At 36.9% G+C, this 72,089-nt stretch overlaps 5 protein-coding genes across 6 annotated transcripts in view; 2 read left to right on the plus strand and 3 right to left on the minus strand.

The window, feature by feature from the left end:
• Nucleotides 1-765, minus strand: part of LOC137744184 (uncharacterized) — a 3,200-nt gene extending 2,435 nt beyond the window's left edge. Inside the window, exons 1-2 of the mRNA XM_068484049.1 lie at nt 499-765; nt 1-393 (exon numbers count right to left, since the gene is read on the minus strand). The exon at nt 1-393 is cut by the window's left edge and continues 207 nt beyond it. Of these exons, the coding sequence (XP_068340150.1) occupies nt 1-393; nt 499-652 (547 nt within the window). The 5' untranslated portion in view covers nt 653-765. The remainder of the gene's footprint in view (nt 394-498) is intronic.
• A 6,220-nt stretch (nt 766-6,985) lies between these two features.
• On the minus strand, nt 6,986-9,456 carry LOC137745609 (uncharacterized). 2 transcript variants are annotated; one of them, XM_068485586.1, is made up of 3 exons: nt 9,025-9,456; nt 8,607-8,731; nt 6,986-7,547 (listed from the first exon to the last, which is right to left on the minus strand). In XM_068485586.1, exons 1-3 carry the CDS (start codon nt 9,365-9,367, stop codon nt 7,359-7,361), a joined length of 657 nt encoding a protein of 218 aa, XP_068341687.1. In that variant the 5' UTR covers nt 9,368-9,456; the 3' UTR covers nt 6,986-7,358. The 2 variants fall into 2 exon arrangements, with proteins under 2 accessions (XP_068341687.1, XP_068341686.1); XM_068485585.1 differs by having other exon boundaries at nt 6,986-7,562.
• A 16,954-nt stretch (nt 9,457-26,410) lies between these two features.
• Nucleotides 26,411-32,244, plus strand: LOC137745297 (myb family transcription factor PHL7-like). The gene is made up of 6 exons (XM_068485230.1): nt 26,411-26,870; nt 30,451-30,527; nt 30,614-30,656; nt 30,765-30,822; nt 30,958-31,027; nt 31,644-32,244. Exons 1-6 carry the CDS (start codon nt 26,657-26,659, stop codon nt 32,052-32,054), a joined length of 873 nt encoding a protein of 290 aa, XP_068341331.1. The 5' UTR covers nt 26,411-26,656; the 3' UTR covers nt 32,055-32,244.
• A 4,821-nt stretch (nt 32,245-37,065) lies between these two features.
• LOC137744415 (14 kDa zinc-binding protein-like) lies at nt 37,066-50,780 on the minus strand. Its single transcript, XM_068484232.1, has 4 exons — nt 50,629-50,780; nt 50,409-50,553; nt 37,262-37,379; nt 37,066-37,133 (listed from the first exon to the last, which is right to left on the minus strand). Exons 1-4 carry the CDS (start codon nt 50,778-50,780, stop codon nt 37,066-37,068), a joined length of 483 nt encoding a protein of 160 aa, XP_068340333.1.
• A 3,466-nt stretch (nt 50,781-54,246) lies between these two features.
• Nucleotides 54,247-54,936, plus strand: LOC137744416 (G2/mitotic-specific cyclin-2-like). Its single transcript, XM_068484233.1, has one exon. It carries the CDS (start codon nt 54,247-54,249, stop codon nt 54,934-54,936), a length of 690 nt encoding a protein of 229 aa, XP_068340334.1.
• Nucleotides 54,937-72,089: the final 17,153 nt, after the last annotated feature.

Consider the following 72,089-nt stretch of genomic DNA (forward strand, 5'->3'; position numbering starts at 1 on the left):
CACTGTCTATGATCTTCTTTAGGGCCTTCAAATCTTCATCACATTTCTCTAGTGCTCCCAGAAGCTGCTGCCTCTTGTTGATGGACATGGACTCCTGCATTGGCATCTTTGACATTATCTGCGGAGCCTGCTCCAACCCCATCAGCCGAGCAACTAGAGCAGGTGGGGTTCTGGAGTTCTCAGTGGGCGAATCCAGGGAGATAAACCGCCGGATCTCTGCTGGCAGGGTCGGGCTTCTTGGCACGTTATTGCTTGAGAATCTCCCAATATAAATGGACTTGTCTTCATGTTTGGTTTCAGCTAGTTTGGCGGGTGCGGAACCTTTGATTAGTGCTATCGAGGATTTTGATCTTGTAGAAGAGGAACCAACCCCATTCCTCTCTTGCCTTTTCCCTGAAAATATAATTTAACAAAATATTAATCAATGGACAGCAAAAGGGAGAGATAGATGTACAAAATATATAGATACAGAAGAAATGAAATAGTAAAGAAAGAGACCAAAAGTGAGGAATTTGCGGGAAGAGTGGTGTTTAGAGAAAAGGTGGAAGATGCCGGACATGCAGCCGACGGTCTTGGCGTTGAGATTTTCTGTCGGGCAATTTTCACGGCGCGAAGATGCTGACCGCAGACTAGTGTCCTGTCGTCTCATCATCGACGATTTCTCTTCTCCCCTGGGCCTGTGCGTGATGAGGATGTGAGAGAGACAAATTGTTTCAGGATTGTAAAAGGAGAGAGTGATCGAATGATGTTTCTCACTTTAGACTGGAAAATAGACCAGCAAGCAGCTGGCACATGCGCGTAACGGTAATATATATATTAGGGGCTTGCAAGGTAAGGAAGAAAAAGTACAATTAACCTTTTAGCATGCAGTTTTTCAGTATTCCTATCTTGTATTACATTTGTAGTTTGAGTTGTTTAATTTTAGGATTTTTATCACAAATGATCCTTGATATTGACATATTCTTCATTTTTCTTTATCTCATCAATCAATGTCCCAAATCAATTTGATTCTTCTGTTAGGATTCTGCCAGTAGGGGAGTTTAGGGGAAGAAACTTAGTCATAGATCTTGTATTATATTTTCATTTGCAAATCTTAGCAGTATATAACGTTGTTTCACTCTCTATATTTGTAGTGTTGTAACTAGTCACAGTGTGACAAAACTTGAACTACAAACTTAGTCACACTTTGACTCGTTACTGTACTACAAAATATAGAGTGGAACAATTTGATAAACTGCTATGATATGCAATTGCAATGAATAGCAGATCTTGATTAGGTTCCTACAAGGCCAGTCATTCAGAAACACACAACATCTGAATCCAAACAGTTATAGGATGCAAACTCACACGCCATACATAGTAAACTTCTCAAACAAGCATTGAGAACTACTAGGAGGGCTAAGGTGGGCTATAGCCCAAGGGAAGTTTTGGGGAAGAAACAAATAGAACCTCTCTATATATATTTATGGATTTATGCATCCTATATGATTATAGCCTAGGGAAAGTTTTGACTCTTTTTTAATACAACCATATATATGTTTTGGAGAAGTCTAAAATATGGGTCGTATATAATATCATAAATATATTGTTGTGAATGTGATTCTAGCACATGTGTAATTGTGTAAATCATTAGTAGATTGTATTTAGGATACTAAAAGATCATTTTCCTTGTAGGATTGTATTATTTGGAAGGCATGTAAGCCTCATTGGTTTACTATAAATAAAGGCACAAGGTATGGAGAAGAACACACTTGATCTCTCTCCTTCTCTCTATGTCGTATCCTTTTCGATCCGTTTTCTCTTTATTGGACCATCAGTCCAAATAAAATTTTTGGGCCAATAGCCCCAATATTTTTTTGGCCATGTTTTTAGGCCTAAATTAGACAGCCCATCCAATTTTGAATTGATCTTTGTCTGTTTTTTTTTCGGCATTATTTATTTTAGCTTCCATGAAATAATTGCCTCATTTAATGGAAGTTGTTTTTCACTTTTTCTTTCTTGGCCCAATATTAGGTATGGGTTCTGTCAACCCACCTATTTCCACGAGTTAGCCCACAGGCTAGCCACTTAAAATAATAGTTTATTTTTGTACCTGAAGCTTCATATTTTTTAGATACGTTCCCTAAACTTTTACACAAGGGGTCCCGAAGCTATCCATTGTCATTATCTTTGTTTTCTATTGCTTTATATATTGTGTTTGGTTGTAGGTATTATGAACCTGAAGTTCATACTCCTAAACCTGAAGTTTCAAAAAGGTGTCATAGAAGCCTGAAGTTTCCTAACACTCACCACTCATGTTAAAACCTAAAGTTCTCCACGATTAATCTGTTTAAACCAAATAATGTATTAGAACCTGAATGTAGTAACTTTGATGCTTATAGAGATTTTAGTTCCTATAGCACAGATCACAATCGTGTTCCCTCCATTACACGAATTGTCAAATTGTAACAAGGTCAATACACTGACTTGGAAATTTATAACAGAAACTATTTTATGTGGATAGAAGATGTGAAGCTCCACTTGACTATGTAAATTTGCAAAATCAATGAAGCCAATAATGGCGTGAAAGAGCTAAATAAGCATCCGCAATGATCTTCATTCGAAGATTTATGATGAAGCATTTCAAATGAAAGTACCTTACTAATGAGGATTCCATTACTCTTTCATTCCCTCCTATAAATTGTTACAATCATGAAAATATGATTTCTTGCCTGAAGCAAGACATGATTGAAACCTTTACGTTCATGAATAGGTACAATTCTAAAATTTATAGAATCCAGTTGAATTTTGAATGGAGAAGTTTTTCTCATCCTTCCATGTCTCTAAACTTGCTCCAGAAGCAGTAGGGTAGAAAGCAGAAGTTTACCAAATTCTCGAATTTGACTACTGCCACAACTATGAGAGAAAGGCACCTAGTGATTCGGCTAGGAAGTACTAAATAGTATAGACCTAGTTCAGCTAGACTATATTGAATGGTGGTATCCTGGTTCGGCAGGGATTCACCGAAAGGCATGCTCTGCTTCGGTAGAGGCCTATCGAATGACATGTTATGCTTCAGCAAAGTGTACCAAACAACCCCTCTAACTTCAGTTGGAACATTCCAAACCCAAGCCAAGGTATGTCTCTTTCTCTCACACCTATTTTTGAGTTTGATTTAGAACATAAGGTAGAATCAGAGCCTTCCAATGGGAGGCATTACAGTTAGAAGTGTGATTCCTTGGCACCTAGCACCCAAAACTTCAAGAATCCGTGACAATACTTTCGAACCTCAACCCTTCAGAATTTACTTCCATTTTTTACGGAATAGATCATTAGTTATGCACTTGTCTATGCATCTACCAATGTTGTTGAGGAGCACCATTCCCATAGTTAATATGTGAGAATAAGTTTGCTCCACCTAAGACATTTGGGAGAGCAAAATTTTTAACATTGAAGGCCATATTGATCGAACCCCTCTAATTACTTTGGTTTACTATGTGAACAATTTTCTATGTTCTCAAATTTAAGTTTGGTGTTTGTTCTGGATCACATTACTATTCTAGAATATGAGTTAATTGATGCAAGTTAATACATGTGAAGAATCCAATTAACTCATGCTTAGGTATGTTTTGTGGAAAAGTTAGCTATTTGGTTTCATATGCTAACTTTTTACCTAATCACCCCCTATGACAACCCTTTCAGGCCTATCCAACCTGATTATGGGCATGGCGATGCCTATATGATGTTATCCAATGAAACTAATTTTTACCATAAAGGGAAGCCTTATACTCAACTGGTTCCAGAAGAATGCCTTTGAGCTTTAAGGATATTCGAGAAAACTATCATCACATGGAAACCACTAGAAAATGGAGTAGAATTCCTTTTTGTACCACTTCCTATGAACATGGTCTAGAAGCATATTCTAGAAAAGATGGAACGCCTCTCCAATAGATTGTACATCACAACCATTCACATTGTAAAGGCCCAGTATGTGGCCGACTAGAAGTTTGAGACCCCAAAGGAATTCTTAATGTGGCACAAACGTTTGGGGCATCTAGGATGATCAGTAATGCACAGTATAGTACATCCCCTTACCAAAAGTAAAGATATCGTACCTAAAAGCATGCCTTGCCCAGGATGCTCACCAATCTTCACTGAGCAAATTATTTAGTCCAATTACTAAGATCATTAATAGGCAAACCAATTACTCGCCTATGATCTTTACGGATCCTCCATCTTTCTACAGCAGATTCAAGAAAATATTTGTGGACTAATCTAACCAAAATGTGAACCATTTAATTATCTTATGATTTTGGTTGACATATCTACACATTGCTCACATGTTTGTCCACACCCAACGCTGCTTTGCTAGATTCTTGGCACCAATTATTAGGTTGCGGGCTCACCACCCTGATTACCATAAAATCAAAAAGACTAAATAATTTCAGAGAGTTTATATCGAAAATTTAATAATTATTACATTTCCCTTGGGTTGAACATATTGGTTCCCTATGTTCACACCCACAGTCTCGTAGAAAGCGATCATTATTTGCTTTCAATGATCATGCAGACACTTGGCAGTGAGCTCACCAAGCTTCAAGTTTTTATGCGTACGGATATGTAATATTGCATAGCGTTATGAGGCACATTGCACCCAATCCTAAATTCCTCAAACCTATGATCTCCATCTCTATCTTTCCCTCTATGTCGTGTCCCCTCTCTCTCCCTTCTCTAAGTATGACTTAACTTTTTCTCAAACTAAAGATTACCAAACCCTAAATCTTCAGAGGAATCAACGAAAAACAAATGAAAATTGGAGATTTTGACTGAAAGCTAGGGTTTCAATTTACCCTTTTATCTAATGTATCTTGGTAATGTAATACTGTTGCTCATACTTTAGCAATCTTTTCTTTGATATATAGTTAAGAAAAATCCTCCTTGGTTGGAGTCTTATGTTCAGGTAACCAAATTTCACCGACCCTAGAGAGGATGCTACATGTACTAAAGCAGTTTTAGTTGACAAAGTTGTCCATATTCTCTATCAATTAACCCTCGCATAGGTTGATCATTTCATGCAACGAGGGATATTTCCCAGTAAATCACGCCCAACATAGGTGACATCTCTGCCGAACCAGCATGTTCTTCACACGTTGCTTGATGGATTCACATTAACCAAGACGTTGGCCTAATGAGGGAAGATCCAACGTGATCTCTAATGGATAACAGTCCTCATAAATCATGACCTCATACATATGCCATAATTTATAATGCCATCCCTAAACGTGGCTTTTAATTGTTGCCCTTCATCACGTCTCCGAAAGTCAATTGTAGGATAACATAACATGGTGTTCAAATCAACGACTTCATAAGCACCATACATGCCCTATCATCCTCGAGTCCATGGCTAACACTGTATACAAGCATATTCATTTCCATGGAAAGGTGATTGGTCCTCAGCCAAGAAACTCATAGTTCGTAATTCATTCTCCTCGGTTAAGTCCATCATAGGCATCATAGGGCTTTCGACTCCACACTGGTGTGACAAGGTCTTAATTGTTCTCTTTCTTAGTTGTAGAGACACCAAAGTAATTCTAGACTTGTGCGGAATTCATTTCCAATAATTTAAAAAAATACATAAGTAGTCTAATCCCCCTCCCTACATAAAGCATTAGTAATATAACATACAAGATCTTGAGTCTCATTATTTGCTTACTAACTTAACCATCGAAGAGTCTTTGGCCAACACCCAACCAAATGCCAATGAATTTGATTCCAACATGAACTTCGTAAAAAAAATAAATAAATAAATAAATAAAAAATAAATAAAAAAAAGGATAGACATCAAAGGTATAAAGTTGAAATTCATTCTCTCTTCTTTTTATGTTGAACGTTGGTTCACTAAACCACTAGGCTTGAAGATCTTGATAAAAGATATGTAATTTGAGTTCATATAAATTTAATTCCGCCTCTAATGTTAATATTAATTACAAGAAAATTATGCGACGACAGATAAAATGCCTCACATTCATAATATGTGACACATTTTCCATGTCACTGTCAGCATCATGTATGAGGCGTCATGAAAATTTTAGGTGAAAATAACTACATAGTTTTGTTATACGTGATAACGCCTTCGTCACTTAATACTAGTTTAGGCTGGGGATTGTAAAGGAGAAGCCCGTTGAAAAAAAAAAAAAAAAAAAAATCCCGACTGCAAAGATAACAAGTCATTTAAAGCTGGCGACTAGGATCTTGAGCAATGCTTGGGCGAGCCCACTTAACAAATGGGACGGCCGACCCATTTCATCCAAGATCAAACCCACAATCGCTTCTTTGTAAAGAATATCATCCATTTTTCTTTCTTGACTCACATAAAATTTCATTAGGAGTTGGTCGCAATGCTCTCCCACTTCCAGCGGAACTTGACAATCTTGCTTTTTTTCGTTTTCAACCCTTTCTGCGCACTATGAAATGGAGATTTTTTTTTTTTTTTAATTTTTTTTTTTAACATACGTAAACTTTCCATAAAGGGTTTTAATGCAAGGTCAATCGGAGAAGAAGAAAACTGAGACATTGACGTTTATTGTATCCAAATTTCCTATTTTTCGTCCAAGCGATTTGTTCCAGAATCAACCATTGCAGGAAAGCATCACCAAAACTACCAATAGTTCAATGCTCAAAGTTTTTCTCTAGTTAGGCCTCACTTTTCTATGAAATTTCAGTCAAAGTCCGTCGGAGAAATATCACTACAAACCTGGCTCAAAGGTTTTTCACTTTACACTTGAGGAAACTGAGAACTTAAGAGTAATTATAGCTATACAGCAATATAAAGGACTTCAGTCTTTATAAGAATTGTCATCACGTTATGCACAAATCAAATAACTCAAGTAATGTAATCTTATTTACAATATGAAAAGACAATTTAAACTTCAAACAAAAATTAGGATATTCGTTTCCTACCAACCCATTGCATTCATTGCACAAAGACTATATAGGCAGTGGATACATAAAACTTGTAAAGATCCATTCCAATATTAAGTGAGAAAAGTTTGCGAAAACAGAGTTCTAGTTTTTCTGGAAACAAAAGAATGATTGCTGAGAAGCTAAAGATATGGACTGTACATTATTCATGACTGCTGAGAAGCAATGCTAGTTGAAACGAAAACACCTAAGTAAACTTGTGACTTTGCGATGCACTGCAAATCACATGCTAGGACAGAAAGTACATATATACGTAAAAGCTAAGAGAATCTTGTTAGATAGGCTATCTGTAATCTTGCTAAGCTTTGCCCTAACATTGCAAATCACATGTTGGACAAAACAACTTTTAATGTTAGACTTTAAGTTACCGTATAAGCCGCCTCACAGAAAACTTATACTCACAGATTTTTCCACACATTAAAATCTGTACTTGAGCTGTTATAGTTTATGATGTTGTCTTGGCATCCTATAAAGTATGTAGTCCGTACCGGATCTATATTTATTAGAGCATGGGCAGTGCTACTTGGGCTAGCAGCTACAGCAACCTCATCTGCACCAATAGTCACTTCAGCATAGCCTTCATCCACCTGGTCAGTCTCCAGCTTCAGTAGTTCACAACGAAAAGAGTAAGTAAACTAATATAACAAGGTTATGAAGTGAAACACTCTGAAATTAGACATCTATGATTACGTCACTATTTTATACGTAGATTGTATTCATGTGGTTTACATATTAATCTCCCATAGTGAACAACAGATACCTACAAGCCTTCTCTCAACAACTAGTGCCAAATTACCCAACGGATGCACATTAAAATCAAGGGAGGTTTAACAAAACACTCCCCGTACTGTTCACTTTTAACGAAAAACCACATTTATACCTTTCCCTGGTACTATTCACTATACCTTTAAAAAGGGCTTTTCATTAAAAGGGAAGTTTTTTTGAACTTTTCGTTAGTTTTTCTTAAAATCAAATCTTTAATTACTAGGTGTAGGTCCATCATCACTTTGACTGTTTACTGCAGAAAAGGCCATAAAATCAGGAAATTTAAACTTATCTAAGCCATAACGGTACATGTAACATCGGCAAAATGGGAAATAAAATCTGGGAATACAACTTGCAAAAGAGTGATGAAAATATTGACATATCAGATGTAGGTCCAATATTTCGCCAATGTTAGAAATTAGAATAAAAATTACCGCACATAGAGAAAAAACAAATGTATCTTCCCGTCCTTTTTCAATGAGATTGTCCATATAAATGAAGCGGGGATTTAAAACTTAAGTGAGTTCCCTTCAGTTGTCTTGTTTTAAACATATAAAATACCAAGTACCAGCAAATTTATTTTCCACCAGAAATAAGTTTTGACCCGACATCAGGTACACAATAAGGCAAACTGTCCACATATCTAGATATGAAGCGCAAGTTATGTCAGAGTTTTCATATTTTAGTTGTTTCATGCATGCTATCCTCCTCTATCAACTTGGTACTTTTCAACTCGTGTCACATTGCTCTAGAAAATCATGTAGATCGCCAAAATGAATTCATCCAGATACCAGGATAGATAATCTAGACATTTAGTTTACTCCAAACAACAAACAAATGGTAAAGGCATTTAGATTCGTAATGAAGCGGCGAGGGCTTACCCTAAACCTTGTTTCAGCCCCCCATATGACAAATGTTTCATTGCAAGAATAGTGCCTGTGATTCCCCCTTAAACCGCCAGGCCGGATTTCTCCAAGATGAAGCGATACACAGCTCAGAGCTCCACCTACAAAGGAGCACAATTATTCCGTCAACCTCCAAACTACCACCAAATGCAATTTGTGTGATGGGATCAGATTTGAGTTGGAAGTCCAAGTCAAAGAGAAAATCGATGCAAAAAAATCGAAAACAAAAACGAAGCAATTCAATTTCCTACAACAATATAACTTGATAAGAATGCGAATTCAACTATCAATCTACACAACCAACAAGCTAGAAATTCAATTGCATATTTGGTGAAAAATCGACTCTCTCGACGAACCCAGAAGCGAAAAATGCAGAAAGAGAAAGGGGGTGTACCTGAAATACGAGAATCTTTGGCGAGGGAGATGGGGTCGAGCAACCATCCCCTCTTGTCTTTGGCAATCGGGGAAGGAAACCCAGAACCGAACCTCACGAGATTGGCTCCGGAATCGCTCGATTGGCTCCATTTTTTATGGGCGTCGTCTTTGTTGATGGAAAAACGAGAAGGAGAAGAGGAGTGCTGGAGTCGGAGAGAGACCCACGTCAGGAAAAGGAAGATTGAGAGGAGGAAGGGGAAGGCGTGGGGTTTCTTGAGAAAGTGAGTGACTGAAGAGGATGTGAGGGTTTGGGCGTGGAAGGGGTTCTCTGAGCTCTGGGTGTTCCTTCGAGGGTTTGCCATCACTTTTTTCTCCTGTCTCTTCAGCCCCCTTAATTCACATCGACATTCCGATGCTTATCTGAATCATTGTCGCTGTATTGCTGCACTTGGCATTTCTTATTATATATATATATATATATATATATTTTTTTTTTTTTTTTTTTTTTTTTTTTTGAGAGTTTTAACAAAAATTACCTAGCACTATTCATTCTTAATTAAAATGATATTTTGTGCATGAAAAGTCGAATCAAGCTTTTTTTTTTATTTACTCTTATGCTATTATTTTATTATTATGCGAGGTTCATAATGATATTGACATTTCTGCCTAATTCATTATTTTACATGATACTATTCAACTTATACTAATTTCCTGCCAGCTCTTTATGGTTCCATCATGTTCTCGATGTTATACAGCTTTTTCTTTGTCAAATTGTTCCAGTACTGTTCATCATTTTCTATTAGCTCTGCATCTCTTTCTCTATCTTCTTTCACCTTGTAGTACATTTCTGCTGTTTATTCTTAGAAATTTTAAGGCTTCTAATATGGCTGATGACTAATCCTTATCTTACTGTAAATATACAGTTCTTCTTCTTCTGCTACTAATACCATATCATATTTAAAATCTTCAAATTCATCTAAGGCTAGCATTTGGATCCCTCGAGATTTTAGAATATTTTTGTATAAAGGAGTTCACCTATGTAAGGAGATAAGGGATAGTCTAAAAGACTATTCATTAATCATGGTTATATGTCTAACTTTCTCCTTATGCATATGTACATACCAATCTGGAGGAATACTAATAAACTTATGCAAATTTGTTTTTATTTTTCTAGATAATCTTCTAATACTTTTGTAAGCCTTTTAGGAAATAATTCTAGTTGAGAGACATGGTTGATGAATATTTTATCAAAATAGCCAAACTTTTCAAAAAGTTTAAGCCTAAAATAAATGGATATGATCCTACCGGTAAAACAAATGTTAATGGTAAATTAAATTGCTGTTTTTCTACTTCAATAGACTCGTTATTAATACAATGTATTAAGTAAACTGGTCTCTCATCAAATTGTGTTATTCTCACTAGTTTTTCTAATTTTTGTCTATATTTTTCTGGTACGAACTCTTCCCTTATGACATTTTTTGTACTCCATGTATCTATCATAGTTGTCTTTTGTATCTTAAGTTCGTTTGCTAATTCTATTTTGCAATTTATGGTAATTAAATAACTATTTTTTGGCTTTTCTATACTATGAACAGTATTTCATAATATCTCAGTACTTTCTTATGATTCTGCTGAATTAATTTCTAATAACTTATTATCATAACACTTTTCGCACAATATTGAATATGTATTATAGTATTTATTTGCAACTAATTTACTACACTTACAAAAAATTTATGGCCAACCTAAATTTATTTATTTATATTCTTCTTCATGTTGTTCTTCTATGAATGCACTATAACATCCCACATCATCCAGGGGAATAGATCCTATAAGCCTTATATGTATATTCTCATCTTTACCTAACACGAGACCTCTTGGGAGCTCACTGGCTTCGGGTTCTGTAGGAACTCCAAAGTTAAGTGAGTAGCGTGCGAGAGCAATCCCATAATGGGTGACCCACTAGGAAGTTTTCTTGTGAGTTCCTAGAAACAAAACCGTGAGGATGTGATAGAGACCCAAAGTAGACAATATCGTGCTACGGTGGAGTCAAGCCTGAATGTGATGGGGGCCCGAGCCGGGATGTGACATGCACACATATACTCTTCTATATCACTATTTGTGCTACTTGAATTTTTCGAGTCTGAATCTATCATGTTAATACTTTCTATACTATAAATACTTTCATTATCACTTAAATTATCTAAACTATATATTCAACTCCATCAAATGTATTTTATTTCTCGGCTGTTTTGCTAACTTTGGGCATTTAAGTCTAATATGTCCAGCTTCATATAAATAACATTTACAACTATTATTATCTTTTGGTGCTTTATATTTTCTAATCCAAGGTATGTCACTTCTTTTCCTAAATTATTTTGGAATATATTTTCTCTTCTTATACGTTCTTGAAGGTCTTATGCTGAAATTCTTATATTGTTTGTATAGTTTATATGACCTATATTTTTTTTTTGTATATTTTCTTATGCTTATTTTTCTTATTACAACCATACTGTTGTAGTAAATCTATATTTTTACAACTCATGTAAAATTGTTTCCTAATCTGTCTCTTATCTTTTATTTGACTACATTCATGTATAAGTATGTCATACACATGTTGAATTCTATGTCTTATTGCAATATCATTTTTCTTTGGATGTTTTTGTCATTCATTCCAAATTTTTTCTCTTATTGGTCATTTTATTTTTGTCATATAAGTATCTAATAAATTAATATCACTAATTCTACCTGTTCTTCCTAAATATTTAAATAAATCTGTAGTATACTCAGCTATATATTATAAATCACAAATTTATAATTGTTCTAAATTTCTAATTGCTCTTATTTGTTCTTGTTCGCTTCTGTCATCTAACCGATTATGTTCTAAAAATTCTTGTTTAATCAAAGTAACAAAACCATCAATATTAAAATGTGTCTTGGCTACCTAATGTTGTTCTAAATTTTGTATTTTCCATGACTGAAAATAATCAAAAACTAAACCATCTAAAGTATGCTTAAAATAATCTAACATATTTTGTGAATTACTAAAATCTAACATTAATGCTGCATGTACGCAACTTTTTTCCCATCTCTCAATTGTTCTTTCCCAATCTTGTGGATCTACATTATCGAAATTTAATATATTTCCTGCTATATTAATTTGTTCTAACCCTCTCAAATATGGAATCCTATTTTTTCTAGGTGGCTTTATCATATTTTCTTCAACATAATCTACTCCTGCTTGTTCATTATATTTTTCATTTGTTTGTCTCAAAAATTGTTGATTAGTTCTACCCGTGTATCCTGGATTTTCTACTCCTGTGGTACTACATTCTTCATATACATTAAGCTAATACACTAATTTTTATACGCTCCTTTCATATTATAATTTTTTGTTCTTATACTTACTTTAATATATTTACTAAATTCGTTTATTATCATAACAAAATTTGGAATACATCTTATGACTGATAAGTTTGAACTTAAGTCTACTTCAGCTATTGCTATTGCTGTTTGTTAGTGATTATCCCATCTATTATCATATATGTATACTAAAGTTTTTGTGCCTACTTGTGCTATGGTTAATTCTGCTATTCCAATTAATATTGTTCCTATGTGAATCTAACTGAAATGTGATTTTCTCAAATGCATATCTGCTTCTTTACTAAGTAAATTAAGTGTTACTTCTTTATCAATACAACTAAATTCATATTGACTGATGGTACTTACAATCCTACTTCTATTTTCAAATAAACCTAATTGATACAAATTGTATTTATTTTTTTGTGTTTTCTCAAAACCTCTTCTAATAAATTTTTGTGCTTCTTCTTCATTTGGGTAAATATCTTCAACTCTAACTACTTCTTTTTCTTTTCTCCTAATGAGTTCCATTTTCTATTATCAAAATGATTTATCTTAGATCTTCTAATATGATTATTTGTACTTAAAGTTAAATTTTCTAATTTTTCTAACAAAGATGGTGGAATGATGAAGATGTGTTATGTAAAAAACTTGGTTTATTTCTGCTATTTGTTCTTCAACTTGATTTAATTTCTTAGCCAAACTTAAAACTAATTGAATAATTAAATTATTTTGCCTAATGAGAATATTACTACTAGCTACTTGTGTTGAAAAATCTGTTAAACCTACTGGTTCTTTATCTAGCTTACTAATTTATTTCAAAACTTGGATATATTTTTTGGTAGTTCTAGAATCGGTCATTAAACTAATAATCTATCTATGTTATTATGTAGTTTATCTACTTGTTCACTCAACTCTTTTTGCAGTAATTGAATTTTTTGAACTTCTAATTTTAACTGCTCAACTATTTCTAATGATTTGAGTTCTACTTGCTTAGGCTTATTATCTATGAGGTCAACAAGCTCTTTTATCTCTATTTTGCTAGGAAGCCTTTGACTATTTTTATTATTATCTTCTAACTGAGATGTAATATTATCTAAATTTTGTCTGATTGTTTTTATGGAATTTGTCTAAAAATGCTCTAACAACTGGTTTAACAAATGATTATGCTTATGATTTTCTAATTTTATATTTTATACTGGACTAATATTAAGATCTATAATACTATTGGCTTGTGGATTTTCTTCATTATGCAAAATATGATTATGTTTTCTCAATGAAAAATAACAAACTAAACTATTATGGTTTAAAGTTTTTTTTTTTTTTTTTTTTTTTTTTTTTTGTTTTGTGGTTCACTAATTTCTAAATTAAGATAATCTATTTTAAACTACAATCTACGTTTCTCTAAAGTTACCGCTAACTGATTTCTTAGAAACTCTCTTTCTTCACTTAGGGTCTCTAAAGTTTGACCTATTGCTCTCTTTGCTTTTAAAACTTTATGTTGCATTTCTGTATTATTATATTTACTAATAAATGAAGGATGTTCAAGATAACCAAGATAAAACTTATACTTCTTCAAAGTCTTGATAATTCTTTTGGATATGTGTGCTAATCTTTTCTTTATGCGAGTTATAATCGGGTGTCTAGGACAATAAATATCTGGTGGTTGTGATCGACAAGGTCTATAAGGACAAAAATATCTGTTGTTCATACAAAATAAACAAGTGTGATATCAGTTGTGTTAATGACTTCTGTCCTCAAGGTACTTTACTATTATAATTATACTATTAAAATGCTAAACTTGACTCTGATACCAAATTAGCAAAGCAAGCCTGGTTAAATAGTCGGATGTCCATTATAACAACTAGACATAAAACCTTGCATATGGAACCTGACATGTTTTAGTATGACGACCACTCACAATGCAAGTATAAGGCCTTAACGGCTGAACTCAGAGGTACCCTGGTTAATGTCCAGTTATTTATATACCAAGCATTCAACTATAACAAAGTGCTCGAATAAAGTATGATCGTCAGTTTAGAAGGTTAATAATATAATTACAATAGTGTTTCCCTGTTTTGGACTAGAAGTCTAATTAAACAAACACACTAATAGAAAGAAAAGAAAACTTACTTAAAACTTGGATATTGCTTGAATCTGTACACTTGAACTTTTATTGATATATGGAACGTTTACAAAGAGAAATGTTTACAAAGAAGTGTTTACAAAGGATGCTATGAAATTTTAGGATGCTTGAGTGTATGAGGATTAAAGTATGGTGTATCTGGTGTTGAGATGTTAAGGTGTGTTTGTATAATGAAGGGAACTTCTCTTATACAAATTGAGTGAGAATACTATGATTTAAATTTTTTACAAATGTATGGTATGAACATCTCCTTGGTACTTGTCATCTTCTATTGTTGCTAAAATTGTCAGCACGGTTTCTGAAATGTGGTCTGCTTATTTGTCTTCTTTTTTTTTTGCTTTGCATGTGAACTACTTGTCTTGATAAATGCATGTGAGTTTCCTACATGGCTGTCTCCTGTAGCCTAATTTTAGCTTTTGCATGTGATATCCCTTAAATGCTTTTTCCCTTGTCTTCTTTCCCATGCCCAATTTGGGTATTATAGAATTGTTTTGTCCTGATGATTAAAAGGAAAGTTTTTTGGGGGTTTTGGTTAGTTTTCCATTTTTTATTTTTTATTTTTTGGAATTTTTGTATATTGTGAAGTGATTGGTCACCAAGTAGAGGCTGCCCCACAAATTTGATTCCAAATCCATACACACTTATTTTTACTTCTCAAACACGGCTTGTTAATTTATATTCTTTATTTTTCTTCAATCTATTCAATTAGGTGGCCAAATATTGAAGAGGGTGTATTGGAGGTAAAAAGAGGAGTAGATAGCACCACCCTAGTCCTGTCACACCAGAAATATAAACGAAGAGAGCTTTAATCATACAACTTTAGATATAATAACAGTTGGTTAAGTTGTCGATAATTTGGTGATGTAAATGATGGGTCAGGTTGAGCTTTAATCAAACTTGTCGTTCATGAGATTCAAATATAAGACCTTTTCTATGAGAAAAGAAATGAATGTCACTTGACTGCAGTATTAAGTGACCAAAATAAAGTTAAAACAAAATTGCAATCTCTAAAATGTAGTACTAAAGTGACCACAACAAAGTTATAACAAAATCGCAATCTAATATAATGATTGATGCTTAGTATTACAAGTCTAGTTTGACTTTTAAATGAGGTCATAACTTCGACCTTCGTGCATGATGAGTTTGATACTAATTTATTTTTCAGTCTTTAGTTTAAATATATTGTTGTATCAAAAAAATATATAAAAAAAAATTCTTCAATGATACGTAACATTGGAGTGACAGTTTAATATATACTAGAAGTCATTTTACACTGAGTCACTATTCAAAAGCACATTGGAGTGACAATTTTTCCCTTCTAATTTTCTATTACTTCAAGTATGTCTGTCTTTATACAAATTATATATACTTAATTTTTTTCCCCGTCTCTCTTCGTTCCTTTTTGAGATGCCTGAAAAATCTCAAACCTTAAATGAACCAAAACCAAACTCTCTCCTAAAAATGTTCCTTTCTCCCTTCTCTATCCTTTCTCTCTTGCTCTTCTTTTTGAGACTCATTGAATACACAATGGCAGCTAGCAACAACTTCGACGATTCTGACAAGGCCGACCTCTAGGTTGGTATGAAATGACTCTTCATATTTGTGATTTCCAGTTCAAACCCTAACTACTCTATTTTCTGACGAATTTACAGAGAACCGGCAAGCTTAATTCCAGCCAAGTTCCGTCAACTTAGACGTGTTGGTGATGTTAATTTATTTCTTAGGTAAATGCTTCAATTCCTTTTTATTTGTTCTTTAAATTAGTTCATAATTGATTTCAAATTGAATTATATCTTAGGTCGATATTAATATTTCGACCATATTCTGCCAAGTTAATAACTGAAACTAAAAATAGAATATCTAATAGTTGCGCATCACTTAGGGCTATACAACACTGAAGTCACATCTTAAAAGATAATTCTTGATTATATCACTTAGTATTACAATCTAGTGATGTTCATCTTTGCTCTACTTGAAAGTACGAGATCCTTAAGTTTGATTCTTGTAAATGGATATTTATAACTACTTGCTACTTGGTAAGAGGGTGAACTTAAGTTCCAGTCCCACAATCAAGACACGCTAACTCATTGTGCCTTAATCAAACTCTTCCACTATCAGTTCACATATATATTTGCTTGATAATTGGGTAATTACATATAAAGCTACAAAAAACCGTAAAACTGGCGAGTTAAAGAAAGGGAAAAATCCCATCGTCGCAAGCTGAGCTTGCGATTATTGTATGCGAACCAGGTTGCAGTTTTAGAAATCTAGTATTGTTGACTCTAAAGCTTACATGACGCACATGCCGAGTAACTAATTTGCTAGCTATATTCTTATGTGGTTGATTGCTAATGCGGGCGTGCAAACTCGTTACTGAGTTAGATAATGTAAATAATATGAATGTGGTCATGTGGTGATTAAATGCGTTGCTAACTTTTGCACCAAGTGACTTTGGCCTAGGAACACTATCGGCCTAGGGTCCTTTAAGCTAAAGATAAGGTTATGCAAATCACTATGAAGTTCTGGATCTTTTGCACTAGGTCTGGCAACCGCAACTGTATTGGTGAGGATATGGGTGATAGGAGCATATTCATGCGACTTAAATGGCTTGTTCTCGTACATTTACGTTATGTTTCTTTAGTTATTTTAGTCCTTTATGCTTCTTTCGTGTGTTTTTAGGTTCATATGGCTAAGGAAGCAAAAAGATGCATTTTGGAGCAAAATCGGACTTGGAATGGATAGCTTATGTTTGGAGCAAAAGGAACGGACGAAAATTGAAGACCAAACTATCATAACCACCTATCATACACTTATACACTTATCATCACCACATATCATACACTTATCATAACAACATATCATACACTTATCATCACCACATATCATTCATTTATCACTTATCATAATCATTCACTTATCACTTATCATAACCATACACTTATCACTTATCATACCCATAATCATCTACACCTTGCAGCCATAATCATTTACACCTTGCAACCACATTCATCTCCAAAAACACCATCATTGCCGTGCACCTCCCTTGCCATTTTCAGCCATCACACTTCATCATTGCAGCCACCATTCACCCTAGTTGTCAATCACATACTTTCCCATTCTATAATTCATTCACATGCATCTTTAACCCTTCACTCACATGCTTTTCCAACAAACAAATCAGCCACACATGCACACAAACACAACCTTGCCGTGGGGTACCTAGCATTTCCAACATTCCCATTTGCATTTTCAGATTTCCACCAACCAATCTAGTTGTCATTCCACATGCATTCCCTTCTTTAATCATTCCTAGCTGCCATTCACATGTTCTCCTATCCATTCTCTCCCTATAAAACCATGCAATGCATTCATACAATTCATTCCATTCACCACAACACAACACACAACACAAACACCTTTGTGCCGTGCAAATCCCCTTCCATTTCTGCACCATTTCTTCCCCTCCATTGCAGCCACTCCAACTATTCCCCACTCCATTCCACATACACCTAAAGCCCTAAACATCTCCTTAGACCTTGTGCCACAATGAAGAGGAAGAGAAGAGTGCCTAAACGTTCATACAATTCAAGTTTGAGTTGTTGGAATGTTTAGGTGTTTCTTTGATTTCAATGTTTAAATTCAATTCTCTTTGTTTTGTACGTATGAGGAATGGAAGAGAAGAGTGCCTAAACATTCATACAATTCAAGTTTGAGTTGTTGGAATGTTTAGGTGTTTCTTTGATTTCAAAGTTATGAGGAACTAAACCCCCTTTAGCTAGGGGGTGATTCGAAACTATGTTTATGCTTGCAATATGAATTGATTAACTTTGGTTGGAATTTCATAAGTTGTGAATTCAATTCGTTTAACCATTTGATTGATAACTTATTTATGTATGTTTATTGAGAATGCGCGCTTAATTTTCATGCATGAATATGATGCTAGAATATAAGTGAGTTTCACCTAATCGTTATGAACTTATATTCACAAGTAGTGGAGGTTGCTTATAAACAATCGCGTTAAATGAATTCTTGGCACGAGTTTCATGCTCATCATAGTAACGAATGCCTCGTCAACACTTATAGTTTTCATAATGCTTAATGATCTTTGATTGTATCTTTATTGTGCTGTTCACGTAAAGGACTTTTGGAGAATGTTGTGAATTGCGTTGCGCAAACCCATCCAATTCATTAACTTAAGGAAAACTTGACGATTAATTTAAGCGGACCTAATTGACCCGGGGCGTTGAGTTTCATAATTTATCGAAAGACCAACTGAGAATCAATCTTGTATGCAAGTGTAACATGTGTGGAGAAGAACCCCTTAGCTAGTCTTCATTCCATTCATTAAATCCAAATTTGTTTTACAATCTGCTTAGTTTATTTACTTGTTTTGTTATTTCAATTTTCATCAAATCAAACCCCCCCCCCCTTTACTTTCTTGTTCTTTAATGCTTAGAGTCTGTTTAGTTTATGTTTTAAAGTATTTTTGAATTCTTTGAGTTTAGTTTAGTGTTTTAAACTTTCTTTTACGTTGTTTAGTTTTGCATTCTTTGAGTCTAGTATAGTGTTTTATATTGTGTTTTTACGTTTTTGAGTCAAATCCAAGTGATTAACAATCCCTCCTAATCCCCGGTCCAGAACGATCCCTACTTACATACTTACTACAATTGATAAAAAGAGGGTTTAATTTGTGTGCGTATAAATCTCGCATCAATGGGTGCACCAAATCAGTATCAAGTTGTAGGGATAAAGATACTTAAAGGAAATGAATGTCTTTATGGTAAAAGTTGTTTGGTCGTCTGACTGCCTAACTCTGAATATGACTTGGGAGTAACCAAACATAGAACACTCCATTCGCCAAGAATGCTAATGAGTGATCGCCTCAAGCGAAAGAATCAAAGACTCTTCGCCAGCTGAGACTTAGGATAGATAATCAGTCGAAAAATGAGAGCTTGATGCTTAACCGAATTGTCAAGAGTCCTAGATCGAGCTGATTCAGTAACTCTAGTGTTTAACCAAACTGTCAACTTCACCGATTGCCTTTGGAAAATTCTATGTAGCCAAGCTATAATCATTCGTTGGCTGCAAAAAAAATTTTGCAAACAAAAGGGATGCATCGAAAAAGGAGTTAAAAATGTCATAAAATTCTTTTGGCGATGATGATGGACACGTCGCAACAAACTTATATTGCAAATGTTTGGACAACTATATACGACGAGACATGACCGTGGCAAAAACTACATTGCAACGTTATTTGAACCTTCGTTAATAATAGATGCCATGTGTAATAAAAAATCAAACGTCATATTTGACACCATATACAAATTAGAAACAAATTATTATTAATAATGAATAATCTGTAAGTTATGTGAATATATATAAACTAGATGTGAATTGTTATATATAATGAACTATAAATTATGTAAATTATAATACATTGTATTATCATAAACAAATACCAACAAAACTACAAAAGCAAAATTTCCCTATTATTTAAAGTTAGTTGAATGGTTCTATACATTATGCATCGATAACATCATGTAGTCTTTGTCCCAAACTTGCAATAAGTGACATTTTTGGAACCATAAATAGGACTGAAACAACCTCGAACACAAATGAACTTTGCATACAGATCAACATATTTACAGAACTCAGCATCCTCTACTAAAGCAACATCTGTCGGAAGTTTCAGCAACCCCTTTGATTTCCCGTTCAACAGTTCACTATCAACAATGAGTAGGTACAAATGTTCATAATCACATGCAAACAAAATGACATAAAATGATCAATTTTCACAAAACTTTTTGAGTCTTACACAAAGTATGATTTATCAAACTGCAGAGGTTCCTTAGTCAAGGACCATAAAAACCAGACTATTTGAATGTCCCTTCCCTATAAAACGAGGGCAAATGACACAGAGTTAACATGTCTATCTAATACAAAGAAGACCACTGATAGATCCAAACAAGGAGGAAGAATTACCAGTGTATGTTACCATTGTGCAAGCAAACTATTTTACCACTCTATAAACCTCATGACACCATATGATATTTAACTAACACTTGAAATATAGTAAAGATAAAATTACTATTAAACTCATGCCATCAAACCTACAATTGCAAATTGTATTGCATGGAAACTTATTCTATGTATATAAAATATAAGAGATTAGAATAAAAGAATGGATTACCAAATGAAATGCTTGAAATGGTGCTCTCCATTATCTTGCAGTAGAAAAAGCAAAAAACAATGAAAAAATATAATAGAGACGCTATTAGCGAGCTTTCAATCTAGTCTAAACAAAAAATTTCTGAATCACTAATATGGAAATGCATAATATTTTTTTAATTATAATCCAACTAAAATACTAGCATATGAGAAATGTTATAACAGGAAAAAAATAAACCTTGAAGAAGATTCTTGGGTATTGGAATAAACCTCGTTTAGCATTTGAAAGTCATCTTTCATTCGGAGAAATTTTAGAATCCTAAAAAACAGTACAAAAAACAAATGAAAACTTGAAAGCAGTGATAAGAAGCTAGCTATCTTTTTATTTTATTTTTAAAATAAGTGTTCATTGGCCGCAACATACCTTCCTGCCTGGAGAAAGAACAATGGCGGGGCTTCCAGTGACTTCAACTGTAACAACACCCACAAGCTGAAAATACAAGTAATCATGCTTCTTAATTGTTGTCTTCATTTAAGAATCCCTGCTATCTCCCACGTTTTTATGAAAAACTAAGCTAATATTTGTAAAAGCTTTTCATTCGCAAAATCTACATTGACCTTATTCTGCCATTCTACCCTAACTGAAGGCCAGCTAGTTTCTTTAGTGATAATCCAACTAATGCACTTATTGAAAGAAATACAATTATAACCAGATATAACGTATTCCAATTCCACAATAATGAAATTATATAACAAAAGTTCATAATTTCATACTATAATAAAAGATAATTAGTAAAACTAAGGCATTCTCCTTGAGATCCATCTCTCAGTTCATGAGCACCATAACCATTAGGGACCCGCAAGCTGCACCCATCAGAAACGCATTGAGCGCCAGGTTCGTATAGTAAACAACAACTGAAAAAATAGTGGGATGCACTTAAAGAGCAATGGAAATTGTGAAAAGAACTAAAGGGAAAAGAAAGTGGTCTCGGATGGAATCCTAAGCTCAACACCGTTGATGCTTATGATTAGTGGTAGCATAATAAAATTCAGGTTTGTGAGCTTCTTTGTAGTTTTTAGACGTTGTCTGTTTGTTATTTAGCATGAATGCATTTTAACACTTGTTTCTTTAAATTGCAGATAAGAAAAAAAATATATAAAAGTATGTGTAGAAAACGAATTAGCCCTGGTATGGAAGAGAAGCTAGATAGGATGTTCATGAATACCACTGCTACTGGTGATCATGCTTGGGCACCCTCGTCTGGTATACTTCCATATGAAAATAATGATGAATCCAATGAGGATGACGACATTCAACTCAAAAGTAGTGATTCTGATGATTCTATCCCACTCAAAAACACCCAAGCTAATGAAGAGTATTTGGGGAAGAAGTAAAAAATAACTCGACAATTTGATACACAAGTTAAGAAAGAGAATAAGAAAAAAAGGAGTTGTTGCAAAGAAAGGGAAAGTGGGAGGTGCTGCTAAGTTGTCAGAACAAATTGACTGATTGGTGTAATTGAGAGTAGGAATACAACTTCGAACATGGTAAAGGACTTACAAAACAATAGCATTGCTGAAGTGATGAAGATTGTTTCATTTTTGCCTGGTGTATGGCCTGAGACCCATTTGTGGTTATTTGCAACTCGATTATTTCTAAAACCAGAGATGAGAGAAATGTTCTTAATTATAGAAGATCCGGACATCAAGCTTCAATTGCTTAACTATGAACAAGCCGAAAATTAAGTGCCATGTGATGCATTTAGTTTGCAAAGTTTTATATTTCGTGGTAGACAATATAATCTAAAATATCTTAGAACTTGATTTTATATTTTGATTTGTCATTTGGGATGGTTACTTGGATTTCTTTGTGTTTTACTTGGGATTATAATTGGATGGTTGTTATCTGGATTCTTTATTTAAGAATAATTTTTTTTCATGCATGTACTCCTCCTATTTGCAGGAATAATGATGAGATTTTTTTCTTTTCAAAATTGCAGATCTCTTTTAAGATATAGACATCTTGCAAGATGAGGAATAGTTCAACCAAACTGAATGCCTTTGTGTTCGTATTATAGAACATTATTATCAAACATATATCCACAGAACACCTTGTTTGGATTCATCTCAAACATGATATAAGTGGTTGATGGAAATATTACGAGGAAATGAGAGGCGTTGTCATAGGATGTTCAAAATGGACAAGTAGGTATTTATGAGATTGTGTAGTGACCTGCAAAACAAGTATGGATTGAAAGGTTCAAGGAGAACGTGTCCTAGTGAAATGTTAGGAATGTTTTTGTTTATTCTAGGACAAGGTGAAAGAATAAGTCAGCACAAGAACGATTTCAACACTCTGGCAAGACTGTAAGCATATACTTTAGGCAGTTAATTGATATTGTATGCATTATGACAATTGATGTTATCAAACTGTTGGATCTTGAGTTTAATGGTGTCCTTGTAGAGATATGGAGGGACTCTAGATGAATGCCCCACTTTAAGGTAAAAAAAAAGAAAAAAAAAGAAAAGATATGATACTTCTTGCTTTGTCTTATGAATTAAATTATATTTATTGAAAATTGTGTTATAATAATTATTTGCAGAATTGTATTGGTGTCACATCCTGGGCTCGACTTTACCGTAGCACGATATTGTCCGTTTTGGGTTCCTACCACATCCTCACGGTTTTGTTTCTGTGAACTTACACGAGAACTTTCCAGTAAGTCACCCATCTTGGGATTGCTCTTGCCCGAACTCGCTTAACTTCGGAGTTCCGATGGAACTCGAAGCCAGTAAGTTCCCAAAAGGCCTTGTGTTAGGTAGGGATGAGAATATACATATAAGGCTTACAGGATCCATTCCCCTGGGCGATGTGAGATGTTACAATCCACCCTCCTTAGGGGTCGGACGTCCTCGTCGGCACACATTGGGCTAGGGATTGGCTTTGATACCAAATTGTCACATTTTGGCCCGGGGCCCCACCATATACCGAGCCTGATTCCGCCGTAGCACGATATTGTCCGTTTTAGGCCCATACCACACCCTCACAGTTTTGTTTCTGGGAATTCACACGAGAACTTCCTAGTGGGTCATCCATCCTGGGATTGCTCTCGCACAAACTTGCTTAACTTTGGGATTCCGATGGAATCCTGAAGCCATTGAGTTCTCAAAAAGCCTCGTGTTAGGTATAGATGAGAATATACATATAAGGCTTACAGGATCCACTTCCCTGGTCGATGTGGGATGTTACAATTGGTGTTATTGGTGGTGTACATGTTCAAGCCACAATATCTTCTGGAGGTCAAGTACCATATATTAAGAGGAAATGGAGACCAACTCAAAATGTAATGGCCGCATGTAATTTTTGTTGGAGAACAATTCAGAAATAAATAAAAATAACAGAAATAATAGGACTTGAAATTCTAATACTTTATTAACTAAAAATACTTGCCATACATAATGAAATTACAGAAACAAATACAAGAATTAAAATGGTACCAACTTGATTACAACAGGTTGAGGTGCGCAAAAACTATTTCCTTCGAACAGTTTTCTGTTCCACTCTTATGCTTATGGTTCTACAACGTGTGCTTGACTAGGATACCACTACCTAATTCTACAACCCGCACCGGATTATAAAATTCTAGTGAATTGCTTTGTGTGTTTACTCTCTAGGAATTTTGTACGGAATAAAAGGAGGAAGAAAAGATGATTTACGATGAAATTAAGGACTCCAGTTATATAGGCTCTTTCATACCTCTTCAAATACCTTTTGAATGTATTTGAAGTTATACAACTCTTTCCAAAGAGTTGTCTATTAACCAAAACGTTTTTAATTAATTTAATTAAAAACTTAATTCGAAATTAAAACTAATTGATCAGATTAATTTTAACCCCAAGTGAGGCCCAAGGCCCTGTCTTGATTAATTAATATTAATATTATGGTATAATTATCAAGCCTAATCCACATAATTAGTGGCCCAAGCCTCAATTCTCATTCCAAATGGTCCAACACCTAATCACTAATAAAGGAGACTAAATTAATATAAGAACCTCAAGTTCCCTTGACTTCCCTGATGTGGGACTTAAAGGAGCTCAAAACACCAACAATTTTGACATGCAATTCATCTTTGCAAGTGAGGTTGGGAAGGAATTGCACGTGATACAAGGATATTCTTATATGTTTTATGAAATAGTGCTTTAAAGTTTTCCAAGCCTCCAAATGGTAATGTCTCAAATTTGTGCATATGTCTGAAATTTTGCATTTGATTAGGCACTTTTTATAGTTTCTTTTTATATCATAGTAGCATGCTTTGAACATTACAAGAAAATATTATCTTGTGGATGCTGGGTACCCACAGATGAGTGGCTATTTAGAACCCTATAAAGGTGAAAGGTATCATTGTCCTGATGTTCGTAGGGGCAGAGAACCAATGAGATCTAAAGAGGTATTCAACCACATACACTCTTCACTTAGGAGTGTCATTGAAAACACTTTTGGTGTATGAAAAAAGAGGTGGAACATTTTAAAAGACATGCCTAGTTACCCTTTTAAGAAGCAAGTAAAAATACTAGTCGCAACTATGATGCTTCACAATTATATAAGAAGGCATGGCTAGTGTGATACTCATTTTGACAACATGAAGGTTAACTTGAATAATGGCTCAAACTCGGATGAAGAACAAGAAGAATATCATATTATTGAAGGACCTGGAGCACAAGAAATAGAGACATTCAGGAACAACTTTGCTGCAAGTTTGATGCATTCATAATTTTTTTTTTATATATGCTTATTTTATGTTATTATTGTTTGAAGACATTGAAGAAAATTTTAAGGAACTGTTATTAGCACTCCAAAAATTTCATTCTACACTCCTCACAAATGTATTTTTCTTTATAATTGGAGTGCTAATAACAATTCCCAAATTTTATTTATTTATATTTGTTTTTTTTTAAAGTAGGTTGTGGTGATGCAACTACAAATGTTAAGATAATATGAACGAAAAATGATTAGATATGCTTGAGAGTCATCTTTTTAACAAAAAAGTTAATAGAAAAATATTTTCCACATTACGTCTATTTTTGTCATTATGCAGAGTTATAAAACCTTTTTTGTATTAGTATTTACCAAACATTTTTATACTTCTTTTTGTACTCACAACAGTTTTAAAAATATAGTTTACCAAATGCTGAGCTATTTTATTTTATAGTTGATCATTCTTAAAGTATAGTAGAAACAATTTTAAAAATAAGTATGTCAATCTCAAATTAGCCCTTAATTTCTAGATACTGCTTGATTTGTTCAAAATCTTCAAATATGAAAATTAGGTCTCCTAAGGGCCAAAGCATCCCCATTTCCCCTTGAACATGTAAATTGAGCCTTTTCATAACGGTCGTTACGAATATCGACGTCCTTCTAAGCGCTTATGCAGACATCAACCAATAAGGCTCTTATTCTTGGTAATATTCGTGCAACATTATATATATATATATATATATATATATTTCTAAAAGGAACCAGTTGGTGGTTTTACTATGGTAGTCTATTCTTTCGGAAGTTGGAAAGGCTTACATAAGCATTTCAACCTTCCTCTTGTCATCATCATGCAATTTACTAACGACAATAATTAAACTTAAGATGTGCAGTGTGAAATACATATGAAATTTATCCCAAACCACTAGGTGATTCCGTGGTGATCGATGCAGAATTTGATGGAAGCAAGTTGTAACACCACTTATTACCAAAAGCTTTGGGTGGCCGGGTGTCGTGGCTTTTGACCCTATTTGTGTATCCGTCCAAACGCGCCGTTTACCAAATTGCAGGCCTCCAATCGCGTCCAGTCCAATTACAGACAGACAAAGCTTACCATTTCCAACTCCCTCAACAGGATTTTTCTGCACCGCCGGCACCTTCACTCTCTCTCCCCCTCTCTCTCCGTCTCCGATTGGGTGTTGGTAATTGGGCAGAATCTTGAACATGTATCACGCCAAGAAGTTTTCAACGGCGAGCTTGGTCCCACACAAGCCCCAGAGCTCCCAAGAGCTTGCGAACGTTGGGGCTGTCAGCGGCGGTTCCTCCGTGAAAAGCCCAACGCCTTCCGGCGGGGGAAGCGGGAAGCAACGGCTCCGCTGGACTTCAGATCTCCACGACCGCTTTGTCGATGCCATTACTCAGCTTGGCGGACCAGACAGTGCGTATTTTCTTTTCAGTACCGGTTTTTTCAATTTATTTACTTATTCATTATATTTATGTCCTTTGATTCCTTTGCAATCTTGACATGGCCTTCCTTCAAATTTATTTCCTCTAATTTTTACATGATTAATTTAATTGTGCTGTTTGGTGATCCTTTTAATTCTGTACCAATTGGTTTAGAGGGGGCTTCATTTATTTATAAATTAAAAGGTTATGTAGCTCTAATCAAGATGCTCGGCGAACGAAATGAAGAAATTGTTGGAATCATCCACAGAAATCGTTGATCGAATGTTTCCAACTCTTTTGTAATGTTTGTGAGTGCACCTATGTGGCTGAGATGGCTTTGGTTTGTTTTTTACAAGAATTTTTATTAATTCGGTCTTTGTTTGTTTTCTTTCTGCCTTCTTTGTAGTTGATTTCTAAACAACAAAAAAAAGAAAAAAAAGAAAAAGATAATAGAGAAATTGTTTTGTCAAGTTTAACCACGAAAATGTATTGAACTTTTAGTATGACCACAAGAATTTGTACTCCTTTTCTATCCGTATCAAGAATTCATGCTCTTTTTTTTTTTTTCCAAATCATGTTCAGACTCAGCTACTCAGGGCCTTTTTGATTGCCACTACATTTTTGGTTTTCAGTTATTGTCTTATTAGTTAAAGATAGAGAAGGGCCGGGGGGGGGGGGGGGGGTGGTGGGGTGTGTGGTGGGGCTGGATGGAAATATAGGGGAAGAGGGAGTTGAGGAGGGACGGAGGAAGGATAAATGTTAATGGAATGCACCCAATCTTTTCCCTACTCAAGTTCTATGCGGAAAAAGAGTGGCCAGTGTGAACTCCACTTTTGTCTTATGGGCGGAAATAAACAGTACAGTGATCATCCATGGGACTCCAGTGATTACTTCCTTCTAGCTGGATCTGAGTAAGATAATCTCTTCATTTAACTGTATCTTTCTGCAGTTATTCCAACGATGTGATGTGTGCACTCTTGGATTTGTCAGTTTAACACCATGAGTGTTATTACCCATTGTCATAGTATAAGAGCTGGATACATTCTACATCTTTCTGACTGAGAGAGATTATGTTTTGTTTTACTGATTTCTAATGACAAAGTGCAGGGCTGTTCACCCTACAGATTCTTTTAATGATTTCTTTTCTAGTCCTGCTCATCTCTAAGCTTACATTTCCTCACCTGGGTCGGGCTTCTGATAAAATCATGGTTATAATCTGGGACGGGGTTGCACCATTGATGGAGCAATCTGCTTAGGGAACTTCGTTTGTTCAACCAGTTATGAATGATTGGCCACGTGTCTAGGGAGCATTGTCATTTTTTTTTAATCATGGCCTTCACTTGCCCCCTCAATGTCCTGCACTTGTTAGTTGTCTGATAGATATTATTCTGAAAGGAACAATACTTACCTGTATCTTGGTGCTCTAGAGGCTCCCCTCATAGTCGGGGTTCTTGGAAATACTACCGAACTTTTAGTCATCCAAGACACATGATCTAGAGGTTCTCAGTAAAGGTCTGTTTCAGCCACTTTATTTTTCTTCTGTCTTGTTTGGGCCCGAGGAGGATTCTGCAACCACTTCCCCGTTGATCTTACTTATTCTTTGTCGGTTCCTCTTTAAGTTTAGCACAACCATCTGCTCTTGTGAGCACTTTGGGATGCCTTCGAGATTAGTACAGGAAAGAAGAAAAATCCACTCTTGAGCAGTGACTCCTGCTACAAGTTCCTGTTGCACTTTCCATTGGACTGTTGCATGGGAGACAGGGTGATGCAAAGTTCCAACTAACTGGCACTGTCAATCTCATTCGTTGTTTCCTAGTATTTATAATGATTCTTACAGAAGTGGACTCTTTGTTCACTAATTTTGTGAAGTTTTATTTTTACTGAATTATGTTTCTTATAAAGTAAAAGGACATATTCACATTGTTCGTTCTTTGTGAATATCATAACTGAATCTTTTTACTTGTCTCTAACTCTAGAAACCCTAGGTTAGATTAAAGTCAGTGTTTAGGGAGTGGTATTAATTTAGGTTTTGACAGCATATTTTATTTTTCACTATGTGGTTGTTAGAGCTTTTGTTAATTTCTAGAACGTTTGTAGTGAATATCTTGTCCACTATGATATGCTTCTTGTAAAAGGAAAATAAAAATGTAAAAACACTAAAAGCTATACTTTAAACGCATGTTTGTAACATGTCCACATTTTTTTTTATTTAGGGGTGTGCTATCCACACACCTCATTTTACTTCTCACACTCCTCTTGATAATTTATGTCCATTGATCTTCTTTAATTCATCCGATCCGATAGCCGAAAATTAAAATGGTGTGTGAGAAGTAAAATGGGGTGTGTGGATATCACACCCCTTTATTTAATGCCCAAAGGAAATAGTAATTTGTTTTGTTTTCATTTAAAAAAAAGCTCAAACATAAACTCTCATGTGTATATTGTTGTTCTTCTATTAGATGAAGGAAACACAGAAAACTTTTTTGGTGACTATTTTTAGTAACTTTTTTTTCCGTGAAAGAAGCAGATCTGGAGATATCCGTTTTTGTAAACTCTAGTAAAGTCTCCTAGTCTGGATCAGTGGTGCTCTGACTTCTATTGCGTTGACAGTGCTTTTGGTTGAAGTAGAAGGCCATAGTCTTCTACTGAATTAATTTCTGTATCTTCTGGCCTTCCGTTGATGCCAAGTTTCGAAATTCTCCGGTGGAAAATTTGCTCAGGCATGGATTGAAGAAGAGCCAAGGAAGATGTGTTCAACGATTAGTTCCCTTGTTTCTTCCCTTCACATGTAATCTTCTATTATATTCTATGGATAACCATCTATACTACTTGTATAGGTGGGGAATATCAACTAATAACCATCTGATCAGTCCACCTGCAAATTGAAATTATCATGCTGTACTGTAAAGGATATTCATTTGGATAATCGTATAACCAACCCTGTCAAGGACTTCTAGGACTAGTGAGGGTTTTAACTTTTCACTGGGATGAGGGTTTGTTTGCTTTCGGTTAATTTATTTAAAGGAATTCTGATTATTATTGGTATGTTGAATATTTTCCTAGACTAGCAGTGGAATGATTCTGTGTTTTCTTCAAAAAGTCAATGTTCGATTCCTTATCCACGATTTGCACATTTCTTTTGAGTTAATAAATCGAAAACAATTGAAAAAAGAATTTCTCTTTTAGCTTTTTTTCCCCTATTTTCTTGGCAGGGTGGTTTATAAATTTCATCTACTTTCTCTATGTTTCATTAAATAATTGACTGCTTGGTCTTCACTTTTGGTTAATGATTCATTTGTGCTTAAATTATTTATTTTTGTTGAAGTGGATGTATTTTAGTTTATATGTGATAGCTAGTGGTGCTTTGCAAACCCGGGAAGAAACGTAGGACCGGATTGAATTGTCCAATCCTTTATTTGTGGCATGTAGTCCAATGGACAAATCAGTCCCACAGCACAGGGATTTGATGAATTTTTTTTTCCATATCCGGTCGCACCCAAACTAGTGTTTCTAATCACATTTATTACCTAAGTAATATTTCACAAATGTTTGGTTTTTGCAATTTTACATAGGAGCAACACCTAAAGGTGTTCTGAGAGTGATGGGTGTTCCAGGACTAACTATTTATCATGTGAAGAGTCATTTACAGGTGCGGGTCACCTTGCTATACTATATTACGTATTCAGGGACATTTAATGTTCTTATTTTTAACTACGCAATTATTCTTTTGTATAGAAATACCGACTTGCAAAGTACCTGCCAGAGTCGCCAGCTGATGGTAAAGGCGTCTCCCTCCTATAGATGTTATTTTAGCAATAGAAAACTTGTTTTTACCTTATAAAAATATGAGTTAATTTGAATTTGGAGTACTGTTTCTGACTTATAGGTTCTAAGGATGAGAAGAAGGGTTCTGGAGACAGCCTATCTTGCTCAGATTCTTCTCCGTGGGTACCTTTTCCTTTACCTTTTATTGGTTAAACCTCTGTACGAGGACCACATTTTGTCTCTTAAGCTTTCATGACCAAAATCATTATACCTCTCCACATCTGACGTTCCGAAAAAAACATTCAATTGTTCAGTGGAGTGCAAATTAATGAGGCATTGAGGATGCAAATGGAAGTTCAGAAGCGTCTTCATGAACAGCTTGAGGTAAGGTCTCTTTCTCTCACTTCACCTTAAATTGCTGGAAGAGAGATGTAGTCTGCCCCGCAATATCTTTATTGAAGGAATGCTCATAGAAAGAAAATTATTTCTGACAGACGCAGAAAAAGAATTACTCGAGCGCTTAAATTTATGCTGAAAATTATTTTGCAGAAATTGAAAATAGTTAATCCAGCAATTACTTAGCCCAGAGGTCAAGGTTTTTGTATGGCATTTTTCTTCTCCGGGGCCTGAGTTTGGCTCTGGCTTTGGGAATATGGATCGAGTAATAATTGTTTTTCAATAAAAATAATGTTGTAGAGATGGGAAAATCGGTGGGTGGAAGTTCTGCAAATGCCCATCTTTTTTCTGTGTTCTTCAATTTTTGTTCTTAGATCCCGCCATTGTGTTGCTCCTTCATTTCCGCAGTAGAGCATGATTCAGGAACTGTTTCCTGATCTCCTATCCTCTCAGAATCAAGTGCAGGCACTTAATATGATGAAAACTTGTAATGAGCGGTTCATGTATCCGATTTAGGGGGATGGTTATTGTCATTTTGTTCTGGTCAGTGTCTACGCATTTGTGGCTATACGAAGAATTCACTAATGTCTGAAAACCAATTCAGGTTCAAAGACAGTTGCAAATGAGAATAGAAGCTCAGGGTAAATACTTGCAGAAGATCATCGAGGAGCAGCAAAAGTTTGGTGGTTCACTCAAAGCGTCAGAAGCGTTACCATCAGCCGAGGAAAAGCAGAAGCCAGCTCAGTTGGAGACAATGGGCGATGCATCGGCCGCTCCCTCATCTCCCCGAAAGAAACAAAGGGTGGATGAAGGGTTGCCAGACGGTTGCACCACATCTAATCTGCCTCTAAAAGCTGACCAGAAGAACGAATTTGTGGGTCGGTGGGATCGAGACCTGTATGGAAGTGACGGTGGATATGGATTTGGCTTGCAAACAGAGTTTAAAGAAGGAGATGGCGGTGCTGCACAGAAAGCACCTATGGAGTTAGATCCCTTGTGTGGTTCAAAACAATAGGAAGGAATCACCGTTGTTGGTAATCTTTGATGAAGCAGTCTTTGTGCAATTAATTAGAAACCATGTTATCTGTACCACGTAAATATACATGCGATCGACTTGTAATTATACAATGTATGAATTTTCCTTAGTGTACTAGTAGCATGTAAACTCCAACTCCCCAGAAAATATGTTTGTTAGTTTAAGTACACTCATCGACGAATTTTCCTTAGTGTACTAGTAGCATGTAAACTCCAACTCCCCAGAAAATATGTTTGTTAGTTTAAGTACACTCATCGACGACGTTCCAACTGTCATGGTTTTGTGCCTGAAGCGATTGATTTTTATGATGTTTTGCAAATATTCACGAAGACATCGTTGCATTCAACTTTGAAGTATGCGCGTGCTACTATTGATAGAAATCTCTCCGAACGTTGAATCTCTCTACCCGTCGGTTGATGAGGATCGGAACAACGCTGATAGCGGTTACGGTGATCGGAACAGCTTTCATATCGGACTGGCAAGCAGATTATCATAATTACTGCGGGGTGGTGCAATTTAGCCCGGATCTACTCGATGGCGGTTGCGATGGATGCTAGGTTTTGCAGATCTATGTGATCTTAAAGGGTTGCATTGCTCGGATTTGTAAAGCAGTTCGAGATGAGCCGAAACAAGGCGCAACAACTTAGTTCAACTCGTTCTAAATCGAAACAAGGTGCAGCAACTCAATCTGAGATTGTTGCCGGAGTTTGTAGTTTTAGGTGCGGGTTAATAATCCAAATTCCAAATGCCCCTTGTTAAGGAAAAAACCAAAAAGGGTACGTTTTTTTACTTGGTGTCCACTCTCAATTGGCTACAAACAAACATAGACAGTGCCCAAGGGGTACCATTTGACATGTTCTCAACCAAGCTAGATTGATTGCTAGTTATTATCTTATCTTATATGATTTATTATTATTCAAACCAATAAAAATGAACAGAAAAACAAACACAGAACAACTTTAGATTGCCTGCTAAATTTAGTCTCTCTCTTCAATCCATTGCGTACATGGTTCAAACCCTACCTCCTCTCCGTAGTGTAGATTAGAGTAGTGGTATTGCATATTTTATTATTATCGAAACCAATAAAAATGAATTAAAAAAAAAAAAAATGCAGAACAAGTGTAGGTTGCATGTTGGATTGAGTCGTTCTCTTCAATTTACTACGTTCATGGTCCAAACCCTACTCTCTCTCTCTGTAGTATACCTTAGAGTAGTAATATAACATTACTAGCATAAAAAAAAAAAAGAAAAAAAAAAAAAACCAAGAAGAAGAGCTACTTACACAAAAACAAAAAGAATGAATTATTATGGCATCCAGCAAAAACACACATGCACCCACAACAAGAAGACAAAAAAAAGAAAGACATTATTCTCGAATTATACAAAGGAAAAGTGAATAACGTGAAGAAAAGAATACAGACGAGAGAGATGCTGTCTGGCTTTAGGAACTTTGGATTGGAGGAGTGGATCCATATAGATGGCGTGCGTTATCTGTATGCATGCAACGCATGTAATATCCCGCCTACGATGACGGTGAACCCGTTTCATGTAAATCCTTCTAGGATGGCGGTGGAAAAGGAAAAGACAACCGATCGAGCTGCTGCAACTCCATGCTGTGCCTTCTTATTGTCGAGCTAAGGCTGCGGACCTACTTCCCACATGCACCGTAGCTCTGGAGTTGTTTGAACATACTGATAGACTAGTAGGTCCCACTCCTACACCCCTATGTCGACTCTGACAGTAGTCATGATCAGCAGGAGCAGCAGGCATGGCCATTAGTCTCACTGGGTTGGGCCCCACACTGACGGCCTTCTCCCGCCGACAGCTCAACAACCCCATATTATTGTTATTACTTCCCAGTGAAGGCGGCCGTCGTTTGCTGCTCGTCATTACCTTAGTTCCCAAGTCAGCATCATCATGGTTATCATGGTGTTCGTGATCGTATTGGTCGGATCGATCAAAGCCCTCTGCCGTAGTGACGCTCCAGTCGATGCTGGCCTCACTTGGTTCGTAACAGTATTGATCGGTCGATAACGATGCCATAGGCGGGTCATGTTGACGACGATCTAAGCTTGTTCGACGGGAATTGTTATTAGCACTCAAACGTCGAGTAGCAGTGAAGCTAACTGCATCCTCAACCAATGAAAAAGAATCCCGGCGAGTGCGGTAGTAATTTTCAAACATGGATGACGATGGTGGAGGGTAGGTGGGCATATCGGCATTAGTTGCTTGCAGCGTTTGAGTAGTACTGGTTGAGAAGCTTTCGATTTCGAACAAGTCAGAGCTTGCATCGCTTCCCACATCCTCATCTTTATTATTAACATCACCAATTAGTCGGCCGCATTGAACATGATCAGTAGTACTGTTTGATGGGTTCCGGATTGAAGTTGTTGCCGATGGCAAGGAAGTTCCCCCGTCCCCATTGAATTTTAATATCGGAAAGCTAAATCCGCCACCAGCAGCAGCAGTACTAATACAGCTAGTCGTAGTAGCGGTAGAGTTTGCGGCTGGTTGCACATTGATGGTTGTATTGTTGACTTGGCGTTCCCAATTCCGACGACGTTCATCACCCCAGAGCACATGGCGACTGTCGTCACGCGGCCTTGCAATCGAAGAGTGGTTAAGATTGGCAGCTGTAACAACACTAGTAGTTGGAGCAGCTAGTGGTATCTCATCCTTGGTGAGAATTAATTGGGCCGGCATGTTATAAATATCTCCGCCTCCAACTCCGACTATTGATGATGATGATGACATGCTTGACTTCTTTTCCTGAGCAACAACTTGAACTGATTTCTTGCCCGAGCAGGGGCATCTCGCTGACCTCCTTGGAAAAGCAGTAAGCCATCTTGGACTCAATGACATTGTCTTGGACCATCCTCTTAATTTCTTCTTATTAGTAATCTGATGGTCATCATGATGAGGATGAAGAGGATGATTTGTACTAGTCCGACTGTGCAAAGGCGCCATGAATGCGACATTACTATTGGTGGCGGTGGTAGCGCAGCGAGGATTGGATAGGAGGCCAGTCTGGCTGTTCCAACTGGCTTCGGAGGAAGCCGTTGGGGTGGCACTGGATGAAACGACATGGAAAGAACGAGCTCGGAGATGCAGAGGGTAGTTAATAGCAGCATCATCAACTGAAGATACTGAGGGAGAGCCAGCAGCCCAAGAGAATCTCGAAACTCCAGACAGCCCATCAGAAACCTGCACCTACCAATATTCCATACATCCATCGTCACTCAATCATCACATTGAATCCACAAGCATGAGTTATTAATTAAGATAGTGCCATTACTTCTCCTTCTTATACAAGCAATAGAAGGAATAGGGAATCAAATCTATGACCTCGAGTGCAGAGGTAAATGCTCTTAACCTGTATTGGCGACCTACCTTATGGTTTTGGCCGTCAATGTGGTTGTTGATGCTTAGTTGGTTGAAGTATTTGTGGGCGTCAAAAATGCTGATTTCTTGATCAGCAGTAACACTGATACTAGTAGTACTCGAATATCGATCCACGTCTACATGAAGCTGCTGCTGCTGCTTAATGGTGTTGTTGTTGTAGTAGTATCGCGGTTGTCGATCAACATTTGCGGTTGCAGTTGCAGCGTGATCTGTATCTTTGTCTCTGAGCATGATGATGGTGCTGCTGCTGCTGCTGCTGCTTCCTGATACTGATCTGACACCTCCTCTCGTTACTCTCCATCTCTCCATTATTTTCTTTCCTCTTTTTCTATTTAATTTCCTCAGGAATATTATTGTCTCTCCACTTCCGTACTTGCTATATAATTATATATGTATGTGTGTGTGTATGTGTATGAATGTGTATATAGTCTGGACTGAAGGCCCCTCACAGTTGAGTACAAAAATGTCCAATCGATCACTCATCTCACAATATCATCAACTCAATCATGAAGCTCTCTTCAAAAACGTCATTTTTCAGTTTTTACCCAAACACTTGCTGTTTGTATTTGAATTTCTTTCTATTAGGGATTAAACCTGTTTAATTTTACTTAAATTCGTCAGTTATTTTGTTTCCTCGTCATTGTTTGGTGTGATTAATGACTTTAATACTTTTCAAAAATTTTCAGGCATTCTAAAGTTTGGAGTTGCATATGACTTTGAAACAAATTAATTGACAACTTTTGTCATTAATAAACTTGATACAGAATTCGACTTCCAAATGTGTCCTTCGTCTGCTGATAATAACAAGGGGATTGAGAATGGAAACAATCGTTTTAACAAACAACCGTCTTTTTTTTTTTACAGACTATAGATAATCTAGATTAAATTCATCTTAAACTATAGGGAGAGGGAGGGTTAGAACTCTGGACACAGTGAATTAAAGGAAGTTCTTATCCACCAGGATAATCCGCCACTTATATTTAATGAACAACCATTAGATGTAAATTAATGCCAGAGCTAACCAGGAGTGTGAACCAGGAGTGTGAAAACATTTGCAAAAAGAATGTCACCAAATCCTAACCCATATAGGGTACATAAAATCGTTAGTATTTTTTTTGGGGTTTTTTTTTTTTTCTTTTTCTTGAGCAAAAGATATTGTAGGAGAGGGGGTGGACTTAGGCTCAAAATGGGCTAGCAATAATGTGGTTCAAATTCGCCTTTGGTGAGAATCGAACCAAAGACATCTTACTTACAAGTGAAGAGGAATACCATTAGACTGTAGTACTAAGTGACATTTTTTTGAGGCTTAATCCGGTATGTAATATTTCTCGGATAAATTTTAGTCAGGACAACTGTGTGTATTTCTATTTTCCTTGGCATGCATGTTCTTAAGAAGATACCAAATGCAACTTATGTAAGAAACCAGCTTATTTTCTTCCAGTTCAATAGTTTTTTTTAAGAGAGAAGGTCTTTCAACAGGTTTCAGATCTCCAGTACCATAAGAAACTACTAGTTACCCATGTCAGTATAATCTTCACAAACACAGAATCCTCTCATTAGCAATCTAAACACACTTACGCAGTAGGCATTAGCCCGGGGGCCAGTTCATTTGCCGTCCTCCAAGAAGATGGATGTGAAAGTGATAAACCAATTGACCTGCAGGAAGACATCGCTCTATATTATGTTTATAAAGATACATCAAGTAAAACACCAACAGTTAGAAGGTATAGTACTTAATGGTATGTCATCAATCCCAAGTATATAGAGTAAGAAAGAACACGCACATCCGTTTGGCCCATCGTTAATCACAATCCTGAAGCCGTCATCAAGACCCTCCTGCGTGGCAATCAGCTTGGCAGCGTACAGAAGCTGACCAAGAATCTCAGTGTGTCTCTCCTCTGCCTGGAAAACAAAAAAGAACCAATAAAACATTAAATTCCACCAATAAGTCGATTATCAACCAACAAATTACAAGGCTAAACGAGCATACGTTCATACAAAAATTACTTCTTCTTGTAAAAGGGAACTCCGAAAAGAAACGTTGATAGATGGCCACAAAACATCCCATTTCACACAACATTTCAGGTAAGCTTATGTTTTCAGTAAATTTAAACCTTGCTAATGGTGTTTCCCGCCCGTAAATAACTTTATACAGATAAAGCATACACTGACTGGAGAGGGAGTGATGCTGCAAGCAGCTTACTGCAGTAAAAGTTTATATCATATTCTATCGTTTTCCCTTTTCGTTTGAGGAACATATTACTGCTAAAATCATTACAAGATATTATTTTATAAAAACAATCACTCACATACAAACACCATAATATTGCAAGAACTATATGAATAGTGAGGGGGGCATAGTTTAAACTATTCTACAAGTACAATGCACCACATGATTAAGTGTGAGGCAGCTTACACGATGTTTTTTTATCATTTGCTTCGGAGCCTTACATTCACTGTCTTTGAATCTTTTTATATCACCGGATCAATATCTTTAAGTGTATCAACAACTCGTATAGAAAGGCCTACGTCGAGCGTTGACAACTGCACAGTGAAAGAATTTACCCCTCATAGTAAAGGTCTAGCTATGTCCTTGGGATAAACTCCAGCAAGATCATAAGAAAAGAATATTAAACCTATCACAATCGTCATCCAATCATAATTTTTGGTCAAATTCTCTATGCATGAATCAAGAAAGATCTGTTCTCGTTCACAGAAATCCCATTTTCAAGGACCAGTGCTTAAAGACACAATAAGAATAGAAATACCTAAGGAAGGTTCCCTATGCTTGGGCAGGTAGCCCACAGGAAGCCGTATGTATGTCATGCTTTTGCCCTAGACTATAAATGAATAAAAGTCATAGCTATGGTTTATCTTGAATATTGGAGGGCAATGCATGATGAAAGAAATCAAAGTTTATGTGATTTCCCACTCATAGTGAAATGGTCAACAATCTCCATGGGACGAAGCTCTGATACGATGATTATAATCGCAAGAAAAGGAATTTTACGTTATCACAATTGACATACTGTTGTAAAAGCTGTGGGAATTGAATGCCCACATGGTTTAGCCAAAAGTGAAAACGAAGAAAGACTAAAAATAGTAGTATTGTCAGATTTTTTGTTGTTGTTGAATGGCATGTTATTCAATGTACATTAATTTCCCTTGTAGACTTCTGCATGTAAATGGCTCAAGCATGCAATGTATGATCAAACAACACAAAAACAAGAATTGCATACTTAATTTTACTGCAATTTTTTATGGTGCAGTATAATTGCTCATCCTAAACTGCGTAATTAATTTCTTGGTGCTTGAATGGTGTGGTATAATCGCTCGTTATACACGATTATTTAAATGAGAGTGGTGCGGTACAATTGCCTTCCTCATTAATTTTCTTTCTTTCTAGTAGTAGTACTCAATATTGATGGCAGTGCCTGTGTAGAGAGTATTACTAACTACCTAATAATTTTTTACTTATCGTCTAAATTATATAAATCTCGAGTCTGAAGTTTCGAGCTAATTATTTTGACCTGAAGATCAAAAATGAAAAATTTGTAAAAACCAGAAGTTTTAACACATCTCATTTTTCTTTCAAAAAAAAAAAAAAAATGGTGAACTTGGCAAAGCTTTATTTTGGTGCCCTTGATATCATGGGGAAAACTACCTTACATGGGTTGTGGATGCCAAGATCCATCTGGTGGTAGGAAATCTTGGAGACACCGTCAAGGAAACACTGCTCCTTTCAAGATCAGGCGAAAACCATGATCTTTATTTGTCGCGAGGATTAAAGAGTGAATACCTAACGGTTGAAGACCCACTGGCTCTCTAGAATGCATTGAAGAATAGATATAAGCACCAGAAAATGGTGATTCTCCCAAGAGCTCGTTATGATTGGACACACTTGAGAATCTAGGATTTTAAGACGGTTATTGAGTATAACTCTGCAGTGTTCAGAATTATTTCCAAATGAAACTTTGTGGGAGACTATAGCTGAGGAAGATACGTTGGAAAAGATTTATAGTACTTTTCATGCCTCTAATGTGCTTCTGCAACAGCAGTATAGAGAGCAAGGCTTTACAGAGTACAACCAACTAATATTAATGCTTCTTGTGGTTTAACAGAACAATGAACTCTTGATGAAAAATCATTAGTTCGGACCAATTGGGTCAGCGTCATTCCCAGAAGTGAATGATGCTTCACTTAAAGCAAACACCACCTCCTTACGTGGCAATAATTACAAACGAGGATGTGGCCACAAACGAGGTTGATGGAATGGGAAGGGTAAGAACCATGGTGTTCAGTTTTACAACTAGGGTCCAAGGCATAATTCAAACCTGATTAAATCATTTTCATGTTTAATGTACTTTTCTTTTAATTATCTGAACTTGTAGTTTAAAACTTGTATATCAACTCAACAAATTTCTTGTAGATCGAATAGCGTACAACACATTTTGTATGGACGATATTGTCCCATTTGGTATCATGAACTGGGCTTTTCCTGAGCTTTCAATTACATCTGATTGGCCTGATATTGTTGTTACCTTTACCTTTGTAAGCTAGTTTGTGAAATATTTTCAATTTCAAAGTATTGTATGCGTGGTTGCGCTGTCTGGAACAAATATCTCTGCGATTGTTCTTGTTTTGAGAACAACCATAGTTTTTATCCATTCTTTATGAGTACGATAATCAGAGTTAAAAACGATTTATTCATAATAAAAGAAAATTGCAATGCCGCTTTTTATTGAATTGAAATACAAACTTTAAACAACAAGTTCAGATAATGAACTAAGAGTACATTAAAAATAAAAATGATTTAAGCGGATTGATATACTTTTATTCACCTTTCCGCAACAAAGTTTGAAATATCCAGATGAGTTGAGTTCAATTGACCTAATAAATCGAACACTGGATCAGATATATCCATTGGATTAGCATGGTCGATGAAATTGGTTTTGACCATTTTTTCTTTGATGGAGGCTTGGTACAGAGCCACAAGATGTTTCGAGGTACGACAAGTGCACGCCTAGTGCCCATTGCCACCACACCTATGGCAAACTCCTTCATGATTTCTAGGAGTCTTATTCATATGAGATTTACCCTTGTGGTGGTTTACATTTTTGTGGCTTGAGTTTGAATTATGTCGTAAACCCTGTTTGTAAAACTAGACACCATGATTTTTCCCTTCTCATTCCATCAACCTTGCTTGCAGCCACGTCCTCCTTTGTAATTATTCCATGAGAGGAGGTGGTGTTTGCTTCAAGGAAGCATCATTCACATCTAGAAATGGCACCGACTAGTTGGTTGGGACTGATGATTTTTCATCAAGAGCTCATTGTTCTGTTCAGCCACAAGAAACAATGATATCAGCTGTTTGTATTATGTAAAGTCTTGCTCTCCATAATGTTGTTGCAAGAGCATATTGGAGGCTTGAAAAATACTAAAAGTCTTTTCCAGTATATATTCTTCAGTGATAGTATCCCCACAAAGTTTCATTTGGGAGCTAATTCTAAACATTGTAGAGTTATACTTAGCAACCGTCTTAAATTCCTGAATTCTCAAGTGTGTCCACTCATAACGAGCTCTTGGGAAAATCATCGTTTTTTGGTGATTATATCTATTCTTCAATGCATTCTAGAGAGCCAATGCGTTTTCAACTGTTAGGTACTCGTTTTTCAATCCTCCATCGAGGTGGCGACGAATAAAGATCATGACTTTTGCTTGATCTTGAGAGGATGCAGTATTTCCCTCTGTCTCTAAGATTTCTTGCCTCCAAACGGATCCTGGTATCCATAACCCAGGTAAGGTAGTTTTTCCCATGATATCAAGGGTAACAAAATCAACCTTTGCAAAGTTCGCCAATTTTTTTTTTTGAAAGAAAAATGAGATGTGCAAACTTGCAATAATATGGATTTTCAAGGAATATAGCGTTAGAACTTTTAGTTCTTACAAATTTTTCATTTTGATCTTCAGGCCAAAATGATAAGCACTCGAAACTTCAGGCTTGAAATTTACATAAATTAGACATTAATTAAGAAAAAAAAAATTAAGTAGTTAGTTGTACTCACTACACAGGCACTAACATCAGTATTGAGTATTACTATGAAAAAGAAAGAAAATAATGAGGAAAGCGATTGTACCGCACCACTCTCATTAAAATAATATAGTGTAGAATAGGCAATTATACCACACCATTCAAGTAGCAGAAAATTACATATGCAGCTTAGGATGGGCGATTATACCACTATATCAAAAATTGCAGTAAAATTAAATATGTAGTTCAAGATGAACTATTAGACAGCATCATCTAAAATTGCAGTACAAGATTAGTAATAAGAAGTTACACCAAATAAGAAATAAAAAATATAATCAATTATTAAATTGCGGAATAGGAGAAGGCATGGTGCTAGTAGCTCTTAGTGAGGAAACACACAGTAGGTGAGGCAAAAAAGGAAAAGGAACAATAATATCTTTATGGGAAACATTTTTCGGCAAAGGAAATGAAAACTGATTATGGTTAGAGACAGTAGTGAAGCCAAAATTTTCCAAGAGGAGGGCGAAATTCAAAAGAGTCCAAGTTCAACTGAAGCGAGCTTTTCACATTGAAGAGTGCAAAGTTTTGACAATTTATAAAAGAAAACACTCTCTTCATCGAAACGGTTATAAACGATAACATCAATCCACTGTAAGAAGTTTAAATTGGCTATGATTAGATTTTAATAGTGTTAGGCGCTAGTCGGCCAGTGGGTTGAGCCCTAACGCCTAAGTGTGATCTAGGCGGGAGCTTAGACAGATTTAAATGAATTTATTATATGTTGTACAAATAAGTATTAAATGATATTTACGTATTTTTTTAATAAGAATAACACTATATTTATATGCAAGTGGCCCTTTACCACAGTGGTGGAAATGTGTTGTACCCTTGCATGATGTCGTAGGTTCGAACCCCGTCAATAGCTAATATAACATCTAATTTACTAACGCTATCGCTTGACTCAAAAAAAAAAAAAACACTATATTTATATAAAATGTGAGAGTTTAAGATAAATATGATAGGTGTCTTAAAAGAGAAAAATAAAACTTACAAGAATAAATAAATAAAAAAAGATAAATGGGTAAACAAGCCACAAAAAATGTGGGGTCAGAAGAGAAAAAGGGTAAAAAAGGGTAAACAAACGAGTGGGGCAGAAGAGTTAAAAAAAGGAGGGTCAGTACACTCAATTTAAAGCAAATGGCCTTTAACCACAGTAGTGGAAAGGTGTTGAGCCTTTGCATGATAGCTAGAGTTCGAATCTCGTCGGTGGCTAATCTAACATCTAATCTAGGGAACTTTAATGAAAAGTTCCCGGTACTGTTCAGTTTAACAAAAAACCACATTTTTATATTAAAAAAGTCAATCCTGGTACTATTCACTTTACCCTTTATTTTGTCCTTATCATTGAAACTCAAAGTTTTCAAGCCATTTTCAGTAGTTTTCCTTCTAATTTAATCTAACAAAAATCTATCGTTTGACAAAAAAAAAAAGTACAATCAATTTCAAGTGAAAAAGGGTAAAGAAAAGATCAGTAGAGGGAAATCTAATTTCTTTTGCCAAACGACGCTGTGTAGGTGTACGAATATCAAATAGATAAACCTTCATCTTCTTCACAACTTCCGCCACTCTGCAACTTTTTTTTTCCCAATTTCGTTCTCCAAAAAATAAAACACAGCAGCCATCAACACACCAGTGCAGCGCCGCTACACAACCAAACCCAGAAATCCGAAAAGTTCAGAAGAGCAAAGGGGCATAGTTCTTACTGCCTATGGAGATTTCCGATGAGTGGAGGGGCGGCCGCCCCTCCTTGGCTCTATGTAGCTTTGCTCTTGGTTAGAGAGTTATGCTGATAACGTGTTATAAATAGGGAAAAGTAAGAGAGAGAAAACCTTTGCTAGAGAGAATTGGAATGGGTGCAATGTATCACATTGTTTATTTTCGTAACTGCATCACACAAATGATGCAGGTAAAGAGAGGGGAGAGAAATATGTATTATTGCTTTCACTCTTGATCTTGTGTGTTGTTTGATCATACACTGCATACTCTTTATATAGAGCCATTTACATGCAGAAGTCTACAAGGGAAATTAATGCATATTGAAAACCATGCCATCCAACAACAATGAAATCCGACAGTACCACTATTTTTAGTCCTCCTTATTTTTTCACTTTTGATTAAACCACGTAGGCATTCAATTCCCACAGCTTTTACAACAGTCTATTTTGGTCAAATAAGGATTCCTAGTCATTTTTTGGGTATTATTGCACTAGGAGACCAAAAACTATTCTGTTTCAAAGGCAAAAGAAGGTCGTTTGGCTCCCAGAAATTAATGTTTCTGTTATAAATAGGTCAAAGTTAGAGAGATAACCTTTTTAATGGTAGGTGCGAGGTAGATGTAAAATGTCACACTAAAACTATAGCACAAGAGGATAACAAATAAACGATAGAGGAATAGATGATGTTACTGATCTTTTCTCTCGTTCTCTTCTTATTATATTTTCTGTATCTTTGATTGCAGTCGAGTGCTCTATTTATAGAGCAACTCGTGTTACTACATTTGAAATTTACAACACACTTTTGACAATATGATATCCTGCATTCCCAAAGTCAGTTTTCAATCTGTTATGGGAATTGACAATTTGTACGTGTAGTCATAAACAATTAAAATGTTAAAAACCAATCTGTGAGGGCATTGAAAAACTCCACCAAAACACTGTGGGCATTCACTACTGAGTTTTCTCGTTAAAACCTTGCTTGGAAAAACCCAGTGGGAAAAAACCATAGCAAAGGAAAAAGAGTACAACTTTTCCTGGATCGTTGATATAGTGTCAAGTATGCTTATGTTGCCTCGTTAAAACCTTGATAGGAAAAACCTAGTGGGAAAAATCCTAATCGAAGGAAAAAGAGTACAACAAGCATGTATCATGGATGCTCCCCCTGATATGTATCTCCCCCTGATTACGCATTCTCCAAATTTAGCTGTTTGGTAAGTCGACATAATCCGATGCTTTGCACTAACTGCTGAAACGTGCACTTTGGTAGAGATTTGGTTAACAAGTCTGCCAGATTTTCATTTGAACGGATTTGTCTGACTTCAATAACTTTAGCCTTCTGAAGCTCATGTGCACTGAAAAGCTTTGGAGATATGTGTTTAGTCTTATCGCCCTTGATGAATCCTTCATTCATTTGGGCAACGCATGCTACATTATCTTCATGGATGACAGTTGGATTGTCTATCTTCGAAGTTAGACCACATGAATTCCGGATATGATGGATCATTGATCTTAACCAAGAACATTCACAACTTGCTTCATGTAAAGCAAGTATTTCTGAATGATTTGAAGATATAGCAACTAATGTTTGCTTGGTTGAGCGCCATGAGATTGCTGTATCTCTATTCTTAAACACATATCCAGTTTGTGAGCGGGCTTTATGCGGATCAGAGAGAAAACCAGCATCTTGCTAACAAGTTAACTGAAAAAGCTATATCTGGTCTAGTACATTGTGCTAAATACAACAAAGCACCTACTGCACTCAGATATGGTACTTGTGGACCAAGGACCAGTTCATCATCTTCTTTTGGATGGAATGGATCTTTCTTAATGTCCAAAGAATGAACGACCATTGGCGTGCTGAGTGGATAAGCCTTGTCCATACCAAATCGCTTCAGAAGTTTTTCAATGTAAGCTGATTGGTGGACCAAAATTCCACTAGCACAATGCTCAATCTGCAGGCCGAGACAATATTTTGTTTTTCCAAGGTCTTTCATTTCAAATTCGCTTTTCAGATATTCAGCAGTTTTATTGAGCTCTTCAGGAGTTCCAACTAGATTCATATCATCAACGTATACTGCCACTATAGCGAATCCAGAATTGGATTTCTTAATGAACACACAAGGGCAAATGACATTGTTGATATACCCTTTTTTAATCAAATACTCACTGAGACGATTATACCACATTCGTCCAGATTGTTTCAGCCCATACAATGATCGCCTTAATTTGATCGAGAGCATACCTCGTGGTTTGTTACTTGTTTCAGGCAACTTAAGTCCTTCTGGGACTTTCATATAGATTTCAGTATCTAATTCTCCATATAGATACGCGGTGATGACATCCATAAGTCGCATGTCAAGTCTTTCTGAAACCACTAAACTTATTAAGTAACGGAACGTAATTGCGTCCATTACAGGAGAGTATGTCTCCTCATAATCAATTCCAGGTCTTTGAGAAAAGTCTTGTGCAACGAGTCGTGCTTTGTATCTTGCGATCTCGTTTTTCTCATTGCATTTCCTTGTAAATACCCATTTGTAACCCACGGGGTTTACACTAGGCGGGGTTTGGACAACTGGTCCAAAAACATTCCGCCTTTCCAAGGAATTTAATTCTGCCTGGATTGCATCTTTCCACTTAGGCCAATCCTGTCTCTGTTTGCATTCATCAACAGAGTGGGGTTCAATATCATCACTTAAGATGATTTTAGTGGCTACTGCGAATGCAAACATATCATCGATGATTATTTCATTCCGATCCCACAATTCATTTGTACATGCATAATTTATGGAGATTTCTTTGCTTTCATGTACTTCTGTCTCTTCAGGGACATGTGTCTCATCAAGGAAATTTTCTTTTTCTGGAAGTCCAGAATCATGAATTATGGATTTATCATTCATTTTCTCTTCCTGAATGATTTCATTTGGATTCAGTTGTGCCCTCGACTTTCTCTTTCGAGGGGCTGAATCTTTTGAACCTGAGGGTCTACCACGCTTCAGGCGTGCACCAGATGAATCATTCGCTGCCACTTTATTTTGTCCAACAGGGACATCAATTCTTGCAGGTGCATTTGCAGCTGGTATATGTGATTTTGTCACTTTCATAGCATCATTAAATGCATCTGGCATTTGATTGGCAATGCTTTAAAGATGAACGATCCTTCTCACTTCATTTTCACATTGAATGCTGCGAGGATCAAAATGAGACAAGGTGGGAACAACCCATGTCAGCTCTTTCCGGTCTTCTGGAACGGTCTTTTCTCTCGCTAATGACGGGAAGACTGTCTCATCAAAGTGACAATCAACAAAACGAGCTGTAAACATATCACTTGTCAGGGGTTCCAAATATCTAATAATAGATGGTGAATCAAAACCCACGTAAATTCCCAGTCTACGCTAAGGTCCTATTTTAGTGCGTTGTGGCAGTGCAATAGGCACATAAACAGCACAACCAAAAACTCGTAAATGTGAAATGTTTGGCTGATGTCCAAACACGAGTTATACTGAAGAGTATTGATGGTTGGCTATAGGTCTCAATCGAACCAATGATGCAGCATGTAAGATGGCATGTCCCCATGTAGAGACCGGTAATTTGGTTTCCATAAGCAGAGTGCGAGCTATTAACTGAAGCCGCTTGATCAATGCTTCTGCTAAACCATTTTGAGTATGGACATGAGGAACAGGGTGTTCAACATCAATGCCCAATGTCATGTAATAATCATCAAAGGTTTGAGACGTAAATTCACCAGCATTATCAAGTCGGATTGACTTAATGGGATAATTTGGGAATTGTGCTCGTAACTTAATTATTTGAGCAAGAAGTCTTGCAAAGGCTATATTTCGGGTAGACAAGAGACAAACATGTGACCATCAGGTAAATGCATCAACCAAAACCATAAAATATCGAAATGGTCCACATGATGGTTGAATAGGCCCACAAATATCCCCTTGAATTCTTTGCAGAAATGATGGGGATTCAGCATCAACCTTTAATTGTGATGGTCTAATTACCAACTTCCCTTGAGAACAAGCTTCGCAAGGGTTATTATTTGAGATAGCAATGCGTCTGCTCACTAATGGATGTCCATTAGAGTTGGTAATAATCCTACACATCATGGTAGATCCTGGATGACCCAGACAGTCATGCCAAAGCATGTAAACCTTGGAATCAATGAACTTCTGGTTCATGACAGTATGTGATTCAATTGTCCTTATGTATGTATAATACAATCCACTCGACAAACCACGCAACTTCTCCAATATACGCTTCTGGGTATCATTGGAGGTAATGCATAGATACTCCACATTTTCTGCACTCTTCGTTTCAATGTGGTATCCATTTAAACGTATGTCTTTGAAACTCAACAAATTTCGAGTAGATCGAGTAGCATACAATGCATTCTGTATGGACAATATTGTTCCATTTGGTAACATAATCTGGGTTTTCCCTGAACCTTCAATTACATCTGAAGGTCCTGATATTGTTGTTACCCCTACTTTTGTAAGTATTAAGCTTGAGAAATACTTTCGATCACGAAGTATTGTATGTGTGGTTGCGTTGTCTGCAAGACAAATATCTCCGCCATTTCTCATGTTCTGAGAATAACCACAGTTTTTATCCATTCTCTTTGAGTAAGAGAATCAGAGTTAAAAGCAAGTTATAACAAGAAATTTACATGCCACTTTTATTGAATCTGAAATACTACAAGTTCAGCATAATAAAAGTACATCAATGATTCAATCGGACCGGTACACTTCATTTCCCCTTTCCATAATAAAGTTTGGAACATCTAGGTGGGTTGTGTTCAACTGCCCTGATAAGTCAAACACTGGTTCAGGTATATCCATTGGCCTAGCCTGGTTGAGAAAATTGGTCTCGACACCCTTCTCCTTGAGGGAGTCTTGATACAGATCCACTAGATGTTTTGGGGTACGACAAGTATGTGCCCAATGCCCATTGCCACCACACCTATGGCAGGCTCCTTCAGAGTTCCTGGGAGCATTGTTCATATGAGCTTTGCCTTTGTGGCGATTCACATTTTTGAAGCTCGGGCCTGAATTATACCTAGAAACCTGGTTGTGAAACTGAACTCCATGGTTCTTACCTTTCCTATTCCATCGACCTCGCTTGTGGCCACGTCCTCGTTTATGATTATCACCACCAGAGGATGTGGCGTTCACTTCGAGGGAAGCATCATTCACTTCTGGGAATGGTGCAGATCCAGTAAGTCGAGAATGATGGTTTTTCATTAGGAGCTCATTGTTCTGTTCAACCACTAAAAGCACAGATATCAGCTGGTTGTACTCAGTGTAGCCTCGCGCTCTATACTGCTACTACAGGAGCATGTTGGAGGCATGAAATGTGCTGACTTGAAGTCTTGAATCCTCAGATGAGTCCACTCATAGCGGGCCCTTGGAAAAATCACCGTTGTCTGGTGATTGTATCTGTTTCTCAAGTCATTCCAGAGAGCTAACGGATCTTCAACCGTTAAGTACTCGCTCTTTAGCGCCTCATCAAGATGGCGACGAATGAAAATCATGGCCTTTGCCCGATCTTGAGAGGATGAGCTGCTCTCTTCCCTGATGGTATCTCCAAGATTCCCTGCTTCCAGATGGATCTTGGTATCTAGTACCCAGGTCAAGTAATTCTTCCCGGTAATATCCAGGGCAGCAAATTCAAGCTTCGCCAAGTTCGCCATTTTCTTTTCTGAAAGAAAATGAGATGTGTAAGAACTTGCAATAATATGTATTCCTGAAGGAATATGATGTTAGAACTTCTAGTTCTTACAAATTTTTCATTTTGATCTTCAGGCCAAAGTGATAAGTACTCGAAACTTCTGGCTTGAGATTTTCAGGGTGAATGAGGAGGGCGATTGTACCGCACCTTTCTCATTGAAATAATGCAACATAGAATGGGCGAGTATTCCGCACCACTCAAGTACCAGGAAAATTAAATACGCAGAGCAGTGTGGGCGATTATACCGCTCCACCTAAAATTTGCAGTAAAATTAGATCTGCAGTCCAAGATAGGCAATGATACCGCACCGTCTTGGATCACAGTAAGAATAAATTTGCAGTTCAAGATGGGCGATTGTACCGCACCATCTTGGATTGTAGTAAAATTAACATAAATAAATACTGGGTTAGTAATCAATCTCTACACCAAACAAGTAATCAAAGATGTATGTAACCGTTAGATTGAGAACTAAGAGCAGGCATGTGGCAAACAGTTCGTCGCGAGGGTATACCGCGTTGTTGAGGCAGAGGAAGAAGATGAACAGTAAAAACCTTAGGGGAAACATTTTTTCTTTCTTTCGTTCGGTGAAGAGAGATGAGAGAATAATTATATTTAGAGACTCGTGCTGATAACGTGTTATAAATAGGTCAAAGTTAGAGAGAACCCTTTTAATGGTAGGTGCGAGGTAGATGTAAAATGTCACACTAAAACTATAGCACAAGAGGATAACAAATAAAAGACAGAGGAATAGATGATGTTACTAATCTTTTCTCTCGTTCTCTTCTTATTATATTTTCTGTATCTTTTGATTGCAGTCGAGTGCTCTATTTATAGAGCAACTCGTATTACTACATTTGAAATTTACAACACACTTTTGACAATATGATATCCTGCATTCCCAAAGTCATTTTTCAATCTGTTATGGGAATTGACAATTTGTACGTGTAGTCATAAACAATTCAAATGTTAAAAACCAATCTGTGAGGGCATTGAAAAACTCCACTAAAACACTGTGGGCATTCACTACCCATCAGCATTTTCAACAGTTTCTAAGATTTAGGAGTTATAGCATGTGCAAGCTCTCCTGTTGTGCTACATCACAATACTAGGGGAGGGGCTACAATGCAAAGATCAAACAAACCACAAGAGTTGCAGCACAGAGACGAGGAATATCACTTCATTCGTAAAATCATGCAAAGAGGCGACGTCAAACTGGACAAGATTGCAGCAGAACAAAGACACTGATGACTGAAGTCTTTGCTTATACTGTACATTTATAACAGCCGAAATTAAATAAGGAGCATTATTGCTTACTGTAATCGCCTATAGGGAGAAAGAGACGGGAATCGCATAAACAAAAAGAAACAAAGTTCATTCTGTACTAGCAAGTACCTTAGACAGTCCAGTTAATCCATCTCTAACTTTGGGGATGATTAAAATGTGTGTTGGAGCTTGGGGACTAATGTCCCTAAAAGCAAGGACTTGTTCAAAATAAAGAAAAAAATCAAGGGGTGAAGAACCCGAAAAAGGAGTAGCGTAAAATCATTAACATACAAGAACCAGATATAAGATTCTTTAGTTCAACATTTTTCAGTCCTAAAAAATTATAACCAAACAGAGAGGAGCATCCGACGGAACGGCGGCGAGAGCAGCCTCCTTCTCAGCCATGGGGAGTGGAGGAGTAACAAAGTGAGAGCTTATTACTGCAACCCGGCAGCTTTTATCACACCTCGCAGCTATCATACTTTCCTCTTCCTTTTCCATCTCATGCCCTCCACTTCACTTTCTTCCCTGCCTTTCTTGTTTGGTCACTACAGTCATTTCGTACCAATTGAACTTTATGCGTAACTAATAATAAATACGTACACTAATCAATAATTTAATCATCAACTTACATTTCATTTAGTTTATAACATTTATTCTATAAATTTAATCTCCCTAGTATTACCGTTATTATTTTAGTCCCTGCAGTGATTAATTAATCAATATCATTCGAGAAATTGATTAAACACATTAGTGTCATTCTAAAAACAAAACAAACTCCTCATGTCTTTTCTCTTTGTTGCGAAAATTAAACCAAAATTATTCTCATTAAGGCCCAAATTTTAGTACTCGTAAGAATAAAAATCGAATGATAACATAGCAAATAAGCACGGATATCGTCCCACAAAGATGAAATGATCTTAAAAGTCTCACTAACTAAATTGAAACTAGTTTTAATTGAGAAGCTTTAATGGAAAATATAAAAAATTTGAATTAAACTAAAAATTAAATTAAGTAGAAGAAATAATCCTCCTTTTAAAACCGACGGCATGGCAAGGAAAGCCCACTAAAATCCTAACACTAACGGATTTTAAGCCCTTAATAAAGAAAAAAAAAAAACGGAAATTATAAAAATTAGTAATTAAGTTTGTCCTAAAATCCATTAAAAACATTCCCATGTCAATTTGATTTTCAAAATCGTTGTATCTCATCTTCTTACCGTAATACATATGGCTTGACACAATTAATTAGAATCTTGTTCCATTGAAATTACTCTAGACACCCGAAATCGTTATTTTCTTTTCATTTTGCATGCAGTTTTCACTATCGAATGCTTAGAGATCAAAACAATATAATTTCTCACTATTTGAGAGTACTTATCTCTGTCGTGAGAGTCTATTTCGATTCCTATTTCCTACTTGTTTAACTCATTCCACTCACCTAGTTAATACCCACAAATCCTCAGACCAACTAAGTTTATTCCTCGTTCCACTTAGTTTCTTCCTCACGAGACCTTTTGTCCTCTGTTTCTCGAGCCATTTATGGTGGGAGTAACATGAGATGTTGCTTATTCAGAAAGAGTTACCACCCACCAACATATTTTCATTAATTGTCCAACAATGGCCTTTACTCCCAATTTTAAGTCAATCAAACTACTCTCCACTCTGTTTACAATGCAAACTTGGCTTTTACGCAAGATCTATTCTTTGGGTTTGTATCTTATAAGGCTTCAAGAGTCTCCACCACCTGGAGAAAGTAAGGTGTCAGAGTGTATACAAACAGACAATTTGGGGGCTAAACTAATTGTCTAGAAGAACTTCTTAGATAACAGAGGAAGTCAAAATCAACTAGGTCCAGGATAACACCTTCGTCATCATTGTTAGGGATGAAAAGATGGAGAACCAGATTCTTGGGCAGTCATGAACCATAACTTTTCTGTGAAAAGATGACCCAATGACAGCTTTGGAGGAAATGAAGCTAAACTTGATCCCTTTATGGGACCAAACAAAGGGTGTCCCCTTAAATCTGAACACGAAGGCAAGGGAAGTAGGCGAGTTCATGGAGTTTGAAGATATGACTTATGCTCAGGATTCCTAAGGGTCAGGATCTTGGTTGATACCAAAAAAATGCCTTCGTCACTGGATGTTGGCTTCTACTGTCGGGGAATATTGATTCTTGAATTGAAATTCCAGTATGAACGTCTCCAAGACTTTTGTTATCGGTGTGAGAGGATTGGCTACATCAACTCGGATTGCTCATGTTATGAACTTAGGATTTAGTGATTGGCTTAATCACTATTAGGAGTTTAATATTGGATTTGTTAGGCTTATTCCTGATATTTTAGTGAAGTCTGTTAGAAATGTCAGCTGACACTAAAGGTGTAAAGTCTATAAAAGGAGCTGAGCTCCCTCAATTGTAAGGAGATTAGAATTTAATACAAAACCAAAAAACAATTCAAGAGCTCTGCTCTCTCTCTTCCTTCCCTCTCCCTCTCTATCCTCTGTGACTTGCAGGTTGATTAAGGGGTTAGAGATTTGGATCATATCAATGGTATCATCTTTCTCGAATCCTGGTTTCCCTCCTGTGCATGCCCACCCGACCCGTCTTCCTGCCATGGATGCACGCCTCTCCGCTGCCCTCAACTCATTTGAAGCTTTGATGCGTGCTGCGCTTCGTGATGCAATCCGTGAAGCTATGAATTCTGCACTCACCGCCATTCACAAGGCTGTGAATCCTGTACTTGCAGAAATCCGTTGTGACCTTACTCAGTTACGCTGTGACTTGGCTCTCGGCGTCGAGGGAGATTCTAATCCAGCCCCGATGTGTTCTGAGGAAGCTGAATCGATCGAGGTCAGTCGCCAAAAACTTCAAAACGGAGACTGCAACCCACTGCGAATTTCGTCGACAATCCCCGACCATTCCATTCCGCCATTGCTTTTATCGTCACCGATGTTGAAAGCACTTGCAAGTTCTCCGGTCAAGTCCCAATTGAAAGAGTCTGTGGCAGCCACAATTCCATTGCAACATTTTGAGAAACCCATGCCTATTGCGATGGTGACTACAGTGCCATTCCCATTTTCAGTAATCGTTGGCAAAAATGCGGCCTTATCTCAATTGGCAGACCAGGACGCCAATGTTACCACCCACATTGAGGGGTGTGAAGATCACAAGAGCTTTAAATTGCAAATTCTATGCCTCTGTATGCTGCCATCAATGCATATGAACACCACGAAGCGTCAACATGAGGTATTGACATCCTTGCTTTCCAATTTTACAACTCGGAAGGACAAATGGTATTGGATTTTACAGTTTATTCTGGCATATTATAGTGGTGTTCTTGTGATCATGTGTGAAGACTTTTTGATTGATAAATGTGGATGGGTTAATTGGTATATTGTGGGAAAATTTGTGAAGAAAGATTTTTATGCATTGGAACTGTTTGGGGAAATGTCTAAGAGACCTTTGTATGAGAAGAGTCCAATGGAAAAGTTTGTGTGGTCTGTAACTAAAGACACTGATACAATAGAATGGTGCAATGCATGCCAAGAGGCACTGCACAATATGAGAGCTCTCTTCAATATCATGTTGCCTAAGACCTTGCACTTGACTACTCATGGAAGTTCTGAGCTGCACATTGCCACTTTATGGTAGATGGTCAAGCCTTTTTGGAACACATTAACCATTACAGACTACGTACTGGAAATTGAGTTCTTGTGGGGGCAAGGATATCAAAGTTGCTCTAGGGGAAGGCAACGCTACTTCAATTTTTTCAGCTTTTGAGTATTGGCTTATGGTATAACTCAATAAGAGGGGCTTCAAGCAACAGTGGCTTTCATTGACATTTTCTAAGGCTACATTGGAGGCTGTTATGGGTAAGGCAGGGTCTCAGTGGTATTTCCTATATCAAAAAACTCAAGTGCCCATTTTAAAAGCTCAAGTGAAGTCAAGCTCTGTCTTCCCAAGTTACATGGCTTACCAACCTGACATCAACAAGAAAATGAGGGCAATTCTCATTGACTGGATTATTAAGGTCCACTACAAGTTTGAGCTTACAGACGAGACACAATTCATTGCTGGAAATGTTATAAACATGTTGTTAGAGCCCCAAATGGTGATTGGAAAGAAGCTTCAATTGGTTGGTGTGACAGCCATGCTACTAGCTCGCAAGTATGAGCAGTTTTCTATCCCAATTGTGAAGGATTCTGTGATGAAGGAATTTGATTCAATTTTTGAGCTGCTGAAGAATTGTATGGTAAATTTGTGCACCCACTTACCAACTTCTTATAATTCACGGAAGAAGGTGAAGGACATGGTTGAAGTATTGGGTCTGCTCAACTCCTTTAAATCTCTCAGATGGATGCGCCAACTGCAAACTACTGAATTCAAGTTAACAGACCAGGAGAGTGAAACCTATAATAGGCTACCTTTATCTGTTAATCTTTTTGTTTGTGGGTGGGGTGAGGTGGACTATATCGAAGTTTGTGACATTAGAGAATGGCCTTCAACATCACCATTGGACCACAAGTCGTGGATAATTGTTCTTTTGCTTGAAGAGTCATATTTGGCACTTGGACAGGCTTATAAGGAGGATGGTCAGTTGCATCAAGCTTTACAGGTGGTAGAATTTGCCTGTTCTGTATATGGATCAATGCCTTAGCATCTCGAAGACACAAAATTCATTTCTTCCATGAGTAGCTACTTTTCATCACCGACAAAATTCAGTTGTATAATTAAAAAGACTACATCATCTAATAGTGATTTTTCCCTTGAGACGATTGTGGTTTACACATTAACGAAGCTTGTTGTAAAATTGGAAGAGATTCAGCCTTCAAAGGTTGTAGCAAACAAAGCAACCACACATGCATCGTTGATCATGGTCTCTATGCTGCAACTGAGTCAATCTTTAGTACGACCACATCTGATTGATAATGATTCTCAAGATAGAGTTGTGTTGTGCATCGAATTACTATGCCATAAAGGTGAAGTGAGGAAGATATTGCTAGAGTCATTTAGACAGAGCATTGTGAAAATGCTAGCAGATAAGCAGCTATGGGAGACAAAAGATAGTAAATCTAAGGCCCATATATTGATTGCACCACCCCATGACCTCATTGATTTCTACCATCTTAAGGACAGGAAGGGCATGAGCCATGGTGACAAACCAAGGTGAATGCCAGCATGCTAGGGCGGTAGGGAAGTACCACAGAGCAGAGTCTTAGAGGAATGAGGGTAACACATGATCGCATAGGGAACAATAGTTGTAATGGTGGCCCTACCGGAGGAATGAAGACGCAAGTAGTGGCTCACAATACGAGGAATTTTTCTCCTTGAACCTTTTTTGTAGGTACCAACAACATGAGTGACAATAATGATCTTTCCAAGTCATCATAGAAGGGTTGCATCACTTTGTATGCACTATTTCGTTGTGGAAACTGGGATACTCGAAAGCTAAGCCTTGCACTTTCTTGGGCTGCAAGACCAGGCCAATATTGTGATTGGTTATTGAAGAGTTGGGAGACACGATAACTCAAGGTTGGGTCACAGAACAACCAAGGCTTATGGATTGTGAGAAGTGGACTACTCTAGTGATTCAAAACAACTCGATTAGGGTTGACTATGTGGATCATTACAATATACCTTAGACTATGAGTGGGGCTGAGGGATCCACACCATAGGAGGTCACTCCAATTGCTCTGACGGAGATGACGTCCCACCCAGATGGTAGAGCTGGCTCTCCAAAATTTTTTGAGGACAACGGATTGAAACGAAAATCAGATAAAAAAGAGAAAGGTAGCTATCAATCGCAGTAGAAGAAAACAAAGAGGGGTGAGGGTAGTTCCTTAAGAAGTTGAGGGAGCGATGCTTAGAAGCTGAGTGGAGTTTATTTGCTAAAGATGACTTACAAGAGGTGCCGGTCGCTCAAGGTGAGGATATATTGGCCTATCTTGAGAGAAATTGCGAACGCAGGCAAGAAGTGCGGGTAGGGAAACTTAGGATAGTAACAGCTGGCCTGAAACAATCACAAGATTGCCATGATATACTTATTATGGAATTGTCTTGTGTCAGACACGGCTCCACAGGCTCATAAGATGACATAAAACCTCTATGGTTTTCTCCCAGAAAAGAAAATGAAAAGCTACAGAATCGAAGATGTAAGATGACAAATGGATTATAGCTATGGTTTTAAGGTGCCTCATATTGGTGCGGCTGGTGGATTAAGTCTCTGGTGGAACGACCCAATCGAGGTAATGATATTAGTTTTCACAAAAAAAATATAATTCATACAAATGTGGGAGTTGGAAGTAATAGTGATTGGATCTAAGCATCATGAATGTATGGTAACCCATATAAAGCCGAAAAGGGTATTTTTAATGATGGTTCATAGAGGTCTTAGAGCCAACTAGTTCACCATAATTTTTTAAGGGAGACTGGAATGAGGTTTTGTGGGATTGCGATAAGATAGTGGTAGTGAGGAATCAAACATTTGTCCTCAGTTTTTGCAAGAATTAATGAAAATAATGGAGTTAGGTGGTCTAGGTTTTAGTGGGCCGGGATTTACGTGGCGAGGTACTCACGATAATAGTCCGGTTCAAAAGTGCTTTGATAGAAGCCTACTAAACGAAATATGGTAGGGGTGTTGGCCAAATACTTCTGTCATTCGTGGTGCAGTGTGGGTTTCTAACCACTGTCTGTTATTTGTCAACAATGAACCAAGAGCTTTTAGAAGGAAGAAGTTGTCTAGATTTGAAGCTTTTTGGCTGGCGGAAGAAGGATGCATGGAGATTGAGAAGAGAATGCTGTTGTTTTGTTTTTTGAATGTCTTTATTCATCTCTCAAGGAGGGATTCATTAAATGTTACAATCCTATCACTAAGGAAAGAAATAATTTACATAAAATCATAATAAACTATCATAATAAACTACAAATCTCAAGATTACAGGAATATATACACAAAAGTCAACATTCTCCCTCAAGTTAGTACATATATCACACATGCCTAACTTGTGTAAGAAACTTGAAAACTTATGACTTGAAACAGCCTTTGTGAAGATATTTGCCAACTGATCGTCTATTCTTATTGCCGGTACCTCAATTATCTTCCCTTCCAATTTTTCTTTGATGAAGAATCGGTTAACTTCAACATGCTTTGTTATATCATGTTGTACCGGGTTATTTGCATTGTCACGGGCAGCTTTATTATCACAAATAATTTCATGGGTTGAGCATGTTCTATACCCAGATCCCTTAGCAAAAGCTTAAGCCACAAAATTTCACAAATCCCCAAGGCCATACCTCTGTATTCAGCTTTTGCACTGGAACGAGCAACCACATTTTGTTTTTTACTTCTCCATGTAACCAAGTTACCCCCAACGAATCTAAAGTAACCTGATGTTGAGCGTCTATCATCCACCGAACCGGCCCAATCTGCATCAGTATAACCATCAATGCTAAGATGGTTATTTCTTTTAAACAAAATTCCTTTTCCTGGACTTCCCTTCAAATACTGCAAGATTCTCATCACTGCATTCATATGTTATTCTCTAGGATCATGCATGTATTGACTCACTACACTTAAGGCATAGGCAAGGTCTGGTCTTGTGTGTGCCAAGTACATTAAACACCCTACTAACCTTTGGTATCTTCCTTTGTCTACTAGCACTTGGTTATGATTAACGCTAAGCTTCAATCCTTCCTCTAATAGTGTAGCTATTGGCTGACAAGCTAACATTTCAGTTTCGTGCAACAAATCAATAATATACTTCTTCTGAGACAAGAAAATTCCAGAACTACTTCTTGACACCTCAATCCCTAGAAAATATTTGGGGGATCCAAAGTCCTTCATCTCAAATTCTGTAGACAGGTGTCTTTGCAAGGCCGCATGTTCTTCCGGATCATTCCCTGTTACCACCATGTCATTTACATACACAATGAGTGCAGTAAGTTTCAACGCCTTTTCAGAAATAGAGTATGATCGAAGTTACTTTGTTTGTAACCAAACGCTTTCATAGATTTTGTGAATCTTCCAAACCATGCTCGAGAAGACTGTTTCAAACCATACAAGGATTTCTTCAACCTGCACACCTTTCTCTTATAATTATTTGGAGCATTACAACCTGGTGGAAGATCCATATGAATACCTTCTGTCAAATCTCCATGCAAGAAGGCTTTTTTCACATCGAACTGCTGTAAAGGCCAATTAAGATTTACAGACTCTGTTGATCTTGGCCACATGAGCAAATGTATCTGTATAATCGATTCCATATTTTTAAGCGTACCATTTTGCTACCAGTCTTGCCTTGAAGCGATCCATCGTCCTATTAGCTTTGTATTTCACAATAATAGACCCATTTGCATCCCACAGGTTTCTTGCTAACTGGCAAGTCTGTGATCTCCCAGGTAGCATTCTTCTTCAAAGACTTCAATTCTTCATTCATTGCTGCTTGCCAACGTGGATCAGCTAAAGCCTCCTGCACATTGTTAGGAATAGATACATTAGATAATTGATATACAAATGACTTATTTGATTCTGACAGGTGGCTGGTAGACACATAATTACTTAACGGTATAACACATTAGATTATGGGTTAGGTCTATTAACTGGGTGCCTAGTTTTGCATTTAGGGTCTGCTTCATAAGTAAGTTTAGGAATACCTTGGTTAACATGGTTAGGGAGACGACATGGTGGTGGTGCATCCGGGAGCGAAGACGATTGATTATGGATATTAGGGCTCAAAGATGGTGAGACCAACTGTGAGGTAGCTGGCAACACGGGGCTGTCCAACGGTGAGGAAGCTGGCAATAAGTTGTCCAATGGTGAGGAAGGTAGGGAATTTTTTGACTGTGTCAATTCGTCTCTTTCGAAGTTTGCAACATTGTTTTCATGTGAAGATCACCACTTGACTCCAAGACATCACCACTCAATTCCAAGTAATTCATATCATTATTTTCTTGTGAATCATCACCACATGTCTCCAAGACATCACCACTTAAATCCAAATGACTCACAATATCTATATCAGGAACAATATAATCAAGAGTTTGAACTTCTACCTAATTCTTCCCCTAAAGTCCAGACTCAGAATGGGCAAATTACAGATCATTTTCATGAAATGCAACATCCACAGTGACAAACAACTTCTTAGTCGGAGGGTGATAACAGCGATATCCATTCTGATTTGAGGCATAACCCATAAACACACACTATAAGGCTCGAGGTTCAAGCTTACTCCTCTGCTATTTATGGAGATGAACAAAGGCCACACAACCAAACACATGAAGTGGAAGATTTAGTACAATAGGAGCATCAACACGTGAAGAGAGAGCCTGAAGTGGTGTCTGAAAATCAACTGACCAGGATGGAACATGATTAATGAGATACGCCGCTGAAGTGAGAGCTTCTCCCCAATAGGACAACGGGAGCTGTGCCTTGAGTAAGGAAGCACGAACAACCTCCAGAAGGTGATGGTTCTTGTGTTCTATAACTCCATTTTGTTATGGAGTATAAGGACATGTAGTTTCATGAACGATACCTTAATGATCCAAAAAAGTACGAAGTTCAGAGTTCACATACTCGCCACCATTATCACTTATGAGAACCTGTATTCATGACTTATATTGCACTTGCACCATTTTGTGAAATTGCTAGAACAAGGAAGTAACTTCACTTTTGGACTTCATCAAACAAACCCAAGTCATACATGTGCAATCATCAATAAAAGTAACAAACCAATAAGCACCACCAAATGTAGCAATTTTAGATGGTCCCCAAACATCAGAAGGATTATCATAAATGGAACAGAACTTTTGTAAAACTGGACGAAAATGAATTACGATGACTTTTATCCAATTCACAAACACCACATCTAAAGCTAGAAACATCATTCTTAAGAAATAGGCTAGGAAACAACCTCTGTAAATAACCGAAAGAAGCATGTCCGAGTCTACGATGCCACAACTAAACCTCCGAAGCTTTGTTCTGCTCCCTTTGAGGTTTTTCCACAGTAAGAGCTTGATTCAACATCTAGGTACTGCTCGGTGTTAGCTCTAAGTAGTAAAGCTTCCCCTTTCTAATACCATAACCAATCATCTTGCGAGTCTGAATATCCTTAAAGACACAAAAAGAAGGCCAAAAAATCACAAGACAATGTAGGGTGACGGTTATTTGAGCAACAGATAATAAATTATAATCAAGAAAAGGAACAACAAGCACGATATCAAGACTAAGGGTATCTGAAAGGTAGATAGTTCCTTCCTCGATAATAAGGGCATGATTACCATTGGTGCCACTCACGACGGTTTTGGTGGATGGTTTTAGGGTTTGTATTTGTCTAGAATCACAAGTCATATATTCAATAGCACCAGAATCAATTATCCATGTATTATTCGTAACAAAGGCATAAACCTTGAAAGCCTCACCATTGATACCTGCATTAGTAGAAGCAGACACTTCTTCAACTATATTTTCAGAATCTACATTCGCATCAGCAAACATGGTACGCATAGTCTTATTCTCATGTTCGATTTGGTCGGATCGATTGGGAGCGGTACGACTCCAGACTGCCATTTCCAAGCAGCTTCAATTAACACGGGCCAACAAGAAAGAAGCCTAACAACCACAAGCAACCAATTAATGGTAATAAACCAAAAAACCCAATCAATTATGTCATGCCCATGTGGGCCAAAAAACCAAAAAATTGTTTTCCTTTTTTTTTTTATCTTTTTTTTTGGTATCTTTTCTTTTCCCTTTTCCTCTTCTGACAAACAATTGCAGAACTTTCGCAAAACAACTTCAACGCAAAAACAAAACACATAAAATAAAAAAAATAAAAAAAAATAAAAATTGCAGAGGTTCAGTGAACGACGGAACGAAAAACAACAGTTGGTGAGTGCAGATCTGTAGCAGAGTGTGGCTGGCTATCGAGTCTGGGACTCTGAAGAAGCAGTCGTGGTAGGTAGACGGCGGGTACGGTTCAGGTGCAGTGCAGCACGGTGGTACGATGGTGAGAATGCAGATGCGACTTTTGCAGTAGCAACCTGCAAATTTGTGGGCTATTCGATCTTAGGCAGTCAGATGCCCCAGCGGGTTGTGGTAGGTGGATGCAGAGATCGGTGCGGCAGACTAGGGTCTAACAACTACGGCGTCACTCGTTGGTCCGACGGCGCGTTGCATGAATGGTTGCACAGCTGGTGGTTCTGGGTTCTCAGTCAGTAACGACGGCGTTGCTCGCTAGTCAGATGGCGTTGCAGAACCGGCTGCGCGACTGATTTTGTTTTTTTTTTTCTGTCTAACCTAGGCTCTGGTGCTAAGAAGAGAATGCTTTTGTTTTGTTTTTTGAATGTCTCTATTCATCTCTCAAGGACGGATTTATAAGATGTTACAATCCTATCACTAAGGAAATAAATAATTTACATAAAATCATAATAAACTACGAATCTCAAGATTACAGAAATATATACACAAAAGTCAACAGATTGTTGAAAAGAGTTGGAGTATTCAAAGTAGGTGTGGATGGTTGGAGAAATGGCAACGAGAATTAAACTTTTCTAGTGAAAATTTGATGAAATGGAGCAGAAGAAAATTTAACAGAGGAAGGGAGGAAATTGGTCATCTAATGCATTATTTAGGTTGCCTCCAAGATAATTGGGAGAAACATGGTGAGCGGATTAAGGCCTTGATAGAGTGTATTAACAAATTGAAAGAAAGAGAAAAAAAGTTTTAACTAGGTCTTGAATCACATGGATGCAGGTTGGGGATTCTAACTCGAAGTTCTTTCACTAGACCACCATATAGAATAGACGATTTAATACAGTTGAAAAATTGCAAAACATTCAAGGGGTATGGATAAAAGAGGCGAATGTTACATGACAGACAGTGGAGGAGCATTTCATCAACTTGTTCATGTCTGGTGGTTAGCAAGATTGGGGGGGTTATCCTTGACTATGTTATTCTAATAATATCAGAGAAGGTGAACGACGATGATACAAAGCCAATTAGCAATGACGAGATCAAGGATGATTTGTTCCAAATAGGGTGTTTAAAGGCTCTAGGCCTTGACGGTTTTGAAAGAGATTTTTCCCATTCCTTTTTGGATATTATCTCGAATGAGATCAATGGCCTAGTTCAGGATTTCTCGAGTGGGGGAACAAGCCCCAAGCACCTTAAGTCCACCCATACTATATTGATTCCCAAGTCTTCAAATCTCAAAATTGTGGGTCGGTTCTAGCCCATGAGTCTCTGCAGTGACTCTTATAAAGTCTTATCCAAGATCCTAGCGAATCGACTAAAGCCCTAGTTGTATGATATCATCTCCTCAAGCTAGAACGCCTTCGTGGAAGGGAGATAAATCCAGGACAATACTTTCATTACCATAAGGCCTTCCAGTTCTCAAAACGTAGAAAGGTTAAGAAAAAGTTTGAATTAAGAATCAAGATTGACATGAACAAGACTTACGATAAAACCAAGTGGGATTTTTTGGAGGATGTGATGAAAAGAATGGGTTTCGATATAAGTTAGATCGAATTGGTAATAGGTTACGTGATGACGGTAGACTTCTTTGTCCTTATCACTGATCAACCAGGCAAGAAGTTCAAACCCACTAGAGGCCTGAGACAAGGTGACCCCATCTTACCTTATTTATTTCTTATTGTTAGTGAAGTTATTTCCCTGCTTATCCAGAGAGTTGTTGATATTGATTTTCTAAAAGGTATTGAACATAGCATGCATGGACCAATTCTTTATCACATTTTCTTTGATGAAGATATTTTAGTTTTCCTTAAGGCTTCCACTATCAACTGGCATAATATAGTTCATCTTCTCGACACCTATTATCAAGGGTTTGGTTAAGAAGTTAGTTTGCAAAAATCGTCTATCTACTTTGGCGACAATACTCTGGAGAATGTGCGAGTTGACCTATATGAGATCCTGGGCATGATAAAAGTCGAGGACCTTGGGAAATATTTTGGCATTACAATTGTTTGCGGAACATCGAAAATGGAGGCTTTGGCTTATGTTAAGGATCGAATAATGGTAAAGATTTAGGTTAAATCTATCCCAAACGGGTAAGAAAATTTTGATAAAGGTTTTTGATCAAGCCGTTCCTACATATTCGATGAATACTTTCCGCTTCCTTGATAATCTTTATAGAAATAATAATGCAGCAATCGCAAGGTTTTGGTGTGGGGCAAAAAAAAAAAAAATAGAAAAAAAAAAGAAAAAAGAATCTACTGGTTAGTGGGAGTCTATGGGAGTAGCTAAGAGTGAAGGAGAAGGCCCCATGGGCTTGATCAAGCTTATTGGATGGAATAGACTTGTTACTCAATGGTGCTCATTGGCAAATTTTGGGTGGTGATCAAACCAAGTTGCGAGTGAAATGGTGGATCCTAGCAATTGCCTCTGGGCACCCTATCCATCCCCTTGAAGTTACCTTCGATAAGAACCAAATAGTATCATCTATCATTCAGTGAGATTCCTAGAGCTGGCAAGTTGATTCCATTCGTGAGATACTGTCGGCAAATGACCATTGTGCTAATTTGGATATTCCAATTGAAGATCTAGAGGGAGAGGATAGATTTATTTGGCATGTTGGTAGAAAAAGAAAGTAGTTGATGAAGTCCGAGTATTAGTGGCTACATACTAGGGTAAGAAGAAGGCGAATTCAACACCCTTCCTCTTCGTTGCATATGTCCTATATGTGGAAATGCATTTGGAGAATGAAGGCTCCCCCAAAAATAAAAAACTTCGTGTAGAGGGCTTTAAAGAGGGTGAATGCAACAAAGTTGGATTTTTAAAAAAGACGGTGTGCTCCTTCCTTCGTATGCCCAATCTGAAATAATCAGGAGGAATTGGTGAACACACTATGCTTCTCAGCCTGCGAGTTGATCATGTTTGGTTGGAGGGGGGGGGGGGGGGGGGGTGGTGGGGGGGGTGGGTTTGATGGGTTATCAGGTTGACAAGTGCTCCATTACCACCTTTGATGCTTGCCTTGGAAAGGTGATCAAAGATGATCGTGGAAGTACTGTGGAGGATGAAAACCCTAATACATCTTGCATCGCATGTAGTTACATTTGGAAGGCTCAGTGCAAAGTGGTTTTCAATAACAAACAAGCGTGGCCCCTTCAAACCATCCTTGTTATCTCATTTGATACATATTCTTTCTTGGATGCAATGATCGAAGAAGTCTGTAGTTCAGGTCCCTGGGCATCGAAGCAAGCCAATGAAACCCCTTAGTCACCCATATCCTCAAAGATTGAAAATCAACATTGACGCAAGTTAGAAGGTTTGTCACCGTGCGGACCATATTTTTTTTTTTTTTGGCGGTAAGAAGAAAGGAGATTTGGGCCCTAAATGTGTGTGTTCCTAAAGCCTTGGCGTTCCTTAAAGGGTGTCTTCTTACCCACCAGCGAGGTTTCTCTAAAATAATAGTGGAGTCAGATTCTAAGCAGGTGATTTCATCTCTGAAAGGAAATATTGAAAATGGCAGCTGAGAGGCATTCTTTATTCTCAGTCATATTCGGGAATTAAGGAATTCCTTCCAAGCATGTAACTGGTCTTGCGTCTCAAAGTCAGCTAATGAAGCAACAGATTTTGTGGCATCGCATCAAGGTGCAATGATAAGCAACTCCATTTAGGTTGATAGACCCCCATCTTCATTTGTCAGAATTCTCAACCAAGACGAGCTTCCATGCCTTCCAAGTTAGTTTTGATAAGATAGTTTGAGGGGATGGCATCGTGGCTTTCTTTGTAGCGTCCCTCACTATTTCCCTTAGCTCTCTTTGTTAGTTTGGTCACTTTTTAGCCTACTATTGGCTTTCTGTTTCCTTTTTGGCTTCAACTCTGGTAATGAAAAAATTATAGAAAAGAAGTTTTTTTGGGTTGTGAACACATTGTATGACTTATAGGCTTGATTTAGCTTTCCATGCATATATTGCACATCTCTAGGTAAATTGGAAAGGTATTCAAACCTATATTCTTCTAAAATTCGCAGTTTTGCCTTTGCATTGAAACTTCTCCACAAAGTTGATTTATCATTTTAAGAAAACCCTAAGTGGGCTATTGGTTAAAAACAAAAGAAGTAATTAAGCTCTTTTAAAGTTAATTTCTTAACAACATCAGTGGTAAATGATGTAAAATAATTGAAAATAATGCATTTATGAAGCATGCTAACAAAAAATTTGACATACTTGAATGATAAGGACCACATTGATATGTGTAGTTATTTCAGAGATGACATTAACTGATGTTTTAACTTTAAGGAATAAATGATAAAATACCCCATTTTAGGGTTTGTTTATGATTATAACCTTAATCCACATGACACCTTATCATTGGATGTGTGGTCCCATATGTGCCATATCGTCAAACAAACTGAAAATTTTACATAATTGGATGATAGGGATGACATTTTTGTGCAATAGTATAAGCATTGCGATGAAATTGATATATCTTATATTTAGGGACCAAAATAATGAGATATTGTAAATGGAGGTGTGAATGCCCATTGCAATAAGCTACGACCACACCTTTACAACATTGTCAAAGAGAGTGGCTTGGTAAGTTTAGTAGGTTTGTTAGACATAGAATAAAAGAAAGAAGAGAAGTGAGAAACATATGGAGGAAAAGAAAGAAAAGAAGAAACAGAAGAGAGAAGAGGAAAATAAGACAGAGAGAGAAGAGAAAAAAAGGAAATAAATTACAAAATGTATCCAACCATCAAACACCAAATCAAATCCATAAATGCTGCTTCTTTCTCCTCCCGTCGGGGGGGGGGGGGGGGGGGGGTGGGGGGGTGATCTGGGGCCTAGGGTTTGTGTTCCCTTGGCTTCTCTTGATATTCACTGATTTAATAGAATTTCTTGCTGTTTCTAGTTCTTATAGAGTCATTATTAGCCTATCTCTACATTGGAAACAAATATGGGAAAGTTTTAGAAGAGAATTTGAACAAGGCAGCTCTATGAGTTTATGGAAGGGAAAAGATTTACAGCAAAGCAATCCAAAGTTCGAACCCTGTGTGCAAATGATCATTAGTGTTTCAACGAATTTGGTGAATTGGAAATATGGCAGAAGCTTGGTTTACAAGATGAGAATGCAGGTATGACAAATATCTATGATAAACAAAAGTAATTATTATTGTTTGCAAATTTGGTTAATAGATAACTGGATTAAGCTTAATCATGATTCCTGTGTGAACTGCTAGTGTTTTGATGTCTATAATTGGTCGGTGTGTTTTGATGATGAGTGGCTAACATTTAGCTTAGGGAAAGGGTTTACCTTTAATAGCCTAAGTGTTGTTTCTACAGTGTTAGTGTTGATTACGAGGTTACGACATTTAAGTTTCACGGGATGCTTTTTTTGTTTTATGGTGAAGCTCAATTGGCGTTTCTGCTCACCCTTTTCTTGCATGCGCGCGCTTGGGTTTCTCAAACGGTTTACAAGTTTTGAGTTTCACCTAGTTTCTAACTTGTCTTTTAGACTTAGGCTCTCCTTCACCTCTGAGCGGAGCCTGGTTATAAATGGTTGCTACTACATCAAACCTTTCACTTCAGCTTCTGTCTTTGTTTACTTAGCTTTTTTGCAGTTTACACCCATGGCTCAGCTTCTTACTTCTTCTTCAAAGTCCCCTAGGAACTCCCCCAACCCTAGAGTTTCTCCTGTGATCAATCATTTTCCTAAGCTTCAACTTGGACAACAACCCATTATTGTTGAAAGACCTAGGAATGTTGTCACCCTTGAAAGAGGTTTCACCAGAGTGTCAATTTCTTTGTACTCTACTGCAAATGTCGAACACATGGAGCGTTGGTACTTGGTTGGGAAGATGTTTGGACAAGCGGTGGATGTGAAACTCATCAAAGGAAAACTTGCTATAATCTGGAAGGGTCTAATTTAAGGTAACTTTTTCCTGGACCATTATGGAAGGAACTGGTATATGATTAAGTTTACGAATGAATAGGATGTTGATGTTGTGTTGGAGGGAAGACTTTGGTATGTTAAAGGGAAAATTTTTCATATTTGGAAATTGACCCCTGATTTCTATGACCTAGATGAGATTCATACCATTAGAGTTTGGGTTAGGGTTCCATGGCTGGCCATCCAATTTCATGAACCTGATATTGTGGAGAACCTGGTTGAAGTGATTAGAAAGTGATTAAAATAGATGAAGTTATGTTGCATGGCTTAAAGGGACTGTTTATGAGAGCACTAATAGAGGTCGATATCAGGTTCCCTCTCCCGAGGGTTCTTGTGCTAAATGATAGGGACAATGATCCCATTTATGTTAGCTATGAGAAACTCTTCAAAGTTTGTTTCTACTGTGGAAGGATGAGGTTAAAGTCCCATAAATGTAGTTCAATACCAAAATAATGTATCCTTCCAAACTAATGTAGTTCAATACCAAAATCAGTTCTTGTATAAAGCTGTTTGGCTTAATCACCCTGATTTTATGAAAATTGTTGAGGATAGTTGGGTCTGTAATTTTAATGGTAACCCAAATGACCTGTATAGAATATGTGCTAACACTTTTAAGCTAAAAGTTAAGGTTTAGAGCAAAAGGAACTTTCAAAATATTCTTCATCAAATTAAGGTTTCTCAAAAGGAACTTCAACATATATATGAACTTTGCATGAATCATCTGATAATATGAGATTTCTTGATAAATAACAACAACTAAAGGATAACTTACTAAAGCACTATAATGATGAAGAGATTCTTTGGGCTCAAAGAGGCAAGGCAAATTGGCTCCTCCTAGGGGATCGAAACACCAAATTTTTTACCTTTAGGCCACCATGAGGAAAAAAAAGAAATGAAATTCTCAAAATTAAAGATGATCATGGCATTTGGTGGGAAAAAGGGTAAAGGACTTGAAGAGGTTTTCATTCAAAATCAGAGATTTTCTATAACTAACCAAATTAATGAAAGCAATGTGGAGGAGTTTCTTAATGTTATCCAACCACCACTTACTAATGATTAGAATATTGCCCTAATGTTGCATATGTTTGAGCAGGAAGTTCTCTCAGCGATTACTAACATCGGCTTGATCAAGGATTTTTCCCTAGTCATGATGGGCTTCATGCTATCTTTTTCCAAAAGTGTTGGAATACTATGAAAAATCCTGTTATTAACTTGGTCAAGGATTTCTTTGATAATGGATCTAGCTTAAGGCTCATAAACCATACTAATATTCCAGTTAGCCTTTGTAATGTGGTCTACAAAGTAATCCAAAAAATTATAGTCAATAGGCTGAAACATATTCTTAATCAGCTCATTTCTCATAATCAAGGTGTTTTTGCTCTTGGTAGGTCTATACATGATAATATCCTTATTGCTCATGAACTATTTGCAGCTTCAAGAATAAAAAAGGCAGATTGGGTCAAATGGCTGTTAAGCTTGATCTTGAAAAGGGTTATGATTGTTTAGATTGGAACTACATCAAAATGACTCTTGGGAAATTTGGTTTTAATCATGATTGGATTAATAGAGTTATGGAGTGTATCTTCTTCTTGATCTTTCTCTATTTTGATTAATGGGATGCCACAAGGATACTTTTATCCAACTAGAAGTATTAGGCAAGGTAACCCTCTTTCACCATATATTTTTATCATTTGTATGGAGCCTCTAATAAGACATTTTAATAAGTTAGCTAATACCATGAGCAATCATATTGGTATTCTCTATTCCCTCTTTGGTCACAGAATTGCTAACTTAATGTTTTCTGATAACTGTCTCATATTCAGCAGAGCCTCCTCGAAAGCAGCTGGAAAGATTGCGACCCTGCTATCTCAGTTGGCTGAGGTTTCACACCAGAAAATTAACTTTCATAAATCCTCTCTGTACTTCTCTAATAATATCCCTGCTAGTCTAAAAATGATATAGTTAACATTATTCAATTTCAACATAAAACTACAATTGGTAAATATCTTGGTATTCACAATATTATTTGCTGGAAGGACCCGGTTAACACAAAAGAACTCAATCTTAGCATTCACAGCAAACTTGCAGGCTGGAAAGCTAACTCTTTGTCTAGAGCTGGTAGACTTACCCTTATCAAGTCTAGCCTTGCTTGTATGCCTAATCATATCATGGCTTGTTTTAAATGCCCTTCTAAGATTTCTCAAGCCATTAATAGGGAGAATAGGAAATTTCTCTAGAATAAGAAGTCTAACTTTTCTCCCGTGGCCTGGGACGATGTTTGTACCCCTTTGTTTGAAGGTGGCCTTGGTATTAGAAAAGTTGAAAAATTCAATGTTGCTTTCTTGGCCAAGCTTGTCTGGAAAATTATTAATGATAATGACAAATGGCGGGTGAAGATTGCTAAAGCTAAATATTTAATACATAAATCTTTTTGGAATATGAAATATATCACTCAGTAGTTTGGAAAGGTATTTTAGCAGCAAGACATACTGTGAAGATGGGTGTGAGATAGATTGTGGGAAATGGTCAAAACATTGCATTTTGGTCCCATAATTGGATTTTTCCTTTCCCCTTATCCAATATCATTGCCAATCAATCTCAACATCTTATTGACTGAAACCTTAAAGTTAGCAATGTGATGGTGGATACAAATTGGAATGTTGACCTCCTCAACCAACTCTTACCTGTGGATGTTGTTGACAAAATTTTAGCTATACCTATCCCGATTAGTGACGTTGAAGATAAGTTTATTTGGTTCCCTACCTCCAATGGTGAGTTCTTAGTCAAATCAGCTCATAGAATTCAAATTGATGACAGTCAGTGTCAAACGTTTAAGGGACTCATTAGCAGGATTTGGAAACTAAATATTCCTCACAAAGTTAAGTTTTTTGGTTGGTTGTTAGTTAGAAATAAGATGACCATTAATGTTAAATTAAATAGCTTTAACAATAACAATTCTGCCTTATGTCCTTTATGTAATAGTGCTCAGGAAGATCTTGATCATAGATTTAAAACTTGTCCTTTTGCTCACGAGATGTGGAAGATTGATAATAAGTTCCTAGCTATATCCCTTGTTCCGAGTTTAAATGTATGGCTTAATAGCCTTGATTATTTAGATAAAGACGACCTCTCTGATTTTATTAAGGTCATTATTTGGTGGCAAATGTGGAATGCTAGGAATGATTTTGTATTCAATCAGACTAAGCAGAACCCTTTTTGCAGCTTCACTTGCAACCTTATTAGTTAAAAACTTATTGCTTGCTAATTCAAAAGTGAAGGTGGTAGGCCACCACAAGAATAGCAGTAAGCTCAGATGGCATCTCCTGGAGTTTGATTATCATAAAATAAATTTTGATGGTTTTGTGTTAGGTACTTTTGCTGCAGCGGGCTTTGTCATTAGAAACCATTTGGATTGCCCTTGTTTGGCGGTTCAAGAAGACTGGGACAGAACACAATCACAGTTGCAGAGGCTTTGGCTACTAGGGATGCTCTCTCGGTGGCTAGATTGCGGGGTATAAAGAAGGTCTTGATTAAAGGAGATTCGAAGATTGTCATTGAGGCAATCACGGGAAAATGTTGCATTCCTTGGCGTATCCGTACTATTGTTGAAGATATCAAATGGCTAGCCTCTTCTTTTGATTCTATTAGTTGGAAGCATATTTTTAGGGAAGCACATTTTGTAGCGAATGCCGTCACCTTGTGTGGGCATGGTTTAAATAACTTTCATGTTCGGGTTGGGTGTGCGCCTTCGGCAGCTACCAGTGCCTTGTATTTGACTCTCTTAATTTTATTTTCCTTGTCAAAAAAAAAAAAAAAATTAAATAAATAAATAAATAAGAGAAATATATCAGTAAGCTATAAGGCTAGAGAAGAGAAAAAAAATAGTGAGGGTTATTTTTGTACTCCTATTATTTCAGATAATAAGAGAAAAAAACTACTGTTGCCCCAATGACGTATGCACACTTGTCGAACCTCGTAAATATTGTGTCTTAGTTAGTTTGTATTCCACTGCACACATATCCTCAATTTTACAACACGTTATCAACACAAGTAGCTCTCGTGTCGGTGGCAAGTATAATGTATAACGCCATAAATCCAGTGAAGCATTACCTACCTCTCACATCTGCGACTGGAATCTCACAGATAATTAAATCCTTTATTTTATCCTCATACCTTTGTATGATTAATTTTCTTAAACCAAGTATATATCTTGTTGTATGATTGTAAATCATTTTTTGCAAAAGCAAAAAAAGGCAGAGACATGAAATTTGCAGAAAAACGAACAGCCGTCTTACAAGCTCTGGAACTCCAACTTCCTATGCTCAAATTGAAAATTTTCACCATAGAAATTGTTCCTTATCCTCTCTTCTATATCATATCAAAATTCCAAAAAGTCGAATGGTTAATTCTTTCCATATCTTAAAAATACTACTATAGACCCAAAATTTGAAGAAAAACTAGTAGCCAGGTTAACAACCTTTAAACTCCAACTTCCTAACCTTGGATGGAAACACTTTCTTCATTGGAATTGTTCATTACGCCCTTGTCGATATCATACTAAATTTGGGTCAGATCCAACGGTTCGATCTTCCTTTAATTCTCAGACACTATCGTTGATACATGATTACAGTTAGAAGGACAAAGGGAAGTATAGTAATTTAATATTTTCTTTTTCTTTATTTACTTTGTTATTAATGTGATTGCTGTGGTATAATTGCCCATCATATACTATATATATATATATATATATATATATATATATATATATATATATTATAATATGAATGGTATGGGTTGATCACCCTCACCCTTCTTATGCCCTTCTTATGTTAATATATATTTGTGATTAGCACGACACTGTCGCCCTTCTTATAATAACAATTATTATCCTTAAGTTTTGATATTTA

The sequence above is a fragment of the Pyrus communis genome, chromosome 9 (genome assembly GCF_963583255.1).
Source record: "Pyrus communis chromosome 9, drPyrComm1.1, whole genome shotgun sequence".
Lineage (NCBI taxonomy): Eukaryota > Viridiplantae > Streptophyta > Magnoliopsida > Rosales > Rosaceae > Pyrus > Pyrus communis.

Bases quoted from the DNA above. Each gene is read 5' to 3' on its own strand.
- LOC137745609 (XM_068485585.1), bottom strand. From the start codon at position 9,367: ATGGCAAACCCTCGAAGGAACACCCAGAGCTCAGAGAACCCCTTCCAC. The intron at 8,732-9,024 runs GTACACCCCCTT...GCTCCTTTGTAG, and splicing joins CAAAGATTCTCGTATTTCAG to GTGGAGCTCTGAGCTGTGTA. The intron at 7,563-8,606 runs GTAAGCCCTCGC...GAACTACTGAAG, and splicing joins GGGCTGAAACAAGGTTTAGG to CTGGAGACTGACCAGGTGGA.
- LOC137745297 (XM_068485230.1), top strand. From the start codon at position 26,657: ATGTATCACGCCAAGAAGTTTTCAACGGCGAGCTTGGTCCCACACAAG. The intron at 30,528-30,613 runs GTGCGGGTCACC...TCTTTTGTATAG, and splicing joins ATGTGAAGAGTCATTTACAG to AAATACCGACTTGCAAAGTA. The intron at 31,028-31,643 runs GTAAGGTCTCTT...AAACCAATTCAG, and splicing joins GTCTTCATGAACAGCTTGAG to GTTCAAAGACAGTTGCAAAT.
- LOC137744415 (XM_068484232.1), bottom strand. From the start codon at position 50,780: ATGGAAAAGGAAGAGGAAAGTATGATAGCTGCGAGGTGTGATAAAAGC. The intron at 37,380-50,408 runs GTACTTGCTAGT...TTTGTTTTCCAG, and splicing joins GATTAACTGGACTGTCTAAG to GCAGAGGAGAGACACACTGA. The intron at 37,134-37,261 runs GTGCGTGTTCTT...GTCTTCCTGCAG, and splicing joins TAACGATGGGCCAAACGGAT to GTCAATTGGTTTATCACTTT.
- LOC137744416 (XM_068484233.1), top strand. From the start codon at position 54,247: ATGGCTTACCAACCTGACATCAACAAGAAAATGAGGGCAATTCTCATT.